Source organism: Diuraphis noxia, unplaced genomic scaffold (assembly GCF_037042655.1).
Source record: "Diuraphis noxia isolate RWA-SAM2 unplaced genomic scaffold, SU_Dnox_SAM2 contig0003, whole genome shotgun sequence".
NCBI classification, from domain to species: Eukaryota; Metazoa; Arthropoda; class Insecta; order Hemiptera; family Aphididae; genus Diuraphis; species Diuraphis noxia.
In genome coordinates this window covers 62993756-63052781 of record NW_028301713.1, presented here as the reverse complement: position 1 = coordinate 63052781, position 59026 = coordinate 62993756, and the positions used below count along the sequence as shown (strand labels likewise).

Below are 59026 nucleotides of genomic sequence, written 5' to 3'. Positions count from 1 at the left end.
ATTCTACGAAAAATTAGATCAGTGTTATTAGGCGAAAACGTTCAGCTCGAAGCTCTTTATAAAGACCCGACAAATACTAAGTTGCTTCAAATTACCCCAATAACTTCGGTTGACGTAGAACGTTCGTTCTCAGTCTTTAAAAATATGTTATCCGATAAGGGACACAGCTTCACAGAAGAAAAACTTGAAATGCATATAATAAATAAAATTTTAATAATAAATTAAGGTTTTCAGAAAATTCCCTAAATTGTTTTTATTAAGTATTTAAATAATTAATTATTATAAGTTTTACTGTAAATTTTAAATAAATAAAAATGTTTGCATATTTTCATGATTTTGACTGCATATTTTTTACATATTTTCATGATTTTTACTGCATATTATATGGCACATTTCGATACTCATAAGTGCATAAAAATCCGCGCTCTAGTTATTATAAAATATAATGTACTGTAAAACTCATTTTTCAAAACCAGTCACTACCTACTCATTTAAAATACTAGTTAAGAGGTTTTCAGCGCATCATTTGTTTGCTCTCACTAATCCACACATAGCCTACCGAACCAACCCTGTATTATTAATATTAATATCAGAATGAATTTACCTATGTATTATCAAACTAAGTTTACCTGTGTTCCTGCACTGGCGTTTTTACAGTATTTTTTTTTTATAATTTATAAGTACTTTAAAAGAGTAATAATTTACACGTTCATTACTTGCACAAAAAAATATCTTACAATAGTCAATGTAGGCACATACTTTTAAAATGTTCATTACTTGTTTCAAAAATGTAATACAAAAAAGTGTCCAGAAGGCCCTAAATAATATTCTTATCTTTGATATTATATTATTATTTAGATATACTTTTATGTAACATATTAACTTATAAAAAAAAATTTTAATTATAGTCTTTAACTATAAAACAATACTTACATCTGCATTAAATTGTTTAATTTCAGTTAACAAACGTTGTCTTCGATAGTCCCAGTTCAATACATGGACATCAGACCAATCATATAAAAAAGCATTTTTTTCTAGTAACTCTTGAGCCAGTATATTATATGATAGCAAACTAAAATTAAATGACTTGTTATTGGCTAAAATATAAAAATAAAGTTAAAAAATATTAAACACTTGTAACTAGAATAAAGTAGGGAATTGTAAATTGTTCGGACTTACACTCATGATTGTAGTGCACAAAAGGTCTAACATAATTCATATAATCCATCAAGTTTGAGCCTGAAAATTGTTTTTTTCTATTTAAGAGATGATAGATGTTTTTTAAATATAAAAAAGACTTACTGCATGACTGTTGTGGAAAGACGGCAGGCAAAATTATTAATTGGACATAGACGACACAGCAGACATATTTTACTAAATTCTTTTGTAATATACATAAAAGTAACATTAAAAATATAAATACTAAACAATAATATTTGAATATAAATTGAATTGATTACCGTGAAAGCCAACTAATAAATATTAAATAATAAATAATATTAATAAAACTTTAAACGGCTTAAACCTCAATATCCATTATCCACCATCATGTATCGATTGTTATCAGTTATAAATTTATAATTAATTTCAATTCTCGTTGCTGATATACAATATAATGTTTATATTATATCTGTGGCAATATCACAGAATATGGCGATGGGTACAGATTATCAAAATCAAACATATGGTTGGTTAGGTAGTTAGGTTATTAATACGTTATTTTTGGTAGAATAAAGTTGGATTAGCTCTTTAATCTTTGGTAGTAAAATAAGGACTAATAATTATTTGGATTTTGGAATCCTTTTATACTTTTATAGGAAATTCATGCCTAATAAATAAGGTATGTCTTATTCTGTTGTATGATCACAACGTAGTGATATGCGTAATATCAAGAAAATTCTTCCGCCACTTTTCAAATGCAAAACACAAAAAGGCGCCATAAAGTATCAGCCAATTAAAAGCATAGAATATATAATAATATCATGAGCCACTTCGGTAGTCCAAAAACATAACCCGCACTAACTAAGTTCGACAAAAATTTCAATTTTTTAAACTTTCTTCTCGGCATTGAAGAGTAGAGCAGATATTTTTGTGCATAGGATAGGGTTTTTTTTTCAAAATAATTTAATTTAATTTAACATAGCTATTATGGGTAACACTATATTCATAATAAATGTCTGTTGTAACAAAATTGTTATATACACAACAGGGCCATAGGTGCACATAGGGGGGTGCTTGGGGGTGCTTAGGACTCCCAGGTTTAAAATTAGCACCGCATAAACTATTTAAAATATTTATTACATAGTCATATCTTTTGAAATATTATTATATAAATCTGTTTATGTATATCAGGATATTTTGAAAATATCAACAGTTAGTTTATCAGCAGAAATGATGGTTTTAATGAATAGTCTACCAGCCAGCTTTATATATGAAGGCATGAAAAATCAATGTTATAAAAGTTCGTTTCCAAATGTCTGTAAGCTATTGGGAATAACAATTCCAATTTCTTCGTCAACGTGTGAACGCTCCTTCTCAGCTATGCGTAGATTGAAAAACTGGTTACGCACCAATATGGGCCAAGAACGATAGAAAGATTTACCAAGCTATCTACGCTTAGCATTCAGAGAGATCTTACCAATAAAATAGAGGGGGAAATTATAATGCAAACATTTGCAATATCAAACAGAAAATTAAATTTTGTCTAACATTAATAATTAATGATTACATGTTATTATAACTTTTAATATAATTACAAAATATTTATTTTTATTTTTAATAAAATTTATAATTATTGCAATGCAATTATTATAGTATTAGGGTGGTGTAGTGGGGGGCTTCGCTCCCCACGGGTATGTGTACTATAAATTATTTCAGCCCCCCCTAAATTCACACCCTATGTGCGCCTATGAACAGGGCACTTGTTTTCTAATTTTCCATAAACATGCCAAATTGCCAATGATAAGTAGAACTAAGTTGGTTATTGGTTTTATAATTTCCGTCAATTTTGGTTGCATGGTCAGAATTCGGGGTACATACACTGTTAAATTTTAATGTACGTATAGCCACCAAAGCTGTTCGTTAGCCAAAATGGCATTTTATAAGATTAAAGGGAAAAAAATGCATAAGTCACTAAAATCCTATTTCTACCGACTACCGCCGAACATTAATTTACTGTGTGCCGTCTGAATTATCAGATGTAAATTCCATATTGCACATTGGCACATTACATTGCATGTGACGACGCACCTTCCGAATGGCCGAATTCTATTTCCTTTTTCCTGGATTGCACAAAGTATTTGATTCAGGTATTCGTTAGGCAGTCACGGAAGACGGTTCGTACACCCAAGTAGCAAATAATAAACCCAACATACTACATAGCAAGGCCGCGGAGGTACATTGAGCTCACGATCGCGATTCGCGACTCAGATCACTCCGCGTCTCCGCGGTCCACATTTCCACAACAGACTCGTCAGTCGTCGACCATGCCACCGAGGTATATACTATATAGTATTATAGTAATCTATGGGTAACTCGTCGACCGTCGTTACTCGTTGCTCTTGGATAATCAATTCAGGCGGCGCCGCGGCCTATCGGCATTCAGTGGCAACTCGCGAGTCGCGGACCGCATACCGGGAGCAGCACAGTAACGTCGGTGGGGGGACGGTGCTGACGGCTGTGGGTGCGGTTGCGGGTTGTGGGGGGGAGGTCCAGAGCTCCCAGTGCTTTATTATAAAGATTATTTATGTGTCGTCGTTCCCATCCCGTCCCGTCCGTCCGCCCGTCGGTGCGTGTGCTTGTGCGTTGTTCGATCCGAGTGAAAACACAACAATAACAAACGAGACGTCTTATATTCTCCGTTCTCGGGTGCCGATCTGGCAACTCGCTTGCGTTTTATGATGGTGCCGCGAACGACGATCTACGTACACGGGGTTACAACGACCGAGGTGGATCTGCGTTGATAACGCCGCCTAGTGCGTGTACCGTGTGTGTGTAGTGTGTGTTTGTGTTTGCGTGTTACAGTCCGAATTTGGACACGACAATGGAGGAGACCAAAGTGATATATCACATCGATGACGAGGACACGCCGTACCTCGTCAAGCTGCCGATTGCAGCCGACAAGGTCACGTTGGCCGATTTCAAAAACGTCCTTAATCGGCCCAATTATAAGTTTTTCTTCAAGTCTATGGACGACGACTTTGGGTCAGTGATAAGAACAGTGTTGTTTTCCTCGTCGTTTGCCAAGTGCTGACGGCAACAATTATTTAGTATTTTGTTATAACGCTACTCTATTAAACCCATATTTGATCGACCAAATCGGTTTAAAAAAAGCTCATCGATGTTTTTACTTTAAACCATTGCGTACCACATACCCCACGGACTATTATAGTCACCAACACTCCGTTAAAACATGTACTTGGTATCTCAAAACAGACTTTGGTGAAATCATATTTCTATTTTCTATAGAACTCCTAACTATTTTGGCATCTTGTCAAGAACATAATCCATCAACAACTTAGATTCATTTAGTTCACACTTGTACTTTTTTTTTATGAAAAATATTTTTTTAAGTTCTCCTCCTAAACTTGACAGGATATTGTTTGTTCACTTTCCTTCAATTTTTTTGTTTATTTATTAATTTAATAAGGAAGCCAAAAGTTCAGGGATAGTTATGCAATTAGAAAATCCTCATCTGCATTGTTGGAGAGAAAAAATAAATATTCTTTAAACTTATCACAAGTCACATCAAGCAGTACAGATGTGATTTACATCAAACTTTATTTTTATAGCAATTAGCAATGTTATACCATCATAATGGCATATATTAACAATGTATTCACTCCTGAATTGCCTACCATTATTCTCATCTTAACAATGAACCTACCTAGATTGTTTCATACAATTATTGAACCTTTGGTATTCATTGATTACACAATTTGTTTAATTTAGTAGTTCTTAACTATTCCTTACAAAAATTAAATATCTAAATAAACTTACATCAGCCTACTAATATAATTAATTTTTAGTATTTAATAATTATGCATTTGTAATTATTATATCAACATTTTCCTACATTTTATTTCAGAGTTGTCAAAGAAGAAATTGTTGAAGATGATTCTCCCTTGCCATGTTTTAATGGCCGTGTTGTTTCATGGGTAGGTTTATGTATTTTATTTTATTTTTTTATATACATCTACTACTTCTTAATTATAATGAATGTATTTAAATTTGCTTAAAAATATATTAATCTAGTACCTACTTGAAGTTACCAATATCATATTTAATTTCAGTTAGTTGCTGCTGAAGGTAGTAATATTTCTGATGGAACATCTCAAGGCACAGATTCTGGTCATCATACACATAGAACACAAGGCGATAATCAGTTAGTATCACTTGAAAATGTACACATTATTTATTTTACAAACAAGGATATATAATGCTAATTCTATTAAGTATTAACCATTACTATTCAATAGTTTATGTTATAATATAAAACAAATGTTTAGGTTAAATACCTACTTTTCTTTGTTAGGATTTTTTTCTATTATTATTTATTAAAATTTGTTCTTATTTATGATTATTAGAGCTGGAAAAACAGTATCTCGAATACATCAAGAAGATATTGGAACGTGTACTGATACAGAATCATCTATATCAAGTTCTATACGTCCTGGACATCATCACATGCCTCGTGAAAATCACCATCGTCTAACAAATCCAAAATTTCTTAAATATAATGGGTTAGGTATGAATGGTCATCCCAAACAACACAGACCTTATGGTTCATCTTCGATGCTGAGTTCAGAGTTAGAAACTACTAGTTTCTTAGAATCTGACGAGGATGATGCTTCAAGTCGAATTACAACAACAACAGGACGAGCTACTAACATTTCAAATGGTAAATTATAGTCATTTTTAGTTTCTTTCATTAATTTTATGATTATACAACTATACAAGATACTGGTACACTCTGTAAAATGTTGTTCCACCAGTCTATTCATATAAGCTTATCAAAACTAAACTTCATATAAATATTTATTAATTAATAACTACTTGCCCAGAATTTGAGTTTGAATTCAAACATGGATTTTAAATACATATATACAGAAACAAAGTATTGTAAATTTTTAACTAATGTTTACGCTAAGATATTAAAAATAATAATAATAGTAAAATAAACCATCTTGAACTTGATTCAAAATATTTATAGACTATTATGTTATATTTAATATTATAAAACTGTAAATTCTGAAATAAAAATTGATTTTAAGTAAAGCATTAAATTAACTATTTTATATTTAGAATAGTGAAACATTTTTGAACAAGACCTAAGAATTTTTTTTAAATGTTCACTTTTGATTCTTGATCTTATTTTCATAATTATTTTTCTTACAGAATGGCAGCGTTTAGCAGGTAGTGGTCGTCGCCGAACTCAACAACGGCGCAAAAGACACCAAAGACCAGCTGGTCCTGGAGGAATGTGTCGTACGTCATCATTTTCATCAGTTACTGATTCCAGCATGTCATTGAATATAATTACTGTGACTTTAAACATGGATTCTGTTAATTTTTTGGGAATATCAATTGTCGGGCAAAGTAATAATGGTGGAGATGGTGGCATTTATGTTGGATCTATCATGAAAGGGTAATATTATAAAAATATTATCCTATTAAGAATTTAGTACATTTTAAATAGTAGATTGAAAAAATACTCATAACATTTAAAAAATATAAAAATTAATGAAAACTATATTATATCAATTATTTAACTATAATACTATGTATATTTTAATTTTAGTGGTGCAGTAGCTTTAGATGGTAGAATTGAACCTGGTGATATGATATTACAAGTTAATGATATTAATTTTGAAAATATGTCAAATGATCAAGCTGTTCGCGTCTTAAGGGATGTGGTGCAAACACCTGGGTAAATAAAAATAAAAATATATCTATACTATTGATTTTTACTTATCCTAGTTTCAAATATGAATAACATTTGTTATGTATTCATATTTTAATTTAGACCAATTAAATTAGTTGTCGCAAAGTGTTGGGATCCAAATCCAAAATCGTATTTTACTATTCCTCGAACTGAACCAGTTCGACCTATTGATCCTGGTGCATGGGTAGCACATACTGCTGCAATGAGAGGTATAATTAAACTATACTCTTTAGTCTTAAATACATTTCATTGGTTAATTATTTTTAGGCGAAACTTATCCTCTACGACCACCATCTGTATCAACAGTTACGTCTACTAGTTCTTCTCTAGTTTCAACCATGGCAGAAACAGAAAGTGTGTTAAAGCTTAAAGTTTAATATATTTTTTTTTCTTTTATGGTTGATCAAATGTATGCATATTTTTTTACAGTAAATGCTGTTTCAGCTAATGCATTCAAAGACCTTCAATTGGATGTACGTACTACTGACATGCTGAGTATTGTTAGAGCTATGGCTAGGCTTGATTCTGGTTTAGAGATCAGGGATAGAATGTGGCTCAAAATTGTTATTCCTAACTCTTTCATTGGTTTGTAAAATTATAGTATGCTAAATTCAATTCACCAAATAAAAAAAATATTTTATTTTAGGTGTTGATGTAGTTGAATGGTTAGAGACACATGTCGATGGATTTCAGGATCGTAGAGAAGCAAGGAAATATGCATCGCACATGCTCAAAGCTGGTTACATCAAACATACTGTAAATAAAACCACTTTTTCCGAACAATGTTATTATGTTTTTGGTGATTTACTTTCTACAGGTATATTTTTATTATAAAAATTGTACCATTGTTTGAATTCTGTAAAAGTAAATTAAATATTTAATATAGGTATGGAACAATTGAAAATAGAGGGAGAACCAATTGATAATGTAGGTGTTACTAGTCGTGGTGCCTGGGATATGCCATACTCAGGAACTTTCAACCCAAATTCTTCGCCAATGCCATTTAATTACCCTGGCGAACCTCCACGTTATTTGTTTGATAAAGATGAAAGTGGTTCAGGTAAATTTTTATTTCTCCCAATTAATTTGTTTTTAATTTTTTTTTTATAAGTTTCACAATAATACATTTTTTTTTTTTTTTGTGGAAGTTGACTATTGACTATTTTATTGATTTTTGTCACATTTTTTACAATATTGTAACCACTCTACTATAAAAAATATACTATTTGTAAAAATACTAAAGTATTATGTTATAAGATAAATACTAGAATATTTTTATTCTCATAGTAATATAAAAAAATCTTAATTCATTTAAAAACAAAATAAAGATATCAGATATATATTCATTTCACCTAATTAAAAATAAATAAATAAATAATTTCTTAACATAAGGTTCTACTACCACAATTTATGTGGTCCATACCCAGAATTTTCTTGTTATTCGCCAAATTGCATTACATTGTTTAAGTAAAATTATTTCAATAGTCATTATTATCAACATTTAAACAATCATATATTCCACTATTTACTAGTTCAATATTTCAAACTATTTGATATATTGTAGTAGGTATTTGTTTTTCTCAACATAATTGCGATAAATTGGATATACAAATGTGAAGTTGTTGAAAATTTGGTTTAACTCTGGCTTTTTGATACACAAAAAAAATTGTAGAAAATGTTTCCACTGTTGATTTCTATTATTATATGAAAATTAGAAACATCAACAACTATTTGTTTCTACTAAATTAAATTTTCAAACTTCTAAGTCTTTTACATAACATAAATGATTAAAAAAATGTTTTACTTAATCAAAAAGTCTGAGAGAGAAAACAAATATTACCCTGACATCGTATTAATTGTTCTATTTTATAGGTGGTAGTAGATCTGGATCAGATGTCATGAAACAAAATATGATTGGGTTAGCTATGAGTGATCACAGTGGCGGCACAGCTCAACAGAATCCAATTGCTGCACCATCAACTGTGGATAAGTCAAGTGGCTCAGAAAAATCTCAAGTGATGGCTCCACCAAATGTACCTACTGATCTTTCAGCTAGTCAACAATCATTCCGTATGGCAATGGGCAATCCTTGTGAATTCTTTGTAGACGTAATGTAAATTATGATTATAAAAACAGCGTAAGTTAAAGCAATTTATGTTGAGGATTTAAAATGTATAATGTACACTAGTTTCAATGTTCTATTCACATTTCTCCTCCATATTTTTTGACATTTATTTAACAACTAAACATATTTTTTCCCCATTAAAAATGTATGAGAAATAAATTGGTATTGTTCATTATTGCCATGTTTAAGTTATATTTTTGTTTTTTTATATAATTTAATTTAATTAGACAATTTATAGATTTTTATAAATGAAAATCGGTCTTCATATCTTACCATATATATTTTGTAGACAACATTTTTAATGGTTTCAATTGATTTTTATACTGAGATCTGTTTAATTATTTTTTATTTTTATTATGTTTATTTTTTGTAACAAAAACATAATTAAATTATTCTTATAGATAACCATAAGTGACAATTATAACACCCATGTTTAAAAAAAAATTATATTTTATAACATAGTAAATGACATATTAAATTAAGAACTATCTAATCATATTTTATTAATTGATGCTTTTAGAAATTAATATAATGTAAGGCACGCTTAGGTAGTATGTATATCATGTAATTTTCTTAAATGATAAAAATTAATTGGTTATTAAATGATATCTGGTCAGTATAAAAAACTGGTTGGTTCTATATTTTTATAATTTTCATGACTCAGAAGATATTTTGTTTTCATAAGTATTCACTTAAACTAAAAATTGTCATTTATGGTGTTTTATTAAATGAAACAGAATGGGTCTTTTTTACTTGCTAAATTACACTATTTTTGTTCTAATGATAGAGTAAAAATTCTGTAAATAAATTTGAATTTTGCCAAATGTTTTTTCAAAATCAAATTTTTCTTCCTTCAATTTTCCCTTTGGACCTAATAAATTATTGCATATAATAATTAACCATTTGAGACATGTATATATTTTGCTCTGAAAATTAATTTAAAAATAGATTCTTCTAAAATAAACTTTCAGAAATAACTCAAATTTATTTGAAAACTCTTATTGCATCATTAGGTCAGTGGTACGTCAAAAAGACATGTACAATATCTTTGAGAATTAGAATATATGTACATTCACGTATATACAACCATTCAAAAAAAACATTTTCTTGACACATCACAAAATTTTCTATATTTAACTGCTTTTAATCGTCTTAAACATAAAATTGACATTTGTTTAATAACATACAAAACTAAAATTGGGTTTAAGGGGGCGATGTAATTTATAAGAATCATTCTTGTCTCAATTTAGTTTTCCATTCTTATTATCTTATAACAATTAACATTTATCCTTTTATGGTATGAATTTAATGAAATTAATATAATATTTAAATTATTTTTTCTAACACAAAACAACAATTTTGTTTAGTCAACATAATTTTATTCTTTTAAAAACCGATATTTTTGATTAAGTATTTGATGTTATTTGATAATCGTACTCAACAGTTATTACAAAATTGCTTCTTTTCTTTAGCTGTCATGTATTAAAATTTAAACAACAATTACTTAATATTATTTTTGACACTGAAGATTACACACTGATTTAATTTCTGTTATTGTGGTTAATGGATTATAAATATTTTTTTCTATTTGCCATAATACCTTAGCTAACATTTTTTTATTCCAAATTATATTCGGCAACAAATTATGAGCAGTGAATAGTTTACTTTCCATGTTCATAAATACAAAATCTGGTATTTAATAAATAATTTTGTGGAACCTATTCACTAGTTTATTCCTCATACTTTATCAATTATTTTAACTGTATTGATATATTATTTTTAGTATTAGCATTTAAGTTTTAACACATATTTAACTGTTACAACATAAGACTGTGATAAAATAATCCAAACTCAGTTTTTAAATTTGGTTAATTGCTTTATTTTTACGTTTATATAAGTTTTCCGATATGAAGACATAATTTTTGTTTTTTGATACAGGGTAAGAATTATCAATGTATACGTTGTGTGTTTTATGGTGGCATAACCATTTATGCTTTTAATTTTTTATTATTTTTATTTAATGTGTTTATTATTGAAAATAAGTATTAACTGTTGCATGCCAAATTATTATTTATACTGAGTGAATTTTTTGTAACATTTATTGTAATGTACCGAACAAATCTTCTTTCTGTAGCCATACCAAGACTTATTGAATAAAATTAGATTAGACCAATAAAATAAAATGTTTTGTTTTTTCAAAAATCCTTTTTATAAATAAGACATAAATTCATTTTGTAAGAAATATATAATATTCTTATACATTAAATTTTGTTTTTTTCAAGTTATGTAAAATTAAGAGTTATGAACCTTTAATTTTTAAAATATTATAACCAGTTAATTTTTTCTTTAAATAGTGTTTGAAAGCATAATCAAAAATAATAGTTTTAATAAAAGTAATTTACAGATATCTTAAATTTAATTTTAAAATTTAGAAGGATAAATGTGGCAAAAATTAAAAAAATTATTTGTTGTATTTATTATTTTTTTTTGATAGTAATTTACTATTCTTTGTAAAAAAATATTTTAACCTAATAATATTAAATATTATTTTATGATTGAATTATAAATATTCAGCATTATTTGTTATCCAAGAGTATACAGTTTAAAATATGGTATCCACAAGTATTAGCTAGTTTACTACTTTTTTCTTAATTGTAAATCAGTTCTTTTCCTTTTATTTTTTTCCCACTAACTATCATCTGTATTCTGTACCATAGCCTATAATTTAAAATCTCTTTACTATAAGTTATTTAATGCTTATATATTATTTGTTTACTATAACATGGCTACTTTAACGACTTACAATATCATTACTAATTAGTTCTTATTTCCATTAAAAATAAAGTTTATAATGGAATTTTTCTTATTAAGGCTAAATAAGGTTGCTACTGTCCTTTTAAAATTGTAATGATAATAAACTAGACCTTCAAGGTAGATTATGATAAAAATAATTTAATTAATTTATAAGTATGACTATATTATATAAATGTTATGCTATTAGAATGTTCTTTGTCTTAATGTACCTAAGGTATTGTAAATATCACTAAAGTTGTTATTTATATTTGATATATTCTTTAAATTTTCATTTTATACATCTAAGTTATATATTTTATATTAAAAAGGGTAATATGAGGAATCTAATATTGAAAGGCGAATTTCAGAAATTGATCATAATTTTTTTTTTTTTTTTTTTGGGGGGGGGGGGGGGGGGGTTGATATTAATTGCATATCAAAATCGCTCTCTGCGCCTCATCATACCTTAAACTGAAAACAATATGCAAAAATATACATCCAACTATATTTTAAATAAAAATATCTTTTTATAGATTATGTATAGTAGTAACCAGTGACCCCTCTTCAAGGGGCAACTAATTTTTCTGTTAGATTATTTTGAGGCGCCTAGCTTCCTCAAGCCCACCAAATTGCACTTATGTAGAATGTAGGTATCTATTTGTTCAAAATTATATTTTTATGTACCAAACTCAATCAAAAAATATCTGCCATATTCGAAAAATGTTCTACTTGAAATATGAAATAGAGAATTGATATTGTTATTAAAAAAAATGATGACGATAAACTTAAAACGTGTAAATAATATTATTTAAAAAGTTAAAACTTTTCGAAATGATTAGTCACTTAAATGGATCACCTTTTATGGTGTATACTGTATACATAATAGTAAATATACTATAAAATCGATGGAAATAAAAGAAAATAGATAGGTACCTACTTACCACATTAAATATTCAATACCTATACCTAATAAAATAAAATAATTTAACTAAGGTAATCATTTAAGGCCTATGTCTGTATACTTGATAATTATTTATTTATGTTGATCATTTAATCCACCAACTTATAGCCCATAATTATGAGGACGGGGTTATCAAGGATAGTTTGGAGTAAATGTTATAAATAACAAAAATCCGGTTCTTAGATGATTTAATTGTTGTCTGATAGTCCAACGACAATACCGTGTGATTTAATTTATCTACTCCGCTATTCGTCAGATGGGAAAAATGACCGTTCTTCTGAATAGTAAGTACCTATATCTATAGCATCATTCGTCATTGATTATTAAATAAAAACAAACGTTTTAAATTGATTACTGTTATGAGTTTAACATTTGTAAATTTTAAGATGGAGTTAATATCGGGCTTACACATTTAAAAAATTAAAAAGCGGGTACCGCTCTGTGTAGGTTCGTTATATGGTTGACGCGAAATCAGAAAAATCATTATTTTTCGTTTATACTTTAAAGTTTAGATATCTTATTTCACACAAATTAGAACTTTCAATATATATTAAAATTTAAAAATTGCGTTTATATATTTAATTTTTAGATTCATTGGTTACAGTATTTAGTACATATAAGAAATCTTTATCCATAGGTATAAAAGTTAAACATTTGCTACATTTTGTAAAAATTTGAACTTTTAATACTTAGGTATAAGACCAAATTTTGCATATTTAGGTATTTTTAAACTATTATTGCAAAAACGTTTGAGGAACTTTATGCATTAAATTGTCAAGCTATTTTATCGACATTTGTAAAGAAAAAACCAAAATTAAAAATACTTAAAAAAAAGATTTTGAAAATTATATCTTGTGGAGAAAATTATAAAATACAAATTTGGTAAAAATTTCATTTACCAACGGTTTCTGAATTACAATAAAATAAGAAAATTGAATACCTAATATCTATCTTGCAATGCCGAAAATAATTTAACTTTAATGCTTGTAAAAAAATTATTTGACGTTCCGCTAAGGTTTTTTTTTTAAGGTAAGAAAACTTTTTGTGAATCTTGTATTACATTTTCTAATCCTGGATATAAATAGCAGCATATTTATGAATTTCTTACACAAAATAATTTACAAGTATTCGTGATTTTGACGAATTTTATCAAAATTTTAACTTAACATTTTTAACCGGGTGATTATTTTTTTATTGACAATAGTTGGAAACCTAGGCGCCCGCAGAAGTTTTTCTAGGGGGGGGGGGGCAATGTTAGGATTTGAGGATACATATTATAATTTTACTAGGTGTTTTAAAATAATAACCTTTTTTATTATACCTACTCGTATACAATATATTATATTTTATTATATTACAACTTATTTTATACTTTAAATTTGTTGTTTAGTATATAGTAATTTATCTTAAAACATTCAATTAAAAAAATATTTTGAAAAAGCCAGGGGGGGCAAATGCCCCAGCTTGCCCCTCCCTGCGGGCGCCTATGGTTGGAAACTTATAAAATCGAATTTCTTCTTATGCCTACAAATTACTTAAAATTAGTCAAAATATTTTGAAAATGCTATGGTGTTTAGACCATTAATGGGTAATTTAACCATTCAGTGAAAATTTAAAAATCTTTGAAGTTTACATTTGTAACAGTTTAAGAAGAGATAATACCCCTACCATTTAGTTTTTACGCCGTGCTAGATTAGCTAGTGAGTATATATTCATATAACTATGTAATATTATGTATTACCATTGATTATAGAATAGACTATAATTATATTCTATAATCAATGGTATTACATATTAAAGATATGTACTTAATACTTATGTATCTAATATCTATAGTTATTAAAATATTTTTGTTCCTATTAAACTATTGTTAAAGCAACTTAAACGGCTAAACTATTTATTTCCTCATTTTATTAGGATTCTCATTAGAAGATTTAAAATGTAAATACAAACAGTTTCCTGAAGAATTTATGTTCGGTACTGCTTCTTCAGCATATCAAATCGAAGGAGCATGGAATGTTGACGGTATGTTCATATTTGTTATATTATCAAAAATATTTAAATAGGACCTATTTATACCTATTACCTGGTAGGTACATCAAAATAACTTCAGAGTTAATTATTTGACTTTGTTATGAAACTATTGGTTCTTTGATTTGTTTAGGATCTAAAAATAATAATGTAAGATGTTAATAATGATAATAATATATAGATATAAAAATATGCAGTTATTAAATAATAAATATTTAGTTAGGTATGCGCCGTGCACAATGGGCTATGGTCCCTTAAGGCAAATTTGGAAATTTTTTAACGAATTTATAATTATTCTTAACTAAATTTTACCATAAAATCTAAGTAAAACATTAACTAAGATCACTCAAATTAAATTTCCAATATGCTTTTTACAAGGAAAAACCGAGAGTATATGGGATCGAGTCGCTCACACTAAACAAGAATTATTCGTTGACGATTTAGAGACATATAATACAAATAATATTATCGATGAAAATAAATTATCGTGTGTATCGAAAGGAATGCCGATGTACAGAGCAAAATCTAAATATTACCATGAAGGTATTACTGGAGATATTGCTTGTAATAGTTATTATAAAGTTGATGAAGATGTTAAGCTTCTTAAAGACCTCAAGGTAAGTATTTCTTCAAAACAATAGCTATCTAACAGGTGTTCAAAATAGTAAAAACCTTCCAAACTGTCAATCTAATACCTATACCTTATTAAATTATTATTATAATTTATAAGTATTCTTAACTACCTACTTATATAATTATACTACCAATATATAATAATAATATTCAATAATAAATAATATGAACAGTTTTGACGCAATTGAGCATTAAAATTTCTTTTACGAAGTCCTAACACGTTCTTTTGGTTGGTAAATTAAATTTGAGCATAAATTGTACGATGTTATACCATATTTGCCACAATTTTGAGTTACAAAATTACGCAAAAAATATTAATTTAAATAATTACGAAATTTTCAATTTGTTTCTCTAATCCCATTATCCCAACTGCTCTAAGGCAAACTAAATAAATGCGATACAAGAAAAAATAATTTAAAAATAACTAAAACATATTGAATGTTTGAAATACACAATCATCGTTTACAATAAATAAAATTATATATTGATTATAGGTCCAATCATATCGATTTTCATTAAGTTGGCCACGTATTTTACCTAGAGGTGAAGATAGTTACGTTAATCCTGCTGGTGTTCAATACTACAATCGGTTAATTGATAAGTTGCTTGAGAATAATATAACACCTATAGTAAGTATTTAAAACATTTTTCACTTAGTTAATGTTGCGTAAAAAGTAAGATCATAAAAAGAAAAATCGATGCCTGTTAAACATAATTGTTAACTTTTTTTAGTACCTATTAGAAAACTATTTAAAAATATTAGGTAGGTAAATAAGAATTTTTTGTCAAAATATTATTTGCTTCTCAGTTATGTCCTTAAAGTATACCTCACTTAATTTATTGCTATAGACAACTTGAATTCATGAATTTATTGAAAATATGTATAAACCTAATTTAATAATTTGATAATTATTCTAAATCATAAAAAAATTAAAGACAAAATTCAAGATGACCGCTTTTGAAATTTTTTTAATTAAGTAAACTTAAAATAGACAACATATCAACAGAGTATAAAGTTTCAACACTCCTAGAAAAGGCTAGTAAGTAGAAAGAAAGTTGAGTTCCATTTACCTTCAATTATTAAATAATAAATATACCTACCAATTTACCATTATTATTATATTTATATAATTAGGTATATCTATATATGGCTATATCATATTATTTAATAAAGCTTATATAGCTACCGTCAGTCCCCTGCCATACCAAATTGTTGGCTCTTGTATTTTGTATAGGTACTAAGTGTTTTTTGTGGGCCCTATAAATTATTATTTAATATTTTAATATAAAAGAAGCATTCCTATCAACATTTCAAAAATAATAATTTAATTTCAACGGGCCTCAAAATCGTCTGACCCCTATGCTGGCTATACTCCAGGTTAACAGTCCACTTCTTATGAGGGTCATGGCTATAAACGAGTTCCGCCAATACCTTCACCGTGCATACAAAAAATGGTTATGACTTTATGATTCATAATATTATCATAGTATCATACGCGATTAAAGTGACTATTTCACAGTTACATCCTAATATTTTGAACTTTGTTGACAAATTACTAGAAGCTCAAACAAAATTTTAATATTTTGTGTCAATTAAATCCCCATCACTAAATAGTAAATATAACTACTTAACATAATTGTTTTGTACTTACTCACTACTGTGTATGAGTATCGATGTATATGGTATTCGTTTATTAATATTAACGCGTATCTATATAGATACCTACATTTGTTATATTTTTTCTTAAAAAAATGATTATTTTAAAAACATTTATTTTTACTGTCCCCACAAGTTCAAGCTATCGAAATCAGTCCTTGTTCGGTAGTTAAATGTGGTAGGAGCTAGGTATGATTTACTTTATACAACATAATTTAAGAATTAATCATGCAACAAGAAACGCTAAAAATCATTTAAATTTCAATGACATTTTAGGTGACAATTTATCATTGGGACTTGCCTCAATGTATACAAGATTTGGGAGGGTGGTGCAACAAACAAATAATAGAGTTCTTTACTCTCTATGTTCGAGTGGTGTTCAGAACGTTTGGCGATCGTGTGTGTAAAAAAACTTTTTTAATTTATTGTTCGAATAATAACGATTACTCTTCTAATAATTTATCATATTTTATTTTAGGTGAAATATTGGATAACTATCAATGAACCTTACTTAGTATCAGAGAGCTACGGAAATGAATCCGGAGCCCCTGCATTAAACAAAAGTGGTTTTGGGGATTATTTGGCGGTTCATCATACAATATTAGCACACGCAACTGCTTACCATCTATACAACCGAGAATTTAGACCATTGCAAAATGGTTAGTACCCTGAAACAGCCTTTTATTTCTCGTTTCCCTCCTAAAATAATATACTGCCTATTATATAAACAAATGGTTCTATTTTAATTATCATATAGCATAAATTTGATATAAATTCAAAATTATTAACTGAAATGGCATTTTAGGACAAATAGGTATAAGCTTAAACATGGAATGGTACTATCCAAAAAATGTAAATTCCTTAGAAGATCATTACGCTGCCCATCGAGCTCGTATGTGGCAGTTTGGAATTTTTGCCCATCCGTTATTTTTCGGAGACTATCCAGAAGATGTAAAAAAAAGGGTTATGGAGATTAATAAATTTAGCGGAATATCATTGAAACGACTGCTTGATTTTAATGAAAATGAAAAGTATTTAATCAAAGGTACCTATTATTAATGAATAATAATGTTTCTGTATTAATTGGATTGTATAATGATATAGGTTAATCGCGAATAATTTCTCTTAAAAAAAAATGTAAATATTAATTGCCAATTGTTATGTTGTTATACAGCTAACAAGATATTTGTCAAACCAATTTTGAAATTGGTAGTATGAATAACTATAATGAGATAACAGATAGAATTTATTTAACCAAAACATCAAAAACTAAAACATGTCTATTTTATTGTAGAAATATATAATGGACAAATCACAAATATATTGTTAAATTGATAATATTGGAGTTATCGATTAAATATATTTTTATCGTAACATTAACAATTATCGTACCTACCTATATTTGTTTTTGGGTTATAGGTTTTTTTTTTTTCTTATAGTAGGTAATAATTACTAAAACTAATTTATGGTGATTTATACATTTTGTTAATTATTATTAATTGATTAATATTAATATAATTTGTAAAAATGGTCCAAGTCAACAAGTATGTTAATTGATTTTAAATTTATTATTATTATAGTTTCTAGGATTAAAAAATGATAATTGTTAATTTGATTGATTTGCGGTTTAGTGATTTGAGAATGTTGGCACTTATATAACATACAAGTTAGACAATTATACCAATTAAAATAATGTTTTATTTTTTATTCAGGAACATTAGATTTTTTGGGTATCAATCATTATTTTTCTGTTCATGCAACAAAGCTACAATCAACTCAGAATCAACCATTAAAGATTCTAGATTCTAATTTTGAACTATCATTAATTGAAGAGATTCCTTATTCCAATCCCACGTGGATAAAAGTTTGTGCCAAATTATGTTATATGAATTTATTTTATTTTTTACGAATATTTATTTTAATCAAGGAAACTCCTAAAGGCATGCGTGATTTGTTGTGTTGGATTAAAGATACATACGGAAATCCGAAGATTATAATTACTGAAAACGGCGTTTCAGACAAAGGACGAAATGAAGATGAGGACGCATCAATTAAAATAAAATATCATTATGTAAATATACTTATATACCTATTTAATTAAATTAAATATTAACAAATAATTCGTATTACTTATTAGTTATTACTAGGGTTCGGAAGTTATGGGAGCAAAAAAAGGCAAAATCTGCATGCTGCAAATATGCAAGAAAAAATTATAAATTATGCATTAAAAAATGTGAAAAATGTAAATAATTAAAAGTATATCAATTATTTATTAATATACACAAAAAAAAATTATAAAAATATATATTTAAAAAAATTGTTTTATTTAAAACTCTTATATATAAAAAAAATAAAAAAATATGGCATGTTACCAGTTGGCGTTTGAGATTTTATTGAACTGAAAAAATGTAACATTGTTTAAAATAAATTGGCTAAGAATGAAAAAAAAATTAATTTTTGTAGAAAATATTAATTATGCATACAAATATGCGAAAATCGACGAAATATGCACTTTTTTCTTAAATTATCGAAATATGCAAAATATGCATTTTTAATTTTATATTTTTAAACTCAACATTGTGTCATTGTATAGCTCGGATTTCTAGCTTGGTCTGCTATAATTCAACAGCATACAGAACAATATGCAACTCCTATAACTTCCGAACCCTTGTTATTACACAATAATATTCAATAATTAATAAAAGTTATTCACTCAAATTTATAAAATTGATTTTATTCTGCATATTATATTATTCGTTACACAAAATGTGCTTGATTAACATTTAACAGTAAGCTAACTGTAATATGCCTTAAATAAAATCTTAATACTCTCGTACTTCTAAATAAAATGAAAGCATTATATTTTTAGGGCTATTTAAGCGCTGTTCTCGATGCAATATACGAGGATGGATGTAATGTGATTGGTTATGATGTCTGGTCATTTTTGGATTCGTTAGAATGGTTTTATGGATACAGGTAAAGTTATATAAAATTCATCTAAAAATAAAATAAGACATGAACAATATTACGTATAGAAATTAAATTATTTAAAAACATTTATATTTTAATTAATTTGATACTCGAGTATAGTTATTTGTACTTATTTCTGCAGTATAGTTTTATTATATTTATTTTCATTTTTAATTTTTCTTGATATTTTACTTTGATTACAGCCTCATACTGTCATACTCTTATAGGTACCTATTGATTATGAGGATATTTCAATTTTATGAATACTAATACGGCAATACGTACCTATTTCATATTTCCATTTCAGATAGTGATAACTGATAACGAAATAATATATATACATAAAAACTTTTGGTTACCTACGCGTGGATACTACCTAATTTAACTAAAGTTACTTGAGAAAAAACCTAATAATAAATAATTATGAGAACAAGAAGAAGAAGAAATAATAATAATAATACTAAACACTATTATGGGGATAAATTATCGTTAGCTGACATTTCTAAATGCCCAGTCATAAAATATATTCAGTGTGGAAATTGGTATCCTATACAGCGGACATTATTTTTATTCCAATAGTTCTATGGTGTTTGGTATTGAAAAGTTTAATATTTTAATTAATACTTTAACGTATTGTAATTGTTGAGCTAGATTTATAATAATTAACTAGTTAAAAAAAATTTTAATACTTGAAAAAATATCTGAATGAATACTTTTATTTTATAGGGCAAAATTTGGAATATACAGAGTTGATTTCAATGACAAGAATCGTTCTAGATATCCCAAGAAATCATTACAGTTTTTTAAACAGTTATTTCAAACAAAAACATTACCCGATGTATTAGATGATTTGTATTGTGAAAATAAAATTATTGAAAAATAAAGTTATTAGTTTTGGTTATACTTATCCCACAGACTAAGACATACTGGGATATTATAATAGTAGTCTATAATATACATTGTACGCAACACTTCTCTTCTGACATAGTATACAACTGCGATTCTTGTGCAGTCTAATGGCAAATGCTATATATATAAAATTAAATAATAAAATGTTTATTTTAATTTATGATATTAATTATTAAAAATTGTATAGATAATAATAAATTAGACATATTATCTTGCATATAATTTTAATTCTTGAATATACATATTATATATTTGATACTGAAAAACTCGATCTACGATATATTATTATACATTTATACATACTTAAGAACTTTTTTTTTTAGAGTACAACATTAAAGATAGAAATTGAGGTTAGATTGTATATACGGATAGTTTACATATTTTTAAATTAAATTGTAGAGGCCTGTTGCTTTTAAAAATTACATATCATCTTCCAATTTTCTTCTTAAGTACTTTTATACATATCAAATTAAGTACAAAGTATATGCACTAAGTATATAAAAGATAATTTTAGACTATTCTGGAGATGAATAGATAGTGAATCTAAAATTCAACAGCTTTAAACGTTACCAATACTATTATCTATCTAACTATATAAATGTGAAATGAAAATCTTTGTAGGTACGGGGTAAACTCTGGAACTACTTATTATAAGATCTTCTTGATTTTATTTTTAAACGAAAGAGTATAGGTTAGGTAAAAATACTATAATAAGTAAAATAGTTTCACCATCTTTCCACTAAAAAATATATTAAGTATTAAATATTTTTGTATATTGTAATTTGTAGGTTGCTATTGGTTAATGGATATTTGTTTCCAATCTTTAAGATATTGTGAATAATTTAATTATTAATTAAGTATTTCGCATTTTCGCAATATTTATCAATATTTTTGCGCTTCATTAGGTTATCACTAACTTTCAAAATTTATAGGATCCAAAAAAGGCAAAATATGTACAGAAAAATGATAAAATATGCATAAAAAAATGTGAAATAGGCAAAAATATATAATATATACATGTATTATATATTTATGAAAAGTTTATTACTTATTAGTATATTACTTATTAATATAATACATAATGAAAAAATCTAAAAATGTATTAAAAAAAAAGCGGGTAAGTCGTGGATGTCGCTCTGCTGTACAATAGGTTACTGTAATGAATGGGATTAAATTTGAATGCAATGATATGTATCATTGTATACGAAAAACGATTCTGAACGGAGATGATTTGTCAGTCTAGTATATATTATATTTAAATATTGTCATATATTCTATTTTGAAACAAACATTTTATTTTTCAATTAAGACGCATTTTGCATAAGGCATAGTTAATCAATTAGTGTAGTTATCATGTAGTTATCATAATTCATAATACCTTATATTATCATAGATATACGAATATCTGGTTTGAGGATAAATCGTTATCATTATGCGATTTCATAAAAATTTAAAACCCAATCGCTCAATACATTTTTCCTATTATGACGCTTCAAATTTTCTCTATAGCTATTTGAAGCAAAACTTATGGAAAACTTGGTGTTACATTTTATAAGCTTAGATATAAATACAAACAATATTATGAATTTTTAACTACAAAATAATTTGCAAATATTCATGGTTTTGACGAATTTTTGTCAATATTTGAAATTCAAATGCTAATAAAAATTTAATTTGAATTTCCGGTGGACATTTTTTTTGTGATAAAGATTGACCAATTTGTAAGGAATCTTGTATTAAATTTTCAAATCTTAGATTTAAAAAGAAAATTATTTATGAATTTCTAGCTTATAATAATTTGCGAATTTTCGTGATTTTTACGTATATTGTCAAAATTAAAATTTGAATGCATGTAATAAAGAAATGTGGCTATATATTTCTTTTATTTTTCAACTGCTATTGCAAAACTATATTATGAGCCTTGTATTAAATTCTCAAATCTTAGAATTAAAAAGAAAATTTTTTATGAATTTCTAGGATAAAATAATTTACGAATTTTTGAGATATTTACGTATGTTGTCAAAATTAATATTTGAATACATGTAAAAAAAAATTGTGGCTATAAATTTATTTTATTTTTAAACTGCTATTGTAAAAATATATTATAAGCCTTGTATTAAATTCTCAAATCTTAGAATTAAAAAGAAAAACTTTTATTAATTTCGATCTAAGATAATTTGAAAATTGCCGTAATTTTTACGTATTAAGTTATTGAACTTAAAATACTAATAAAAAAAAATTGTGCCTATGTATTCTTATAATTTTTTAATCACTATAAGAATAACTTATGAGCAACTTTTTATTAAATTTTCAAGTATTTTGATAGGCCATAAAAATTTTATCGACACTTCAAAAAAAAAATTTCTGAAAAATTGAAAATTTCAGTTGTCTATAAATATCTCAAAAAATGTCAAAATATTTTGAAAATTAAATCATGTAAAGAAAATGTCAATCTTAATAACTGGTAAAATTTTCATGTTTCTACGACTTATACTTTTTGAATAATAACAAATATTTAAATTTGTTTGAGGATTAATCGTTATCGTTACGCTATTTTGAAAAAATTTAAAATTCAAACGCACTTAAAATTTTTCCTATAATGATGTTTCAAGTTTTCTCTATAGCTACTTGAAGGAAAACTTAGTGTTGTATTTTTAATTCTTAGTTATAAACACAAACAATTTTATGATTTTTCAACTTAAAAATTACTTGCAAATATTCGCGTTTTTGACAGATTTCGTAAAAATTTGAACTATAAACGCTTATAAAAAAAAATTGTGACTAACGATTTATACGACTCATAAGGAACCTTGTATTAAATTTTCATGTTTTTTTGGTTGTCCAACATTTTTTTACCGACACTTCAATTTTTAAACTCAACATTGTATAGCTTGGTCTGTTATTAATCGAGAGCATACAGAATAATATGCATTATGCAACTCCTACATATAACTTTCGAATTTTACTTATCACAATTGAATTGATTAAATAAATGCCCTAAAGAAAACCAATCATCGACCGCGATACGCGAGAAGCAAAGATATTGCGTTATATCAGCGAAAATGATAGAAATGCCAAAACCAATGGAACCCACAGAAATTCACCAGTCTTTTTGGTGGTGTAAAGAAATATTCGCATTTAGGACTTTACCTACAACGCTTCAATTAAATATGAACTGTGAAGATGATTCCTATGTATTTTTGGCAATATGACTATGATTACCTATTGAGTTTTTGTAAATTTGTAAATTCACGGGAAGTTATGAACATGACTATCGGAATACTGAACGACAAATTAAACACAAATATTGAATCATATATAATAATATAATAATATAATAATATATAATAATATAATATAATATATAATAATATAATCATATAGTGAGTGTTGGTATTTTTAATAGGCAACGAAGTACCTAAATATTATTAGTTTATGATATGGGTATGTTATACCTTATACCAACACAAATTACATACAAATCAAAATATGGCGTAGGTGTTCATAATAAATAATAAATATAATTTTGAATTGTTTTAATACAATTTATTTTATTGGTATTATTACAAAATATTATAAAGCTATTATAGAATTTGATATTCATTATAAAATTAAAATTGTATTCCAAAACATAATTTTATTTTTGAAAGATACTGAACTGTACAATTTAATTTAAGTCGTCATTTGATGTAAAAATAAGCCAATGGTCACGTTATCGAGGCTTTTCTCTTAATAAAAAAAAAAAAAAAAAAAAAAAAAAAAATTGTATTATTTAATTAATTATTTTACATATCCTTCTACTTAAACATAACATTTAATTTTTGAATCTTAAAACAATTTCATAAGGAAAAATTACAAACTAAAAATTAATTAATATTAGGAGTATATTTACTCGCTTATACGAAGCTTAATATGTTTACGAAGTCACTAATTTCGATAATTTCTTCTTGGTCCTATTTAATTTCTTACTTTCTATATTTTTTGTGTAACTATACTGTCGCATTCGCATAGTAATGAACATTACAAAGATGTTAGTAAATATATCTGTTTTATGCAAAGAACATTCCCATTTGAGATTCCTACTATGGTTGTTGAAAAATTCTTCTTGGGTTTCTTCAAAAACATTTATATTTTCAGCATATTTCTCAAAACATGATGATAAAATTAGTTAGATCAGCAGCTGGATGTGACGAATGACCATAAACAATTTGCATTGCATTCAAAAATTTTTCACATGATGTTTGAGATTTTAGTCTTTTGACTATGTATCTATTAACATTAATACATAAAACCATATATATAAAACAATATTCACTTTATTAATCTACTTAATATATACTACATTTTATTGCTGATGCTCTCAGAGTTTATATTTTGTTCGCTGACTATGTCTCTAAGATCACATATGCTAATAACAGGAACATTATCTAAAAAATTAAAATAAATTAAGGTTATAAGTTTCAGATATTGAATTAATGTACCTTCTAATATGGTACATTTCCAGATTTTGGTAGTTTTATTTTTATTATACTATATACGGATAGCATTCTGTACAGTTGTAAAAATGTGGGGGTACTTGGGTGGTCATTAGGGGACTACTTGCCGTATAATTCTATATTTCTATTGTAGATACTAGATAGCGCTGTAACCAATCGTAAGTTTTTCAATAATTTTGATAAGAACATTTGTTTTACACATTTTAACGTCTCGATGTGCAACATCCTATCTACAGCCGTGGGCCATATTAAGGTCTATGGTTAAACCACAGAATATATTCTGTGGTTAAACATTTTAAATTCAAACGATCGTTATCAACGGTGGTAAAGTTGAAAGACGTATACTCTTATATTGTTTAGGTCGTTTAGGATAATATAATATATTGGTAAATTATAAATTAAATAAAAATATTTTTATATTTGAAATCCAAAATTCAAATTTCGTACTTTATAATAACTAATAAATATTGGCTTACGTATTTTTTTGTTTATTCTGTATTAACTATACCACAATCGACTGTAAAAGAAAAGTGTATTAAAAAAAAAAAATGTCCGAGGTGTCCGGAAAACGTCGTTCAAGTTTTTTTCCAAAACCTGTTGAAGGTACTTTTTTCGAATATGTTACAAATATTAGTTGATGTATATCTTTTAACTATTTAGTATCCTAAAAAATAAAATAATTATTTTAGAGAATCATGAAAAACAATTGGAGCTGTTTAAGAATATGAATTGGGTGAATGATGAAAAAGAAAACATTATTTCTAATTCAATAATGTTTGGTGGTCTAGGAAAACAAGCATTACAAGAGTAAGTTTATATCTTAAAATAATGCATTTTATATCTGTTTGTATACAATAAATATATATGGTGTTTCTGAGGTAAAGGTTCAAAGTAATTCAAATTCACTAAGTTTGCCACTTATTTTTATTTAACAATGTAGTTATTAAAAATTTGATTTTTGGAATTTTTAAATATACTTGAATACCATATTTTCGAGTTCTTGACATTTTTTGTTCTAAACCAGCATCAGTGAGGTTTTACACTTCTGTTTTACAAATTACAACTCCTCCCCCCAACTTTATACAGTGAATTATTTTGCAGACAGTTTTTCTGGAGATGTTGAAATAAGTATCAGTATCAGAATCATAATACAAACAAGCAGTGGTGTAAATTTAACTAAATTTCTGGTGATGCAGAGAAATATTTAAATTTGAAACATACAATACTTTGGAAATTTCCGACAGAAAATTGTTCACCTATTTTCCTATTTGTAATTAATTATTAATATTAAAAAAGATGGTTGTTTGACAGTTAAAACTTTATAGGTTATAAATATGAACTTTTGAAACTGTAGATATACAAATTTTTATGATTTTCTAGGGGTGCAGAAATATAAACTTGCACCACAACATTTTAGTAATTTATATTAATCTATAGTATCAATATTTATAATTTATAAAAATGGTCCAAGTACAATACTAGTTTGATATTACATTTATTTTATGTTTTTGCGATAACATTTTTAAACACTACCTATTATAACATAATTATTCTTAATGTAAACATTTTTACAAATATTAAGCTATTTTAAATTATTTGAGTTTTAAATTAGGTTATTAAAATTTTCATAAAAATAATCCACTAAATAATTGACACCAATAAAAATGATTTTATCTTGAAACAGAAGTTTACATTATCATATGATATTGTCATTGCTAGTGGCCACATATAAACTTAACTTATGTAAACCATAAACAATTGCTTACGATATGTCGCGCATAAAATGCTCTTATTTTTGTGAAACGGTTAAGTTTAATACTAACAGTATGTTGAATTAATTTTTTTTTAAAACGTTAATTTAATATACTTTACAATTTTCAAGTACCAATAAATCATATTTTTTAATTAAATTACATCTATTTGTTTAAACATTTAATGTTATCTCATAAAGTCAAACTATTTTGAAAAATATATTATACCTTGAAAATACTAGTATAAACATTTAAAAAATCATTCCATGTGAAATCAGTTGAATATCCAATGTCGTAAAAATTTAAACTCTTCAAAAATTAATTTAACTTTCTGAATAAACTTTTTTTTTATTAAAGGTAGAAAACTTATGAGGCAATTTGTTTAAAAATGTTAAACCTTATATACATATATAAATAGAAAAAGTTGTTGTGGAGTCACACACAATTTTTTTTTTAATATCTACTAAAAACCACTTATTTATATGTTTCAAACTTATTTTCATATTATTATATACATGTTCCTTAGATATACTCAAAAATTGATAAGTCGCAAGCATGAATATCCAAAATTGGTATCTAGTAAACAAGAAGAACAAATTCATTTAAAAGAGTATGTATTTAATACAAATGTAATTTATAATTTATTTTCTTACACATGATATTAAATTTAAAATTTTACATTTTCCAGTAAATTACGCAAAAGCAAAGTTGAAATAAATTGGGAAACTGCTTGTGATGGATTAACAGACTTTGAACGAGAATTTACTTTAAATAGACCTAACTATAAGTGTTTAGTCGAAAAAATCCATTTACTCACCTTGCATACAGCTCTAGTCAAAAGATCCAATCATGAACTCCATAAGATTTTAAATGCCTATAATAGGCGGGCCAATGAAGAAATAAATAAATTACAAGAATTGTTTATTGATAAAATTGTAGAGGACAGTGGTGTTGGTACTTCATATTACAGTAATGATACAAATTCATCAACCATGGATTTGTCTGAGGATGAATCCTTAAAATCTAATTAAATTTTACAATATTTTTAATAATACAAATTAAATAAAAAAAAAAAAAATGTATTTGATTTAAAATTATAAGGTGTATAATCTGCATTTCAATACATATTAGAATTTTGAGTTAATAAATGAATAAATCCTAATATAAAACAAATTGATTCAAAAGTTAATTCTATATAACCAATTATTATTTCTAAATGAATTATGTATGTCTGCCATCTAATTAAATGTAATGTGCCCAAGATGGTTGTTATGTTAAGTATTGATGATATAACAATAGGTGGTGCTTTGTCAGTAAGGTTTCCTTTGCTGCCCAAAGCTATACGGCTTCTTTGTACTGGGTACAATAATACGAGAATGAGCCATTCAACAGTTGCTATCCTTGTTGGATATGATAATTTATAAGTTTTCAAAATGCAAACGGTTATCTCAATAATGTAATACAACAAAAAAAAATAACGATTAAAATAAAGAATAACTTGGTAATGTAAAGAAGGAGCCATATTCAAAACAATATTTATAAAAAAACAAAATAGTTAACTTTTATTACTAAATAAATCATTGTTTGATATTGATAGTAAATGGTTGCTAGGATACTAAAAATATATCATAAATCGGTCTATTAGGTGAGGGGTGGGGGTTAAACTTTTTTTTAAAAGGGCTACAGAGAATATATTTTTCTTCAAGCAGGCCCGGCTTAAGTGCTTAAACTCACCTAGGCAAACTTGAGTTTTGCCGCCCCTTACATGTAAATACTACATCAAATTTTTTTTTTACATAAACAATACTGAAATAGTCTTAATTTTGAGTTCATTTTATTTATTTACATAAAATTAACAATTAATTAGATTAATATATTTATAGACATGCAATCCCCTACTAATTTAAAATTAACTCTATTATAATAGAAAAAAGCGGGTAAGTCATGGATGTCGCTCTGCTGTAGGTACAGTAGGTTACAAGTGGGTTACTGTAATGGATGGAATTAAATTTGAATCTAATGATATTATATCATTGTATACAAAAAACGATTCTGAACAGAGACGGTTTATCTTTGCATATACCTATGAATAGTTCAACTGAAGTCGAAAATTTTTGAAAATTGCATGGTGAAAATTTCATGTTTTTATGGTCATTTGTTTTAAGCTACATCAAAAACCAAAATCGATTTTGTCGAAAACTGATTGTGCGTAAAATTTCCCGTTTTTCCCTTAATTTTTGTTTGTTTATCCCGATTATTTAGAAAAAATATTGAAAAATGTTTACATTTGACCCCCCAAAATACCAACTAGATTCACTTTCTGATTTAACAAAGTACTGAAGTCAAAAATCGAAGTATTTTTAATGCCCCAAAACGTGATGACAGACGTAAAAAAATAAAATATAAAAATAAAAACACACATCATGGTAAAATCAATACATTCATCGTTCTGCTCAGAATCTAAAATTAATAAAAACATAATAAAAATGTAAACATTTTATTAGAACTTGACAACAAAAATGTTAAATGCCACCCCTAAAAAATGCCGCCCTAGGCGTGGGCCTACCCCTTGAGCCGGGCCTATCTTCAAGGTATCATAAAAATACATACTACTATTTTATTGTGATGGACAGGGTGATAACTGAGAGCTACTTAATGTAGTAAATACTTAGTTCTAATTAAAGTGGATTTACTGTTGCCTCTGCTATTAAGTAAATTCTGAACACTAATGACTGGTTATACAGATTTTTACTATTCTCTCTTACCAACTTCCCATATATTTATTTTTTATTATGAATTAGATAGTGTAAGTATTAACATTGCATTTAACCGTGTTATCTTATTTAATTTATTATAAAATTGTGTGATTTAAATAATTGTTTAGACTTAAAAACTAATAAATGCAATAAGTGAGTAAAGTTTTACTGTATATCAGTTGTATTTTTTTAAATTTTTTTTTTTTATTATTATTAATTAAAGGCTTCAAATACAAAGGTTTTTTAGCCTACAATGGTTTACATGTTTAATTTATAAATATAATGAAGATTTGATAGTTGTAATGTGTTGTCTTTGGTTCTAGTCTTATATGTTGGTTGTGAGGTGGGCCATCTTGATAAAGTTTACTATGTTTTTTCTTGTCCTGGTCCGAGTGCGTCTTTGAGTGAGGAGGTGTTTATGTTTGCTTTTGATCTGGCGTTATGGTTAGTGGAGCATTCTAGGAATATATGATTAAGGGTGAGTTCGCAGTTGCATGTTTCACACCTGGGTTTGAGCTCTCTATGCATAAGATAGGAGTGGGTGATTCTAGTATGTCCCATGGGCACTCTGGCGATCATGGTCTCTTCATGACTTCATGTCGTGTAAGCTTGACTGGAGGGTCTGGCCATTTTTTGGTTAATGGTTTTATTTGTATTAGTTGTATTATAGACTTTTATAGTCATTATAATGGATATGTTAAATTTGAATTCAATGATATACCATAATTGTATACAAAAGCAATTCAGATCGAACCAAGCCTGTCAGCTTTTACCATTACTAAGTATATTTGATGATAATATTGTGATTAGTGATTTATTTTACTATTATCTATTAGGCATTAGTACAACAGTAAGTTTTTTCTAAGTGGGCACCCTCTTCTATCACGCCACCACACCTTGTACAAAATAATTAAAAACCATCAAAATTAACTATTGTGAATATTAATTACAGATTGTATATTTTATCTTTTCTAATAAAAAAAAATGATTGTTGAACATTTCTTTGAATACAAACTATAATAATATACTCTGAAAATTTCATATACCTACAAATAATATTTTTAAATTACAACAATGTTACTGAAACTGTTTCTCTTGGTTTTAATATGTTATTTCATCCAAATAGGAAAATTGAATGTAAGTATATAAAAAATAGCTGTTTATACATTTTAGTGATTTTTTACTTATAAGTTATATGATTTAATTTTACAATCCTCAGATATGGAAATTTAATTTTTGATAATTGTTAACAACAAAATAATATGAACATTTTTGAGAATATTTAAACTTTAAATACTTATCAAAAAAAATCATCCCTATAGATCTTAAATACTCCTGATCTGATTGGTATTACAACTTCATAACTACATATGAGGAACTTCAGCAAAATTATTTTGTATTTAAATTTTTAACCGTAGACCGTGGTGGTTTACCTCTACAACATCAAAATTGAAAATACCAGACTACAGTTTAGACCAGGGGTGTTCAACCTTTTTATGCAGCGGGCCACATATTTTTTTTTTAATCTTGCGTGCCGCATTCGTAGTAAAAACATGTATTTTATATTTATAAATTCAGTTTTATTATTACAATTTTTAAAATTAAGTAGGTAGTAGATACATTTAAAATTACAAATTATTATTATTATTAAAACATAATATAGATAAACATTTTTTTTAATTACCAATTTTTTTATATCGCATATTGCCAATTTTCGCAATAACATGCTAAATTAAAAATGTGATCGCGGGCCGCGGGTTGAAGACCCCGGGTCTAGACTGTTTCACTGTCTACTAGTCTACTGTCTAGTGTCTACACTGTCACTGTGTCACTCGTCACTATTTATTATTTACTCGACACTCGTGCAGTCTTATACCATATTATCAAGGTGAATTTATAAATTTATTTATAAATCCACCTTGCATATTATGTACGATGTCCATATATCTAATTATTCCGTGCTTATATATTACTCTATGTCTCTATGGCTTATACTCATCACTTCATCAGTCATTATTCATAACACGAACTTAGATATATATCTTAGTTGTTACTTGTTAGTTTGTGATTAATTGTATCACAGAACAATATAAATTGTATGAATGAGAATTCAGTATTTCAGTATGATCCATTCGTCAAGTCTTTGCATGTTATCACCTATTAATTATTATCAACCAATGAAAAACCAACAATTGCGCAAATAAAAATTATATAACCTACATTCAGCTTACCACGGTAGAAGTACGGAACATGAACTAAAGTGTTCAGCGAATCGTGATACAAGTTGTAGTAAGTACTAAGTTGGTTAGGTTATCAGTACCCGTCTCTCAGTTGTCTTTAGAATTTAGTTTACTCGCCCCGCGCCCGTGTGAGCTTGTTAATTGTTATTTGTTAACGTTAAGGTCATTTATTTTTGTCTGCTCAGTGCACTGTCTGTTGTAGTGCCTACACATTATATTTTATATAAATATAGTATTTTCGACATCCACTCAGTACTCAGTACTCAGTGCTTTCTGTTCGTTGATAAAAGCATTCGTCATTCTGAATTCGTGATTCATCATTCATGTTATTTGTAATGAATGCATCCGACGGTGCTTCTCTCATCTAAAGTTTTCGTTAAACCCTACGACACAGGACCGCTTGAATCTTATCCCTCAGGTAGACAAACACATTTTCCTAAAGAGTAAAGACACGTTTTCCGGCACGCGTACCCACCCGCTCGTCATACCTCCCACCCGGCACCTACAGTCCATACACGTACGAAGAGTGAAAAAGATGTGAGTGACGATCGTCGGCCAGCCAATTTTTCGACCGTTGGGCGGTAGTGGCTTCACTGGCTTCTCCCTTCGTGCGAGTACGCACATTTGACTTATGTGTATTGTCGTGACTTTTTATTTTCGTTTATTTAATGATATAATATTTTAAACTACCCGACGTGCGTGTTACCTACAATTTACATTTAACGTTCCAGTTTTACTTATTTAATTTTTTTTTCTCGCATGGTGTAATCGACATGAAAACCGACTTAACCATAGAAATGCCTGACGGAAGGTTAAAACAATTTGGTTACAGGTTCGTACATAGTTTTTGGTTGTTTAAGTCTATAAAATTTACTGTGTATAGTCTGGTGTGTAGGCAGTACCTAGTGACTTAGTTAGAACTCAAGGTTTGCATAGAAATTACCTGGAATTAAATACATTAATGATTTGCAGTGTACATTTTTAGGTACTTATTGTCAAACATTGTCAAATTAGTTTGTTATTATTCATCATTGACGTTTTAAATTTAAATTATTTTACAGTCCTTGGTGACAAAATTATTGCATTTATGGCCATACCTACATATAGGTAGACGTAAATATAATGAACGATGATCAATTCAATAGGATCTATATTATGATGTGCTTAATTAATTTTAATTTTTTTTAAATTTATTTTGATTTTAGTTATACCTTGAAATTTATGTCTGTTTGTACCTATATGACAAATTTATATAGATGTTTGTTAAGGAAAATCCTAGTGAAGTGTGTTAAATACCAAGGTCCCCTAAATTTTGATAATGAATTTACCAATTGAAATAAATTATATAGGTAGACCATTATTAAATTGTACATTTTATACAAAATTATTTTTTAAATTGTTAGAAAATTATTTTAGTTTCTATGTTTATATAGATTTAAAGTAATATGAATAGGTACTAGGTAGGTCTATGTTTATATAGATTTAAAGTTATATAAATAGGTACTAGGTAGGTAAAAGAATATATATCATTATTATTTCCAAGGCTGAATGATTTTGTTAAAATCTTTATAGGTATTATTCTTTAATTATCTTTTTAAAACTGTAATAACCTTCTTCATATTGGTCAATAGTCATTTACCTATTATATTCCTAATTCTTTGAATTGTTATATTGAAATGATAGTTCATTACTGATGACATCCTGTGATTTATTTTTAATTATTTTTATTTACATATCTTAACTATTGTTTTCAATATATTTTGATGACTACTTGGTATTATCATTCATGTACATTTAATTGTGTTTATTTGTGTATTTAATTAAATAGTAAGTAGACATTGTTATTTACGAGGTTATTTATCATATTTAGATAAATATACTTTTTGCTCTGTTAATGTGATATTAATAAGGTCTTAGGTAGATATCTAGTTTTTAATCAGATATTGATTTCATCATACCAATCATGGTTTACTAAATTATGTTTAAGAAACCAATGCCTCACTAATGAATTATTTTATGTTGAGTGATTGTTTATACGGCCCAACATTACCTATCATAATTAATTTTAGGCAGCTCCCTCATTATTTATATTATATTTTTAGGACTTAGTGTTTTCAATACAGTTATGTACCTAGATATTCAAGTAATCAGTTAAAATTAAAATACTTTTCATTTAGGAGTTTATTTCTTTACCTATTTATAAAAAATTAGTTATTAAAAAAAATTATAAAAAAATCCCTTTAATCTTATTATAAAAGCCTTAAATAATTATATTTATTTATTTATTTATTTATTTTTAATCACAAATATTTTCAAAGTTGCTTACAACATAAATGTTATTTACCTATTTCAATATATAATGTTCACTATTTTTCATCTGGTGACAAAAAATTAGTCATTCTAAATCTTAAAATGGTTGAATTACATCATGCAACACTAAATCATTAATTTAATTATCCATGAGGTTTTTTTAAAACAGTTTGATTGATCGTAGGTGGTTAATATTGAATAATATTTTATTTAAAATGTTTATATTATAACTCTAGTGATTATAATATCTTTTTAAGTAATAACTAATTTTTGTATAATTATATGACAGTACTATTATGGTAATTTGTATATTATTGTATATAGTTATGATAAAGTAAATGTAAATTTTATCTTGAAGTAATTGACAATAGGATACCTATAATTAAAGTGTTTAAAGTTTTGTGTGATTCATGAAACCTTTTAAGTCTTGTAATAATTGTTTACTGCATTTATATGCACATACTTAAGTATATTAAGGTGAGTAAATAGATAAAATATAATGCAGTTACAACAAATATTGCCTAGTTACTTTAGTTGGTCTTAAGAGGATATAATTGCCATGTCAAAACTTGTATTTTTGTGAAATGAATATTTTTTTATAATGCCAAAAAATTAAAAAATTAACGGTGCAGATATTTACTAAAAAAAAAAATAACATTGTTATATTCATATCTCCTTTATAAATTAATGTATATTTTAAATTTTTAAATTTTTTGTTCATATAATATTATATTCTATATATTTTATTCACTATCTAAAAAAAAAAAATACTATAACAGTTCATAGTACAGTAATGGAATCGAGATTTCTACTTATCTGTATTTTTTTTACAGTTTTAATTTGAAATAGGTACTTTTATCTAACAATGAATTCTTCATTTCTATTAAAACAATAATACCTTATAACTAAACTAAATTTAAATTTCCTTTAAATTTTATAGACAATAATTAATATTTAATGTATCTTTTAAATTAATTTGTTTTAAATTAAATTATTTATTGCCAACTTTGTCTACTAATTGATTTACAATTAAGAAGACATTATACCCGTGTGCCGTGTGTTGTCTCCGTATTATAAGTGCGTAAAATTTGTTATGTTACGCACTTGTAAGATGGAGACAACTCATGGGGGTGTAATGTCCTCTTAAATACTTATGGTCTGTACCAAATAAGAGCACACCGTATTGGGGCATCCAAATGTCCCCAGACCGTCCTGGCCGATTTTCGTGTGCCGCTCGGTGCCCTCTTATTTGGTACAGACTTTAGTTTAAATGTATACAAAATATTACCATTATCTATTATGATAAATCTATTTAATTTCTAATTTCAAAATTATATATATTGTATGTAAAAATAAATAAAAAATATTTTTTTTACAATACTTTTCTTTCAATTTTTATAACAATATAACATATTATACATCTATTAAGTTTCATTTAAAATATATTTATTTTTTAATTAAACATGGTTTGTTTTAAGTATCCTAGTTTTTAAATTACCTTATCTAATAACTTTTTCATAGTTTCAGAATAACACAATGACTTTTAATCATACCTGATCCGAAAAAATAAGTGGTCTTTAAAAATATTTTCATCATTAAATTGTGAAGTAGGTAGGTTTAGTTTTAAAACCATATATTCCTATTTAAGCATATTGATCTGAATGAAGTATGAAATTTTTTAAAATAGTGAATATACACAGGTATCTATCATAATAAAACAAACCCTGAATTATAAAACAATTTAGTTTAGAAATATATTTTTTTATATTTATTAAACTGCTGCAAAATAGGCTATTCAATGGGTGGTTATTTTTAGTAGGGTTTTCAACTGTGAGGGAGGAATGCATGGCAAGGATTTGTTGCTAGATACTCAGTTGGTCACTCATCCAAGAGCTAGCAACACTGGCCGGCACGTTCACTTTTGAAATATTAGTTGTTTCTTAATAATCTATAACAATGATTATTCTATTTCCAAGGCTGAAATCATAGTGAATTGAACAATATTATTATGTTATATATCATATTAGGTATTTTATTATTTTAATACATTATTATTAACTACTGTTGTTTTGGATTTTTTTAATGGGTTAATGTCTCACCTGCTTTTTTATCTCCATCTCACACGTATGACATACCAGATTTCCGTTTGCTATTTAATAGCAGTGGCGGTTTTTTAAATTTTTCCTGGGGGGGGGGGGGGTCCTTTAACATTATCTCATAATATATAAGACAAAAAAAGTTAACCCTTTAATTCTTACATAAAAAAAAACATAGCATTTATAAGATATATTAGATATAAGCGTACCTATATCCACATATAAAAATCGTAATACCTATAAAAAAAAATTACTGTCAAACCCCAAGCGCCCTGACTGAATAATGAATCACAGCCTTAACTCGGGATCTGGGAGTGGGGTCCAGACCCCCTGGACCCCCCTCATAAAACCACCACTGTTTAATAGGATGCTGTCAGTATTGATATAATATTTTAAAATGTTCATAACTTACTTATAAATAAAATATTGTAAAAAACAGAATAAGAGAACACAGATAATTTTCTTATCTAACATTTTTTTAATAGGTCTACAATTCACTCTAATATCAATACTGACAGCACCCTATTGATAATAGCGAACAGAAATTGGGTATGTACACATGTGTAAGATGGAGACAACACATCCGGATGTGACGTCCTCTTAAGGTTTAAATGTATAATATTATGTTTATGACTAGACAATATCTTTTAATTTTTTTTAGTAACTATGTTAATAAATACATTTGATTGAATTGCCTGAAGATTCATTTGATGTATAGACCCTTTTAGTTGTAAATATAAGTATTTTTTATAGTACAAATTGAAATAATACCTTGAATAATACTTATTTTTTTGAAAATAATTATCTTAATTTTGATTTGTCCATTAGATACTTTCATCAGATTTACTATTTTAGTTTTGGACTTATCAAATATAAATTGTATATTAGTATATTACTATTGTAACTTACTTTGATTTTGAAATTGATTTTAAACCAACACAGTCTTATGCCAGGTTGTATGAATTTCTGTTTGGTCATTTAGAGATTATCACACTAGAAATTAGAATCTTTAGTATTGTTTTTCTTTTACTGTCATCAATGAATTCAAATATATTCAATATCACTTCCAAATCGTAACTAAATTTTAAAAGTAAATTTAGTTAAGTAAACAATGAATAATTACTATTGCAAACACTATAATATAGAATCAGCTTTACACCACAATATATTGTTTTTATACTAAATTTTTATTATACTTCAATAAATCATACACTAATTTTCATATACCTCAACAACTAGGTATAGAAAATCCTATCGACCACCCAGCAACTATAGAATCTTTGCTTATGAACTACCATATGCTAAGGTAGGAAGTGTCTGATTTTTCATATGTGCCATTATTGAAATATTTTAATAAAATAATACTGCATGGAGTTAATCCTAATTAAAACAGTTAACCCCCTATGCAGTAGTTCCAAACATGAAAAAATAGGTGTAAGAATTCTTCCTACCTAATTTTTAAAGTATAATTTTTTTTTTTTAAATTGTTGATAAATTAGGTTTTTTTCTTATAGTGCAAAACATAAAAACAAGCTTCAATCACTACAAATCATTATTAACAAAAAAATTATGTCTATGTATGTTTAATGTTTTATAATATATTAAATTATAACTTTGCATAAGTTATAATTTAATATATTATAAAGCATTAAACATACATAGACATATATTTTTGACATAGACATTATTATCTCGATGATTATTATGTACAAAAAAATTATTTTTTCTTATCTTTGTCACAAATGTAATTTCATATCCTAGTAACATAGGTATTTATGTTATCTTTCATTATTTAAAAAAAAAAAAAATGGAATTTTTGTTTAATTTAAAGCATACCTATGCAAAAATCTAGAAGAAAAACATTTTACATTGAACAAATTTACCATTATATTATATCATTTTATTTTAAAATTAATTTTTACCTATTTACTATTTTTGAGGAGTAACTTCATGCCATTTGTGTTCATCTTAAAAATAATTGTAATATAAATAAATAATAACAATAATATAACAATCTTAGATTCTAAGCAAAGCAATTTATTTTGAGTAAGAAATTTATAAAAAAATTCCAAAGTTTTAAAATGTTTATACAAGATTCCTGATATGTTTTCATTCTTTTAACAAAAAAAAAAAAAAGAAGCTTACCTAGAAAACAATTCAACTTTTGTTGAAGTGTATGATTGTATAAAATTAGACACTGGATATAACCCTGTAAATTAACATATTATCTTATTATCATTCAAAACCTATTTACTGTAAATACTTGAAATTTTTATGAAATATTAATTTTCTCATATTCTATACATTATAAAAATAAAAAATTTTTTGATCTGTTTTAAACTAATAAATTTTTCGATTTTCAAGACTATTTTTTATTTTTTTATATAAATATCAACGAAAGTATTTTTGTTTGTTTAAAATGCTTAAAAATTGAATACATGGTTGTATTAATATGTTGTTATATTATAGCAGTTGAGAAATATTAAAAATCCTTAAGCCCGTTTCACATAGGCGCGTATCATATGCGACGTATCGTATGCACGCGTTTTTAGTTTACAATGATAAATTTACATGTCATACTGGCGAGAGAAACGTGTCAAACAGGCGCTTATGATACATCGCGTATGATACGCGTCCATTATGAAACAGCCCTTAGGTACATTTTTTTTCTACAAGTATTTAAAATTCAAAGATTTTTTTGTATTTATCATGGTAGGTTCCATGTAGATAACTCTTTAAAAAAGCCTAAAAAGTAATGATTCTGATATGATTGTTACTCAACTAATATTACCATCATATCCACTAAATAATGTATTTTATCAGATATTTTCCTTCTACTTATCATGATATATTTTTAATATGATACAATCACTATTTTTACACATATTTTACCTATTCTCTTAGTTATTGAAATTTAGTTTTTAGTGAAATTTCAATGAAACAAAAATTGTGGTACCTTTATATGAAAAATACATATTTGCATTTTGTAATTTAATAAAAATAAGATTGTTTTAGGTTTTATTGTTTATTTATAAATAATTATAATTTTTATTTTATTTTTTGTTTTCAGAGCTACTGTTACCTGCAAAGTTATCATCCGAATATTGTTTGTACTTATTAACAACATTTATTGTATACCTACATATTGTGTTTGGATGATTATATTCTTCCCTTTGCGGAAGATTCACCCAAATCTGTATTGGAAACTTGAAGGCTTATTTTTCCATTGGTTATTAGCAATGGTTTCTATGTGGTCTTGGTCAGCTGGTTATGATAGTAAGTAATATCTCTATTATCTTTTTACCTAAAAATTCACCACTCATGAAAACTTTGATTTTGGTCCAATGTTCTCCTCCCATTATCCCACTACTGATACAACAATATGTCTCATTTCTTCATTTATGTTTGATTCTATTAATTATTCACCTTCTATATCTATTGTTAGTATAAATTGTAAATATTCTTTTGGATAAAAATGAAAATAAAAAAATATATCTGCTGATTTTAACAGATCCAGTGTTGTATATCGAATGTGTACATCTGTACATTACTCAACTAAGTAGGAGAATAAAAGGCATAACAAAAAAATCAAAGACTTATTTTATAAAATATATTTTTTAATTATTTTAATTTTTTTATTTGTTAAACTGATCAATTTAACATTTTTAAAATTTGTTATACCTATTTAAATTTTTTTTTTTATTTCAGTTAATTAAATGTATTTTAATTTTATTTAAATTTTTTGTCTATAGTTGTTGAAATGGGTGATGATATTAGATTATGTTTGAATGATCGTACACTAGTGTTAGTTAATCATCAATCTACAGCGGATGTGCCAATGCTGATGACAAATTTTAATTCCAAGGCCGGTGTGTTGCCCAATATTATGTGGATCATGGACAGAATATTCAAGTTTACTAATTTTGGTATTGTTTCTATTATACATCAGGATTTTTTTATCTTGTCGGTAAGTTATTTTTTTTATTCTTTTAAATTCAAAAAATGTAATGTTCATAATTTATTTTTAATAGGGTAAGGATCAAAGAGAACAAGCTGTTAAAGAATTAAGGACTCACATTCGTGGATCATATTTGCCTCGTCAGCGAAAACTAATAATTTTATTTCCAGAAGGTGGATTTTTAAGAAAAAGACGAGAAGCTAGTCAAAGGTTAATTAACTCTATAATTTGATTATTTGTACGAATTGATAATTAACTAATTAATTTTAGGTATGCACAGAAAAACAATTTACCTTTACTAGAACATGTTACGTTACCAAGATTAGGAGCTTTTTCAGCAATCATTGATGAACTTTCACCAAAACAAACAAAATATGGTGGCGTGACAAACAATAATACTGAATTCAGTAAGCATTGATAATTTAAGTGTCTAGTACGAGAACCGGATGTCTTTACTTTTTTTTAAATTCATGTTTTTATATTTTTTGTTGAAAAATAACTTTGTCTACATTTTTGTGCAAAACCAGGTATCTCCATCCATCTATTAAATAAGATATAATACATGAATAGAGACTTCTGGTACAATAGTCACTTAATAATTTGTAAAACTCCATAAACCAAACTAAACACTAAGTCCCATGAGAAAACCTCTATAATTAGAATAAAATACATGTATTTCAGTCTCCTTGATAATTCAAAATGTCTGTCAGTGGGACACACAAACCTCTATAATTCGAATCAAAATCTTGCTATTAGTAAGTTAGGCAACGTTATAAACTTGATTGTGGCCAGCAATTTATTGCGAAAAAATAACAGATTTCTTTAATATATATAACTATATATATATAACTTAATAATATAATAAATAAATGTATTATGTACCATTTTTCACCACTCTTTAATTTGAATTAATTTTTTCCCTTGATTATTTGAACACTCAGTAAATCATAAATCTCCATAAATCGAAATTTTAACTTAGTCCCCTGAATTTTTAATTATCAAGTCACTACTGTATATAGAGTTCATAAGCTAAGTATTATTGTATGCGCTCCAATCAATTTTAAATTATGATTATAGCCAGTTCTAGTACTGGACCATTCAACTTATGTATAATAATATATATTATGCATATTTTAATTAATTTTAATTCTAAATTATTTAATTATGATATTAATTTTTAATTCTTAATAACTTCTTAAAAAAAAATAACTAAACAATATTAAGTTCTATATTTTAATATTTATTTTTTAAACATACAAAATAAATATTTAATAGTATCAAATGTTCATTAGTATAATATTAGGTTTGTAGAAAATTATTTTGTTGAGTACAATGTATATCATACTCTGGCTTATCATTTTATTATAAAATATCTAATATTCATTAATTATAAATTTGGTGAATATTTTTACACCAACATAGCATTACATTTTTTAATTTTAATATACTATTGTAGATGAAAATAGTGACAAATTAGCGTGGATTTTGGATATAACAGTTGCATACTCGGAAGGAAGGCCATTGGATTTACCCACTATCATTATGGGTCAGAGAAGAGCTTGCCGTACACATATGTATTACAGATTATTTCCCAGTTCACTTGTATGTTTACGTTAAAAAATAAAATTTTGATTGCATTAGTTATGATAACTTAACATTTTTAGGTTCCTAGAGAACAAGAAGAAATGACTAAATGGTTGTTTGATCGCTGGGAAGAAAAAGAACGTCTTTTAGAGACATTTTATGCTACTGGTGAATTCCCGAGTCATAAAGGATCTCGTCAAACAGCTGTTATCCAACAGGATTGCGTACGGTTCCTTATATTACATCTATTTTTTATTGCATCATCATATGCTCACTACAGGATTATTCATTATTTGATTGGATTAGTATGGTAAATTTAAGGAAACAAGAAGAAATAAACAAAGAGAGGAAGAACGAACATTATTTTTGGTATTTTTTTTTGCATAGGTACATATTTTAACTATTTTATATATGTATTTCTATAAAATTATATAACAGCTGGTAATATAACCAATGAATAAATGTGATTGAACTCTAGGTCGTTATACAAAATAAACATTTTTATAAATAACATTAACATCTAAAAATATCACTTACAAACTAACTAAACTAAAAGTACGAACGAGTATAGTAACTGTGATTTAATTTTATGTTTCATATTTAAATTATTATGTAAACATCAATGTTTATTTTGTTTTCTTCTAACTATTGATTTTAATTTTCTTTTCTTTTTTTTTTTTGTAAATATTAATATTGTAATTTTAAGAAATATTATTTTAGTATTTTTCTTTTCTTTTCTCTTTCTTATATATATATATATAAATAGGCATATTTATATGTCATAGTTTCTGTATTTAAATGTAAAGTTTGATTTACTAATACATTTTTATGTTTTTTTTTTTGAGATGAACCTTATGACATGTTGTGTTTGTGATTTGAAAATCAATTTCAATCAGGCCTCTGAACCTATAGGTTTGATGATTATATCTTGCACCTGAAATAAATTGTTTTAACTATTAAATTATAAAAAACTTGTACATTTAATATTTATTATTTTCTAATGTAAAACAATTTTGGAAAATTATTCTCCAAGGTTAGCGTAATATTTTGATGATAAATTAAAGCTTTGTATTTATTTTAATGCGTACAATTTTTTTTTGCCAACTTATATGTTTGCAAAATATCATGTTAAATATTAGTCTTCTGTGTTGTGACTGTGATAACATTTATATAATATATTATATTATATTTTATAGTATACGATTTATTCTTGTATTGTTATACATTTCACTTCAAATTTACATTTTACTTAACTAAAATTAATCACTGTACAGAAGACATTTGTAGAATGTAATCATCCATAGACTGTATTGTTTTCTTTACACTATGACATATTATTTTGTGAATCATTTTTGTTTTTTGTAATTTTGTATGTATACATATATACATTATACATATAAATATGTGTATGTATATATTATATTATACATTTTTCTCTGAAAACCCATTTTATACTGTTTTTTTTTTTTTTTTTTTATATATATAATTATTATTCATTAAAACAAACTTTATTTCTTTTACTATAATTTTGCATTATTTGTATTTTATGTAAAAAATATATTTATACATTTTTGAGTGATTACAATTATTACAATGAAGATTTTTTATCACTATAAATAAGTGAAAGTAAAATGTATTTTGTTATCTATTGAATCAAAGTTGTGTTGAATTTTAAGAAATTTAATGAGTATAAATTACAACAGTTAAGGGAAGGTTTTTTTTTTAATTCTTGAAACTATTATACTTTTGATGAAACACTTATATGTTTTAAAATGAGTTCTATAAAAGGTCAAAATAAAAAAATAATAATTTCTTAACATTTAATTTTTTTTTACATTTATAAGTTATTTACTTATACTGTGTGTTCACCAATTTAGGAAACACTGAATTTCTCAGCCAGATTATAAGAGTCATATCAATTTTAATAAATAATCCATTACTTAAAACCATTTGTAATTATTTATTATTTTTTACTTTTTGAATATTTTGTTTCATAGTGCTTTAAAAGAGATTAACAAAATAATATGTGTATACAATTATTTATACTCATAGTTAATCTTGTTTATACTGTATATTATAGAGAAAAACAATATGTAAAAATTTTAAGAACATAATCAATAATAAGTAATTATAAATGGTTTTATGCATTTTAATTTTTAATAAATCTTAAAAATGTATTATTTATTAGAACTGAAATAGCTCTTATTCAGTCATTTTGGAATTTAGAACTATAATTGGTTCATAAAAATTACTTTAAAGAAATAGGCTTAACTGAATATGGTGTTCAAAATAGTTGTTGGCATTTAAAAAAATGTATATTTTATTGTTCATGCGCATATCCAAATGATAACAATTTTGAAATATATCTTTAAATGTGTATTTATATCTCATTAACTAGTGAAAAAAATTTGATATATTCCAATATAATCCGGCCAAAAACTCAGCTTTCGCTAAATTGGTGAACACCTACATATATTGTATGTTTGGCAATAATAACAAAATAAGTTAACATGCCTAATTTATAAATAAGCTGAATTGTATTTTTTGCATTTGATTTCATGAATATTAAAAAAAAATTGATAGAAATTGTATTACTTGTACGTGTGGAGGAGTGGCCAATACAAATTCAATGGTAGATGCTACATCTGATGGAGAGATGCTAGGGTAATTTTCATATAAATGTTTATCAAAACTTTCTCCCATTGAATTCTTGAAAATTGATGATTTCACAAGACCAGGACTGACACATGTGACTTTGATGGGGCTTTTCAATGCCCTTAATTCTTGTCGCAACCCTTCTGTGAGGGCTCGTACAGCATGTTTGGTTGCAGAATAGAAGTGGAATGGACCATATGAAGGAACATAATGCGCCAGATTACTAAGCTCAATATGAAACAGTAAGTTAAATAAACAGTTCAAAATTAAAATTAATAGTATAATTTTTTTTCTGTACCTGCTCAAATGAATTATGTGAGCGTCTTCCAAGTTGCGACTATTCATGGATCTCACTGCTTCACGTGAACAAACACTTAATGCTATAACATTAACGTCCAATATTCTTTTCCATTCCGATACAGTACCATCTATATTCAAAAGAAAAAAATATATATTTATATTTATTTAGAAAAATCAATTCTTTTTTACCCACCACAATTGTATTTTACTTAAAAGCCTATTAATTTAATGTACTAACGAATCTATGTAGAATAATTTATTAATAATTTATTCCTACTAAAGAAAAAACACAATATCACTGTTTCCCATACTAACAATGACCTTCCTATTATTAAGAATTTTTATAAAGGTGTCGCTGGGCTCTAGATAAAGTCAAATTGTCAAATGGTTCATAAAAATAACAATTTAAACCCTGTTTACAATGTTTACACGTAGGTAGTCTGTATCAGAAATCAGAATTCTATAATTTAAAAATTAGATAATTGCAAGGTACCTATAGGATATAATTTTAATCCCTCCTGTATTTATCATTCTAGAGTTGCACTTATGTGTTTAATACTATTAATTACCTATATACATTATACAATATACATACTTATGCATTATATACCTAGATTTACTAAGTTTACTAATTTTAATTGAAGAACCTATTTTGTAAGGTATCAATATTCCGTTAATACAAATGGGTCAGGTCAGATTTTCTGCTGCTCAATATACTTTAGAATCAATTTACATATACAGTATATTACTGGATTCTTAATGTAATAATATTATAAAGGTACCTATGTACTTTAAAGTTTTAAAGTCCTCGAAAAATTTGGAGATCAAACTTTCAGGCGTTAACTATTGGGGGTGAAGTGTTGGCAGAAGCTTTGGCGTATGAACGTTTTTGTTAGTGGTCGGAGCTGGAGGTTGATTTGTTTATAGACGGTATGGTGGGATTGAGCGTCGGATGACGATAAGTTTTGAGTAATTGAGATCTTCTGCGGTTTTCACTTAGTTTTTTAAACACGTGACATCCTTTATATGAGGCTGTGTGTGGCCACGAACATAAAGCACACTTGGTGGGTGCTGAGTTTTGACGGTGATTTGGTACAATCGACCGTGTAACGATAATCTCCACATTTGACGCCGCAACGGGGCAAAGATTAATAATGTGATAATAAGATTGACAATCATGGTATTTTAGAGGGGAGCGTTGTTTCTTGGGCAGCTCTATTTTGATTCTAGTGTGAAGGAGTAGATCTAATTTGAGAATATCGCTATTGTTTTCAGTAGCTTTTAAATCAATACGAAGAAGAGGCAGCGGTCTTTTAGTGATACGATGTAGAATATTAGAAACCCAAATAACTTCGTGACCTATATCAATAAGGCTGGCTTGTATGTCTTCTACAGCAGTGGACGGGTGGAGCAGTGGCGTATTTACGATTTTGGCGCCCTAGGTACACACATTTTGGCGCTCTTTTTTTCTCTCAGTTTCCTTCAACTCATAGCAAAAAATATTTTTAAATATAATATTAAAATACATAATTTATATACATATAATACATACACACATGACACACACACATACACACACACACATATGGTTAGGTTAGATTTATTACGTATATTACGAAGACGGTTTATCTGTCTAGGATATATTATAGATCATTAAAAATTTTCAAATCTTAGATTTAAAATAAATTTTTTTTATGAATTTCCAGCTTAAGATAATTTGAACATTGCCGTAATTTTTACGTATTTAATCAAAATTTAAACTTTAAATGCTTATAAAAAAAATCGTACTTATGTATTTTTAATATTTTTAAACTGCTATTGTTACAATGTGTTTGAAGCCTTGTGTTAAATTTTCAAGCTATTCTACTCAACAAATAAATTTTTATCGATATTTATAGAAAAAAAAACTAAAAAAGCTGAAAAATTAAAATGCCAGTAAACAGCTCAAAACAAATCAAAATATTTTAAAAATGTTATAAAGTATATAAAATGCCTATATAAACATTCAGTGAAAATTTCAAGTATCCGCGGCCATTTATTGTTTTAAAGTTACATCAAAAACCAAAATCGATTTTGTCAAAAACTGATAGTGCGTAAAATTTCTCGTTTTTCTCTTAATTTCTTCCAAATCCCTTAAAAAAGTTTATCTGTGTTAGTGCTATATATTATCTTTATCCTTTGGAGACTTATTATAATGACTAATGGTTGCTCAAAGACAATTTTCTTGGGCACAGTATTTTATTATCAAATATAGGGTGATGGGTTGTATAAAGGGGGTTTTATCCAGGGGTTTTCCCATAGGGTATGCTACATATACGCCGTATACTCTCAAGAATTTTTTTCAATATTATGGGTATACTGCGTATGCTATCAATCATAATCGATATTATACCATTATTATACAGTATTTATAAAGATTGACGAAATATACATAATATTATAGGAATGTATAAAAAATTTGGTTAAAAATTTTTTCCATATTATTGACACACTCTTTACTGGCATTAATTCTATAAACCATAAGAAAAATATTTTTACTGTATTAAATATTTATATTTGATGTTTTTTTTTTTTTTTTTTTTTTTTTTATTAATAGCTTCTAGTATGTAACTATAATAGCTCAACAATTATTAAATAAAACAAGTAATAACTATGACAAAGATATAGTAAAAACAATATAAGGTAGTTAAAAAGAAAAAATAACAATTATAATATCTGAATTAAATAATAATAGGGGTAGATACTACCTTAAATTACAAAGCCAGCTTCCAATAAAAAATGTATTATTTTTTTTATAACTGTATCGACTTGGGTGTTGAGAATAGAAGGAAGAGTGGGAGGAATGTATATATATATTTGATGATAATATAGTATACTCTCAAAAAAAATTAATGGGAACACTTCTGGTTTTATCGACTCCGCCGTTTTAATATAAATTCCGTCGACTATCGATTCCACCAAATAATTGTTTATGTTGATTCCGTCGGATATTTTTTTCTATAGATTCTGCCGATTGTTTATTAAACAATAATGGAAAAAAAACATTTCAAAAAATACTAAGAAAATTTTTATCTCAAAAGGACAATATTCATTAAAATAATATAACTCAAATATTCATATTTTTAAATAGATAATCTATTATAGACTTATATAATATACCCAATATTAAAAATAATGAAAAATACAGTTAATTTCATGTTATTTAAATGATTATCAATAATTGACGTAAATAATAATACATTATTATATAATACAGTATTAGTAAAATACATAAAATAGTTATGGTAAAAAAATAATGGTTTAAACTTTAAAGCCAATTTTATACAAGAGAATCTATCGGTTATATTTGGTCATATATTTATTATATTCTACTTTTAACTTATTTTGTAAATGAGTGCAAATTTGTAAATTTTACAAATATTCTGTGGATTTACAGTCGGTGTCCGGTAGAATCAATATGTAAAAAAGTTCGGTGGAGTCGATACGCGGTGCAATCAATAGCTTTTTTATAGGTAAAAAGGTTAGGTTATTTAGGTTGTAGGAAAAGTAATTTGGCAATTTAAAATTGCAAATTTTGGAAGGCTATAACTTCAAAAGTGTAGGTAAGAGCGACAAATTATGATTGCACCATCGTTCTTAACTCTTTGAGTTACATAAGTTTCGACACCAAAAAATCAAATTACTGAGGGGTGACTCGACTGCATTTATACCCAAAATATAAACTAGATAGAATAAAATATAAATGTACCTACACTCTACATCAGGGGTATCCAGCCTTTTGTTAAGACTGAGCCACATCATATAGGTAGAAACTAGAAGTTGTTGTGGGCCACACACTTTTTTTAAATAATAATACATTAAAATTTAATGAGATTAAATTATATTCTACAATACAACAATAGATTTTTTATAATTTTACAGACTTACAGCATCGAATAATAAGCAGAAATATCTTTATAAATACATTTTTAAACCTATTTTTTTTTTATTTAAAGGAAACTTTGTTAACAATTAGTTTTGACAATTATATGATTACAATGATGGTACATACAAGAATATAAAATCAATGATAGAAAATATATCACAAATAAATTAAATTTTTAAACCAGCTTGATTGGAGAAGTATATAAGTGAGGTAATAATTGGAAAAACTGGTGAGGAGAGACTGGATTGGGTGTCGAAAGGGACATTAAAAGAGTGAGTTAGGGCGAAAAGGATATATATTATACGTACTATATGTGTCAATGAGGTTTTATTAAACTGAATAGTGCCAAGGTATATGTAATCTTTGAGTCATTTCACTAGATAGGAACGAACTAAGAATCAAAAAGCGCATACCATCGTACCTCAAAGTTAACATGTGCCATTCTAATTAATTTTAGAGAGTGTCATTAGCTAGAGAATACGAGGGTAAGGCGTATTATAGTTGTTTTATCTCGTATTATCCAATATTGGTGATACCACTACATGATGCACTGAAGTGCATGCCACTGCACTTAAGCGTGCCACATACGCAGACTTTACTGCAGTTTATTCCCAAATCGCTAGGTGATGCATTATCTATTATTTTATGATTTATTTACTCTCTATTTATAATCTTATTTATATCCAATGTCCACGTGCTCCCTTCTGTCCTTTTACACTTAATAGTTTATCACAATAAATTACACACTTTACAAAAGATTTGGTGTACCCTCCCTCCTCCTTTTTTTTTTTTTAACGTTTATTTAAATATACACAATCTGTAAATGTTGTTTTACAATAAGTGCATGTGATGGAGGTGATATGGCTTTTGAGAGGCTGGAAATAAGAAACCGCCCATTGGAGGCACTTAAGGTTAGGTTCCTCTCTCCTCCTAAAATGTATATTGAATAAAAATAGCAGTAGTGGGGTACATACACAGGTATTCTGTATCTGCTATATCATCCGTTCACACGCCAAATTCGCCAACAGTATTCACTACCTACTATAATATAAACAACTTGATATTATGATCGGAAATTTTTGATGGTCATTGGTCATATACATCGGTAGGCACGTGATGTAGCGTAGGGTATAGTAGGTAATTAAGAACAATAATTTATTGATAATATGATAAAATAATATATTAATATAGGTAAGGTAAACGAGTGATCTATCCAGGGGGTTAGGGGGTTGTAAACAACCTATTCACCCTACTCGTAAGTTATTAAATAATATTGAAAATGTTATTGATAAATCATAATTAGATTACATTTTTGAAAAATTAATTTTCATCAACGCTCATCTCCAAAAAAAATCTGGGTATGCCACTTATAATATGAAGGTATTTTATTATTTACATCGTTTGATATAGCTGTTTCATGCATTTACCTATGAGTGTAGACCGTCCGCCGACGCCAGCGTTGTTAATGAGTACGTCGAGGCCACCGAACGTTTCTTCGACCCATTGGAACGCTCGTATGATTTCTTCCTCGTGACACAAGTCCACGTTTAACGGGTAGAGGTTTGTTGTTTTTAATTCATCTTTCAGTTCCTATACGTAATTATAGATAAATATATTTATCAAATATTATGTAAATAATATATGTTACATAAGGTATAATGAGTATTATTTTGATAATGTTTAAATGTTTTTATATTGATTTTTTAATCAATCAACAATCAACATCGTACAAAATCAATGACATAACACAAAACCATATATAATTATTGTTTTGATTATATTTGCAACGTGTGTATGATATACAATATGCATATATTATATAATAATAGTTAATTAATATTTAATAATCCAACTTTATTGATACCTCTCTATCTATATAATAATATTATATGCTCGTTTCCAGTACGGTTTTTTTTTTATTAACACACATGAAAGATCTATAACTAAGTGGACTGAAAACAGAGAAAGAGGTTCAGGGTCAATATTTTTAGAAAAATATAGTATACCTACAACTTATAAAAAATATTGTTTATACGCACTATTAGTGAGAGAGAGAGTATCCTAACAACAATGATAATAAAAAAGTTGTATGCACTATTATTTAGGTCCTATTACCCCATCATATTGTTAACAGTATGTAGTAATATCTATTATATCATGCATAATCATAAAAACTATTTATACTAAAAATATTAACTAGGTTAAGTAAACATGTATGAAATAATGATTAGTATTAAGTCTAAGTCAGTAAGTTCTAGCAGATATAGGAAAATACAAACTAGGTTAAGCAATAATATATATATATATATCATAGTAGTATAGTACGAAAAAAAATGAAAAATTTAGAGTTGTAAATGTAGCGGTGGTGATCGTGTGACTCGGTCCTCACTAGATACGAGTGCCTATTTATTAATAAGGTTAGAGTATCGTGCTCACCTAGCCATTATGTGATTTATCAAAAATGTTTCTGTCCAATATATATCAATTTATCTGACTTAGCTACTTAGGTATATGTACCTAATCTAAAAAAGCGGGTAAGTCGTGGATGTTGCTCTGCTGTACAGTTGGTTACAAGTAGGTTACTGTAATGGATGGAATTAAATTTGAATCCATTGATATTATTGATATTATATTAAGATAATTTTTTATAAATTTCTAGCTTAAAATAATTTGCGAATTTTCGTGATTTTTAAGTATGTTGTCAAAATTCAAACTTTGAATGCTTGTAAAAAAAAATTGTGACTATGAATTTATTTTATTTTTCAACTGCTATTGTAACAATATGTTAGGAGCCTTGTATTCAATTTTCAAGTTTTTCTACCCAACAAATACATTTTTATCGATATTAATTTAAAAAAAAAATTATAACTTATAAATTGCATATGATGCCTATAAATAGTTCAACTTAACTCGAATATTTTTGAAAATTGCATGGTGGATAGAATATTCTTTAGTGAACATTCGGTGAAAATGTATCTATGGTCATTTGTTTTAAAGTTATATCAAAAACCAAAATTGATTTTGTCGAAAACTAATTGTGCGTAAAACTTCCCGTATTTCCCTTAATTTTTAGTTTGTTCATCCCGATAATTAAGAAAAATTATTTTTTACTTTTGACCCCTCAATGTTCCAACTAGATTCACTTTCTGATCTAACAAGGTACTAATTTCGAAAATCGAAGCATTTCTATAGTGCCCCAAAACGTGATGACAGACGCAAAAAAAAAAATTTAAAAAAAACATCACACATCATGGTAAAATTGATACATTCCTCGCTCCGCTCAGAATCTAAAATCTATAATAAAAAATTAATCTACAGTATATAAGTATACCTATTGAATATTGATATTTAGCTCAAATTCTGAGTGAAAAATTATGTGTCTATAATATATACGATATACCTATATATAACTTATATATTTCATAATATAATGACTTTTGTCATTTTAAATCACAAATCAAGACTCACATTATAAAATAATAGGTCTACACTTAAACATTTATTATTACTAACTATAGTCTATCGTGTGATTGCGTAGAAACCACAACTTTAAAGAAGTTAATTGTTTTTGTAAATCAAAATAATATATTAGGTATATGTATTATTATCCTTTCCTATTGAAAATGTACACACATTTATTATAATATGGTTTGTGTATATTGCAAAATATATACTGATATACTGATATAAAGTATGCATATAATGTAGGAACTTATACCAACAAAATATTATGTAGGTACATACCTATTATAATGTAATATATAGAGTATATATATTATATATTGCCATATAAGTTGTCTGCGGTTACCACTATCACCGATGTTTATTTATGTTATAGAAACACTGAAACTACACACCATATAATGTTATGAAAATGAAACGAAGAAGAACGATGGAACCAGATTCTTTCGAGATAAATTTTACTTTTTCTCGGTGCATTTGGTAGCTACTATAGCTATGACGCGCGCACACATAATATTATGTAGGTAGTGAGTCTTACGTAAGTATAGAAACCCGTTAATTTGAGTGTAAGCTCTATTGCCGATGGGGACTAAAACGAATTTCGTATTGCCCCCTAAATGTGCATTTGACACGTGTTTTATTAATGATTATTTATTGATCTTTATCCTTGACATAATAACAATTTGGCATGCAAATCAAAATAGTTGCGATGAAATTTTAGTATAATATAAATATATTGCGTTTAACCGGTTATCCAATATGACATATGTAATTTATAAGATGTCTTCATATATAGTTATCATAAAGTGATGATAGATTACAAAAATTATATTAGGGTAAGTGATAAATGATAACGAATCATAAAAATAATATAATGATGTTTTTATGCAAGTCATTATTTTTATTTTTTTAAAGTTGCTTCTTGTTATGATAGACAATAGTTACTATTTCATTACACACTTTTAATTACATTGTAAATTATACTCAGTACATTAAAACTTAATTTAAATTTAAGTTAAAAATAAATAGTTAAGTATTATTATGCATTTTAATTTTTAAATGATTTTATTTGTATTAACTTTTTCTTGGTTCTGCAATTAAAATTTAAAACCTATTAGTATCAATATTTTGTTTCATTTATTATTTTATTATATGTACATAGATATTAGGTAGATAATATTGGCGTATTGCCTATTATTACGTACCTATCGATGTAAAAAGGATAAGATGTTATTAAAAATTATTTTAAGTTGTAATAATATATTAAGATAATAAGATAGGTACTATACGCGTCGATATGCATGATAATATAGGGAGAGGAACCATGTAAATTAATGTAATAACATATTGTAATAATAATTAATGAACGTAAATGTCTATGTGTATTGTGTATAAATGTATAATGTATAACCTATATTAATATATTATACATATAACATATAAACATTGGCGCTTGACTTTACATGCGTGATCCATTTATAAATGTCGGAACCTTAGATATTATATCATAGTGCATGATCTTATATTTAAACAATATACCTTGGTTAAATTAAATATAAACTCGAGTTTTAGGTGTGTGTCCCATGTCCCAAACCAAATATTTATATTCATTTAATTGATAGCACATTTTCTAGAAATTTTAGAATGTACTAAGTAAATATTAAAATAAATATACACTGAAATATAATAAGAAAATTTGAAAAAAAAATGAATTAGGTCAAACTGTTATACATAAATGATAGGAGGTATTCTAGCTTGTCATTGAAACAAATAATGAATACGAGTTTTGAATATTTTGAAGTAGTTTATGATAGTAAAAATATCTATAATCATTACTAGACTGAAATAATACGTTAATTTTATATTTATATTTCAATTTACTTTTACTTGTTGTTTTATTAGGTTTTAGGTATAGGTATCAAATTACAAACCTATAAATGTTATTTTTACTTATAAAAATAAAGCTGTATTGTCATATAGGTAGTCTTTCATTCTAACTGATTAATGAATAATGTAAAGTGAATAAAAATTGTAGTTCAGGTAAAATTAAGCAATACATGTTTATCTATATCATTAACATTTTTTTTTTAATTTTTTTTTTTTAGACATATATACACGTGCTGTAAAATATACCTACTCGTATGGGATACTGTACTCGTTGTGTGTGAACATATTACCAGCACATATAGAATATTAAAATACTGTATAATATAATACTACGAGCAACAAACATATTATATAATTAACCAGTGGTTCAATGGTCCGTTGGGTGTAACATAAAAAATAATTTTTTGCAATAAATCAAACCTATTCGATGACACAAGTTTCTAAGTTTATTATACGTTTTGAAAACATAACGTGCACAAGATATTAATTATTAATTATTATGATTAACATTTTATATTTTAAAACATTTTTATTTAATATAAATTCAGGAAATCCAATAAGGCTATACTTGGCCTATACAGATACTTTGTAACTGTTTTTATGTAAATAGTAAATTACCCAGAAAAGAGTTAAAACCTCTGTTGCATACCGTGAGTTCGCAAAAACTGCAGTGTATATTTTATAACTTAGTTATCCACATTAATTACTACACTAAATTTATTTTAGAATTATGTCTTCGGAAGATTGATGATATAATAGTCTAATTTGATGTCCTATACACAGAAATCAAAAAATTGTATACGGTATAATATGGGTAATTTAATCATAGAGAACCTTGTATGCGGACACACGATTTAGGTATATTAAAATATTTAGTTTAATAACGCCGTCTTAAGCTTACAAGCAATCTGCCGTATATTAGTCAGTACCTTATATATGGCTATATGGGATACTTACCAACAAAAGTTCGGTCTGCTTGTCGATGGCCACGACTGCAAGATCCAAGTCTAGAAGTCTCTTAGTGATCGCCATGCCTATACCTCCGTTGGCGCCAGTCACGAACGCCACTTTTCCTTTCCAGCGGTTCATATTGGTGGTCATTATATATTATTGTTGAATTACAAAAATAGAAAATGTATTTTAAAATTTCGACTGTGGACGATGTTCTTTGCCCGATATCACTCAATACTGTTTATGGTATACTTATGTAGTATACCTACAGTTATTATCACTATTCATGTAAGTTAGTATGTCCATTGGCGCGGGCACGCACATCAGCGACTGCTTCATCCATGAGTGCCTGATTACGACTGCCACCGGTTCGGGATTTGACGCGGCGCCGCGATTTCTTGCTAAATAGCAATATAATATATATTATGGTAACGTCGACCGACATCCTCGTAATTTTTCGTTCACGGCCGGCGGGGTCACCGCATCTGGAAAAGAAAGAAGAAATTTAAAATTAAAATTTACGCAAAGAGGGAAAAAAGTTTATGAAAGAAATTGGTTCCAACTAATACATAATAAAAGTGGATATATAGGTATACATAAATTGGTATATTGTCGTATTGACCATAATATAAAGTTTAAATACATATTTTTTTTTTTTTTTAGGTTGGACACTCCTGATAGTTGATTTAAACTGTAAATATTATTGTATTATATTTATATGGTTATCCCGTATGTCGTAGTATAGGTATGTAATTATATTACGCGTAATGACGAGAGAATGTATATCGACGATAATATTATTATACGAGTATGTGTGTGGTGTACACTGTGTACAGTATTTATTTTATGATTAGTGGTTCCATACGCGTATTTCCACATTATATGCCTTGTTACTCCGTAGTCATAATTCATAAAGGTATATGCAAAGTATATTCTTGGGTAGTTGGATGACTTCATATATATATATATATATATATATAGTACTATTATGGAACACTCCCGAAAATTTTGATATAAGAAGACAATTTATAAGATTTAACACATTTATTGAATGGGTTAACTATTCTGTAATAAAATAATAGTGCCATATTGTCGAGTCATTCGACATCCACAAATTATTATATTAAGTATATATATATATATATATATATATTATGATGATGCAGCAATTGCAATTGATAAAATATTGGTTTTGAATAATATATATTGTTGCAAGCCAACGAAAACCAGGTTTATCAAGATTTGTTCGATTAAAAAACTTGCACATGTTACTTTATATAATAATATAGCTATTTATTAATTTACAAATACATATTTTATCCGTTGACCGTTTTTCAGGATCCTTATTATATTATAACCCCTTTGTCTTCTTTCTTGGACTTTTAGTTCACCTTCCTGTAGTAACGCCTGTAACGGCATTAAGGACGGCAGGACGGGCCTGGGTAGTCCATGATGCCCTGCACCTTGTTTCTTATATACTCGTAATATGTATTTTTGATATCTTTAACAAGATTTATAGATTCTATAGTATGGTGTTGTCTTAATTTTTTATGTGGCTGTGTGAGTGGAGCCGTTTAATATTTAAATTATATGTAGTATTGCATAATTTCAATATATATAAACATAATAATATATCAATAATTTAAGTACTATGACGGTCTGTTATAACTTCTATAATCCTACCAAATGTAATACTTAGAATTAAAATGCGATTTTAGTTTATTTATAGATATAACAATATCTATTATAGGCATGATGTAATAATTGTATATTAGAGAGTCTAAAAAGTGTGGCATATATAAAAAAAATCTACTTACAGTTATTTTAATTTTTAATCCAAACATGAAAGAATTAATATTCACTTCGATACAATCGATTCACTTATCCAGTTAGTTGTCAACCAACTACAAAATTGTCAGAAAGTATAGCTCGGTGTTCGTTTTTATAAATTGAATGTAAGAAAATGCTATTTCATACAAACGGGTTAATCCGAAATATGTATGTAACTGTGTCTACTTAATTTATTATAATAAGTTCTTACAAAATATGATCGACTTAAAAATCAAAGATCGACTATTTCATAAAATAGCCCAGTGTTTCCCAAAGGATGTGCCGTTAAATTTGAAAAGTTTGCTGCCAGAACTTGAACTTTTTTATGAAAAAAATACAAAATAATTATATTAATTAGATAATATTTATTCAAAGTGTGCAGTGACTTATAATATATAATTTAATAATATAATAACGTGCTGCGATGGAAAAAGTTTGGGAACTACTGCAGGTAGGTAGGTTAGCCTATAATAGAGCATAAGTAATGTATCTATAATCTATATTGATGTTATACAGTGTAGACGTGTAGTACAGTAGTACAATATTATAATACGAAAGGCCGAACTTATTTTTCTCTTAATACAATAAATAAAATAATAATAAAATTAAAAAATTAAAAAAAATTAAATACGATGTTTAGTTTTTTAAATCGATTTAATAAAGGTAGATACTTACTTAGTTGAGTCATGAGCGATGCGATGGTAATTTGATGTAATATATCTACCTATATTAAAATTAATAATTACTTATTAACGATCAGTAAATAATAATTTGCCTATTTGCAGATTTTTTTTTTTATTAGCTTTTATTTTAAATTTAGCTCAACAATTACAATAAATATTTGCTGATTTATTTTTGATGATTGTAAAAGAAATTTCTTTTCAGTCATTTTTCTATTAAAACAAGTTATTAATCTTAATGAAGAAGTATAAGTACCTATACCTACACTCGAACCTTACTAAAAAGCTGCAGTGGTGAGTTTTCCATTTTTTTTTTATCTGTACATTTTAAATCAAAATAAATTAAATCACTATAAACTATACTGTACAAAATAGGCAAGCAATATTAAAACTATTCAGTATTACAACGCGATACAAAGTGGTTTGTGGACATGATAAAATCTATGTCTTCCTGTATTTCAACAGCGATCATTGATGCATAGGTACCTATTAAGAAGTTGCATAAGCGAACATTTGGTTGAATGTTTAGGGATAGGAGGCTTGAACAATCTAAAGCAAAGTGACCCCCAGAATCTATGCCCCTCCATCCCCTCTCACAAACATTCATTATTATAATGCATTATTGATAAAAATATAAATAAACTGACAAATGATATTAAATAATATTATTATTATATATTGGTTGCTTTATTCTTATTCTTATTTTAATTTTAAAATAATAAAAATACTTAAGTTTTAACATTTAACATCTTGAATAAACAACGAGCTTAACAATTATTTAATTTCAAATACGTCGAAAACAAAACTTGTAGTTCATATTCTAACTTTTCCTTATTATTATATTATTTAACCATTTATTATCGCAATCACAGTCCACGGATCGAGGTCGCAATTCGCAATGATATTATTCTATATCCATGATTGCGACATATATAATTCTATATTGCTCTTATTATAATTAGATTTTTAAAATATTTTAGCATCATTTGTTGGCTTAATATTTTACAATTTTTAAGTAATAGTACAATAGATAGATAATTATTAAAAAATAATGATAGTAATTACATTGAGAATAAAGTTTCAATTTTTTTTTTTTTTTTTTTTATGGCTATTGAAATTTTCT

At 26.7% G+C, this 59026-nt stretch overlaps 8 protein-coding genes across 12 annotated transcripts in view; 4 read left to right on the top strand and 4 right to left on the bottom strand.

Moving 5' to 3' along the window:
* The window catches only part of angel (protein), a 4205-nt gene extending 2646 nt beyond the window's left edge, over positions 1-1559 (bottom strand). Inside the window, exons 1-4 of one of the 3 annotated variants that reach the window (XM_089222551.1) lie at positions 1461-1478; positions 1303-1381; positions 1180-1239; positions 934-1097 (exon numbers count right to left, since the gene is read on the bottom strand). In XM_089222551.1, coding sequence (XP_089078677.1) covers positions 934-1097; positions 1180-1228 — 213 coding nt within the window. In that variant the 5' untranslated portion in view covers positions 1229-1239; positions 1303-1381; positions 1461-1478. Of the gene's footprint in view, positions 1-933; positions 1098-1179; positions 1257-1302 lie in introns of all 3 variants that reach the window. The other 2 variants (XM_015514260.2, XM_015514258.2) reach the window with 2 other exon arrangements.
* A 2212-nt stretch (positions 1560-3771) lies between these two features.
* On the top strand, positions 3772-11251 carry dsh (Segment polarity protein dishevelled). 2 transcript variants are annotated; one of them, XM_089222550.1, is made up of 12 exons: positions 3772-4203; positions 5087-5156; positions 5292-5383; positions 5586-5899; positions 6397-6646; positions 6800-6928; positions 7025-7152; positions 7211-7297; positions 7388-7528; positions 7590-7760; positions 7830-8003; positions 8816-11251. In XM_089222550.1, the coding sequence occupies exons 1-12, from the start codon at positions 4043-4045 to the stop codon at positions 9058-9060; spliced, it is 1962 nt and encodes a 653-aa protein (XP_089078676.1). In that variant the 5' UTR covers positions 3772-4042; the 3' UTR covers positions 9061-11251. The 2 variants fall into 2 exon arrangements, with proteins under 2 accessions (XP_089078676.1, XP_089078675.1); XM_089222549.1 differs by having other exon boundaries at positions 3774-4203; positions 7373-7528.
* Positions 11252-12298: 1047 nt separating this feature from the next.
* LOC107172029 (myrosinase 1-like) lies at positions 12299-20997 on the top strand. Of its 2 annotated transcripts, none has more exons than XM_089222897.1 (11): positions 12299-13106; positions 14740-14847; positions 15232-15470; positions 15981-16115; positions 17420-17542; positions 17622-17802; positions 17949-18188; positions 18856-19007; positions 19071-19214; positions 20013-20119; positions 20840-20997. In XM_089222897.1, the coding sequence occupies exons 1-11, from the start codon at positions 13079-13081 to the stop codon at positions 20994-20996; spliced, it is 1614 nt and encodes a 537-aa protein (XP_089079023.1). In that variant the 5' UTR covers positions 12299-13078; the 3' UTR covers position 20997. The 2 variants fall into 2 exon arrangements, with proteins under 2 accessions (XP_089079023.1, XP_089079024.1); XM_089222898.1 differs by lacking the exon at positions 20840-20997 and adding an exon at positions 19291-19385 and having other exon boundaries at positions 20013-20120.
* Positions 20998-24546: 3549 nt separating this feature from the next.
* LOC149057650 (uncharacterized) lies at positions 24547-25743 on the bottom strand. Its single transcript, XM_089223469.1, has 3 exons — positions 25626-25743; positions 25365-25506; positions 24547-25291 (listed from the first exon to the last, which is right to left on the bottom strand). The coding sequence occupies exons 1-3, from the start codon at positions 25741-25743 to the stop codon at positions 25168-25170; spliced, it is 384 nt and encodes a 127-aa protein (XP_089079595.1). The 3' UTR covers positions 24547-25167.
* A 7-nt stretch (positions 25744-25750) lies between these two features.
* Positions 25751-28442, top strand: LOC107165850 (uncharacterized). Its single transcript, XM_089224626.1, has 4 exons — positions 25751-26121; positions 26208-26325; positions 27796-27879; positions 27958-28442. Exons 1-4 carry the CDS (start codon positions 26067-26069, stop codon positions 28298-28300), a joined length of 600 nt encoding a protein of 199 aa, XP_089080752.1. The 5' UTR covers positions 25751-26066; the 3' UTR covers positions 28301-28442.
* A 3900-nt stretch (positions 28443-32342) lies between these two features.
* On the top strand, positions 32343-43294 carry LOC107165842 (acyl-CoA:lysophosphatidylglycerol acyltransferase 1-like). Its single transcript, XM_015514248.2, has 7 exons — positions 32343-33097; positions 39742-39947; positions 40424-40638; positions 40703-40839; positions 40900-41036; positions 42086-42231; positions 42294-43294. The coding sequence occupies exons 1-7, from the start codon at positions 33039-33041 to the stop codon at positions 42525-42527; spliced, it is 1134 nt and encodes a 377-aa protein (XP_015369734.1). The 5' UTR covers positions 32343-33038; the 3' UTR covers positions 42528-43294.
* LOC107165835 (dehydrogenase/reductase SDR family member 11-like) lies at positions 42985-55741 on the bottom strand. The gene is made up of 5 exons (XM_089224625.1): positions 55400-55741; positions 50521-50683; positions 45167-45296; positions 44809-45091; positions 42985-43147 (listed from the first exon to the last, which is right to left on the bottom strand). The coding sequence occupies exons 1-5, from the start codon at positions 55541-55543 to the stop codon at positions 43106-43108; spliced, it is 762 nt and encodes a 253-aa protein (XP_089080751.1). The 5' UTR covers positions 55544-55741; the 3' UTR covers positions 42985-43105.
* A 12-nt stretch (positions 55742-55753) lies between these two features.
* LOC149057649 (uncharacterized) lies at positions 55754-58510 on the bottom strand. The gene is made up of 4 exons (XM_089223468.1): positions 58309-58510; positions 57899-57968; positions 56705-56894; positions 55754-55878 (listed from the first exon to the last, which is right to left on the bottom strand). The coding sequence occupies exons 1-4, from the start codon at positions 58508-58510 to the stop codon at positions 55870-55872; spliced, it is 471 nt and encodes a 156-aa protein (XP_089079594.1). The 3' UTR covers positions 55754-55869.
* Positions 58511-59026: the final 516 nt, after the last annotated feature.

Bases quoted from the DNA above. Each gene is read 5' to 3' on its own strand.
- LOC107165835 (XM_089224625.1), bottom strand. From the start codon at position 55,543: ATGACCACCAATATGAACCGCTGGAAAGGAAAAGTGGCGTTCGTGACT. The intron at 50,684-55,399 runs GTAAGTATCCCA...AATTACGTATAG, and splicing joins AGCAGACCGAACTTTTGTTG to GAACTGAAAGATGAATTAAA. The intron at 43,148-44,808 runs GTAATACAATTT...AATTTATTTCAG, and splicing joins CCACTCCTCCACACGTACAA to GTGCAAGATATAATCATCAA.
- LOC107172029 (XM_089222897.1), top strand. From the start codon at position 13,079: ATGGGAAAAATGACCGTTCTTCTGAATA. The intron at 14,848-15,231 runs GTATGTTCATAT...GCTTTTTACAAG, and splicing joins AGGAGCATGGAATGTTGACG to GAAAAACCGAGAGTATATGG. The intron at 19,215-20,012 runs GTAAATATACTT...TTATATTTTTAG, and splicing joins TTAAAATAAAATATCATTAT to GGCTATTTAAGCGCTGTTCT.
- LOC149057649 (XM_089223468.1), bottom strand. From the start codon at position 58,510: ATGAATGTTTGTGAGAGGGGATGGAGGGGCATAGATTCTGGGGGTCAC. The intron at 57,969-58,308 runs GTAATACTGAAT...ATCGTTAATAAG, and splicing joins AAACCACTTTGTATCGCGTT to TAATTATTAATTTTAATATA. The intron at 56,895-57,898 runs GTAAGTATCTAC...ATCTTGTTAAAG, and splicing joins ATCGCTCATGACTCAACTAA to ATATCAAAAATACATATTAC.
- LOC107165842 (XM_015514248.2), top strand. From the start codon at position 33,039: ATGAAAACCGACTTAACCATAGAAATGCCTGACGGAAGGTTAAAACAA. The intron at 39,948-40,423 runs GTAAGTAATATC...TTTTGTCTATAG, and splicing joins TTGGTCAGCTGGTTATGATA to TTGTTGAAATGGGTGATGAT. The intron at 40,639-40,702 runs GTAAGTTATTTT...TATTTTTAATAG, and splicing joins AGGATTTTTTTATCTTGTCG to GGTAAGGATCAAAGAGAACA.
- dsh (XM_089222549.1), top strand. From the start codon at position 4,043: ATGGAGGAGACCAAAGTGATATATCACATCGATGACGAGGACACGCCG. The intron at 6,929-7,024 runs GTAAATAAAAAT...ATTTTAATTTAG, and splicing joins GATGTGGTGCAAACACCTGG to ACCAATTAAATTAGTTGTCG. The intron at 7,298-7,372 runs GTGTGTTAAAGC...ATTTTTTTACAG, and splicing joins AACCATGGCAGAAACAGAAA to TAAATGCTGTTTCAGCTAAT.
- LOC107165850 (XM_089224626.1), top strand. From the start codon at position 26,067: ATGTCCGAGGTGTCCGGAAAACGTCGTTCAAGTTTTTTTCCAAAACCT. The intron at 26,122-26,207 runs GTACTTTTTTCG...TAATTATTTTAG, and splicing joins TTTTCCAAAACCTGTTGAAG to AGAATCATGAAAAACAATTG. The intron at 26,326-27,795 runs GTAAGTTTATAT...CATGTTCCTTAG, and splicing joins GGAAAACAAGCATTACAAGA to ATATACTCAAAAATTGATAA.
- LOC149057650 (XM_089223469.1), bottom strand. From the start codon at position 25,743: ATGTTGCACATCGAGACGTTAAAATGTGTAAAACAAATGTTCTTATCA. The intron at 25,507-25,625 runs GCAAGTAGTCCC...GTACCATATTAG, and splicing joins TAGAAATATAGAATTATACG to AAGGTACATTAATTCAATAT. The intron at 25,292-25,364 runs GTAGTATATATT...TAATGTTAATAG, and splicing joins GAGAGCATCAGCAATAAAAT to ATACATAGTCAAAAGACTAA.